At 36.3% G+C, this 72,089-nt stretch overlaps 3 protein-coding genes and 1 long non-coding RNA gene across 6 annotated transcripts; 2 read left to right on the forward strand and 2 right to left on the reverse strand.

Annotated features, from left to right (window-relative positions):
• The first annotated feature begins 2,265 nt into the window (after positions 1 to 2,265).
• LOC140962779 (phosphatidate phosphatase PAH1-like) lies at positions 2,266 to 9,461 on the forward strand. 3 transcript variants are annotated; one of them, XM_073421779.1, is made up of 12 exons: positions 2,266 to 2,392; positions 2,515 to 2,758; positions 3,111 to 4,558; positions 4,962 to 5,554; positions 5,655 to 5,728; positions 6,110 to 6,194; positions 6,957 to 7,043; positions 8,166 to 8,238; positions 8,668 to 8,711; positions 8,788 to 8,916; positions 9,012 to 9,110; positions 9,187 to 9,461. In XM_073421779.1, exons 3-12 carry the CDS (start codon positions 3,127 to 3,129, stop codon positions 9,244 to 9,246), a joined length of 2,676 nt encoding a protein of 891 aa, XP_073277880.1. In that variant the 5' UTR covers positions 2,266 to 2,392; positions 2,515 to 2,758; positions 3,111 to 3,126; the 3' UTR covers positions 9,247 to 9,461. The 3 variants fall into 3 exon arrangements, with proteins under 3 accessions (XP_073277880.1, XP_073277878.1, XP_073277879.1); XM_073421777.1 differs by having other exon boundaries at positions 2,268 to 2,392; positions 2,967 to 4,558; XM_073421778.1 differs by lacking the exons at positions 2,266 to 2,392; positions 2,515 to 2,758 and having other exon boundaries at positions 2,787 to 4,558.
• Positions 9,462 to 13,403: 3,942 nt separating this feature from the next.
• LOC140962246 (uncharacterized) lies at positions 13,404 to 13,875 on the forward strand. The gene is made up of 3 exons (XR_012172507.1): positions 13,404 to 13,477; positions 13,556 to 13,648; positions 13,743 to 13,875. It is a non-coding gene; the product is annotated as an uncharacterized lncRNA (long non-coding RNA).
• A 3,810-nt stretch (positions 13,876 to 17,685) lies between these two features.
• LOC140962248 (dolichyl-diphosphooligosaccharide--protein glycosyltransferase subunit 4A) lies at positions 17,686 to 18,052 on the reverse strand. The gene has a single exon (XM_073421097.1). It carries the CDS (start codon positions 18,050 to 18,052, stop codon positions 17,939 to 17,941), a length of 114 nt encoding a protein of 37 aa, XP_073277198.1. The 3' UTR covers positions 17,686 to 17,938.
• Positions 18,053 to 37,829: 19,777 nt separating this feature from the next.
• Positions 37,830 to 40,642, reverse strand: LOC140963407 (probable serine/threonine-protein kinase PBL7). Its single transcript, XM_073422720.1, has 5 exons — positions 40,452 to 40,642; positions 39,719 to 39,885; positions 39,399 to 39,588; positions 38,917 to 39,308; positions 37,830 to 38,490 (listed from the first exon to the last, which is right to left on the reverse strand). The coding sequence occupies exons 1-5, from the start codon at positions 40,543 to 40,545 to the stop codon at positions 38,170 to 38,172; spliced, it is 1,164 nt and encodes a 387-aa protein (XP_073278821.1). The 5' UTR covers positions 40,546 to 40,642; the 3' UTR covers positions 37,830 to 38,169.
• Positions 40,643 to 72,089: the final 31,447 nt, after the last annotated feature.

Genomic DNA, 72,089 nt, shown 5'->3' on the forward strand with positions numbered 1-72,089 from the left:
ATCATCAACACCAGCTGTGTTTGCGCATGTATATCTCAATGTCATATCCAACTCCTCTATTCTCATCGACAACAGCTGTGTCTGCCCCTCTTCGGGTATTCTCAACGATGTCTTACAACTATCGGACAAATATTGTTAAAAAATGGAACATATACAATGAGAATATGTTTTAAACTAAACATATAATTAAAAATGATAACAATATTGATAAAACTTACCAAAAATGGCAATCTCCACCACATTCTCCACACCTAAATTGTCACTAAATCAGGTGTCGAATCAACAAAATCTCCAGTCAAATAATGCGTAGACAACAACTCTGCCATTGTCAGAGTAAGCATACCCATGATAGTCTATATTATTTATTAACATTAGCTAACAAAGAATATATTAGCTAATGAAAAATAACTAAACTGGAGTTACAAATTTACCTCATCTGGAACATTACTAAATGATTTGGTGCATCACCCATTGAAGGATAATGGTTTTTACTCTATTTATTTGTCATCCAATTACACATATGAGGTATTGGGACGTTGGTACCCTCTCTACGAATAGCATATTTTCACTAACAGATGAAAAATATTCATATGTCAATATCTAGCAAAAACACTTTACACAAGCATATTAGTATGAGATAAAGTTAGAAATAATATTTTAAAAGAGCACAATATTTATTTACTTGCAAATGATGAATAAAGCTAGTGATATGCTAGCTATCGAACCTACTGAAGTCCAGATCATTCTTATGTCATTCGGCCAAATTTCTATAACTTCAAAACTTATTATCGAGGTCTTTTCGCAACCTATAAACTTTTTCCTCGAAAGCTAATCTACCATATGGATAGTTATTAAAACTATCCAAATAATCAAACTAATCTAATCCAATCTAGGTCCAGTGCATCCTGCTTGCTTTTACGTTAGGACCCAATACAACTACCACAAAATAAAAGGCAGATAATATTAAATTTTTAACATTAACTCTTCATCTCTCCGATTTTCGTATTAATCAATCTTAGCCTTAAAATCATCCAAATATAAGCTTGATCTCCCACTAAAATGCATGATAATGCGGTCATGGATGACCCTCAAAGTGAACTAGCTTATAAGAAAGCGTAGGATCCGCTAGAGTTGCCGGAAATACCAATAACGACATGGCAAATAAAAAATTTTAAGAAAGCTCTTCGAGGACTCATGCTGAGCAACCAAGAAAGTTCCTACTAACATGTCATCAAAGCTCGAAGGGCTCGGGGAGCATGGCAAATAAGTTGAGGTCATTGCAACATCATTCAAGTACTAAAGGACCAAGAAGACAATGACAATTGCGCACCCACGCATTTCCACATGCAACTGCGAGCCACAAGATAGCAACAGGAGCACAGCCGCTCGGCTCCATTTGTCTGAAGTGCAGAAACTCAATAGCTTGCGCGAAACATCGAGATTTCAGCGTAAACATGAATTTCGGCTCCATTTCCTAGATGAATTGGAAACCTAGAGATTGTTATCTTTCAAGTTTGGTGGGAAAATGGACTCCAATGTCGGCTTGCATTCATAAAACTTATTTCTTTCAAGTTTTTTGGGAAAATAAATCTGCACAAAACAACATAAAAAGAAATTTTTATTTGGCATGGAAAAAAGGAATGACCTGTATTTTTGGGTCGTGTTTTTCAATATAGGTCGTGTGTTCGTTCTGGTTCGAGCTCGATCCAAATAGCGTAAACTGGACCAAAAATATCGGTCAATCTTTCAATAAAAATTGGTTCTTGTGTTTGTTCTGGGCGAGTCCAAGTTTTACTAAAGCTGATATAATAAAACGTAAGTGCGATTTCAAAAATCGTCCAACAAATTTTTGGAAATCTCTGGGTTGAGTGTTTATGAATCCAAAACACGACCCAGATTCATGCCAACTCGACCCCACCCACAACTATACAAATTTTGCAACATTTTTGTACGAAACATAAAACGTAAGTGCAACTTATGTTTCTCTCGATCGGATTTTGATATCTAAGTCGCATTTTGATGATCGTGACCCAGATAACAAAACACTTCTTAAGTGCCAGGTTTCAAGTAATTGGAGCGTCAAGTTTTATAACATTACTCAGTTTTAAAAAAAAATAAAAATCTATCGTAACAATAACAACAAATTGAAAAGTTTGAGATTTATACCAATACATAATCCGTCACGGTCTTCTCGTCAAACCCAATCTCGAAAAATTTCTCTTCCTGATTCTGGATGCAATGAGTTTGTCGTGGACTCAACATTGATGGTTCGTGGAGATGGTTTGTATGTATAAAAGAGACACATTTGAGGGAGAATGGTGATGGAACTGGTGAAGTTGAAGAACAAACCGCATATTGTGCTGGAACGGGATGGAATAAAAGAAGAGGAAAGGTAAAATTTGTCCATTCTATAGTTTTGATTAAATTAAATTTTAAATATTATTTTGATTAAATTTAGTTTTAATTGTCACTAATTGTATTGTTTTGGTTAAGCTGAATTTTAATTATTGCCAGCCAAAGCATAAATTACACACGCTCGTATGGATTCCCGATTTCCTCATTTCCCCTGGTTTCAACCCATCACCAACCTCAAGAGAGAGAAAATGAACACACCACCAGAAAATTAATATTCTGCGAATCTTCCTTGGGTTGAAGGCCGACGACTGAGCGCAGTTTCTTGAGCTCTAAATCGTGTTTTGATTGATTTCTCAATCTTCCGAGAACGAATATATTTCTTGGACCTTTGCCAAATTATCGGGTATGTAAAAAATTTTATGTTTCTTGCATTTTTAATTGTGTATTTAAGTGGATTCTTGAATTTTGTCTGGATTTGGTTTATTTCGTGAATTCTTGAGGTAAAGTGGCGATCTTTATTGGTTTTAGTGGATATAATTTGATATTGGGATTATATTCGAAACATTAGGGAGAGATCATTTGATTTATTGTGGTGAAAATCTTGCCTGCAGATGCCTTGAAGTGAAAATAAATCAGAATTCTGTTTTTTCAGTATTGTCCGATGATGGAATGGATTTGGGTTGATTTTTTAAGGTTCTTCAATTGATACGAGATATACAAAGTGAGTTTGGAAATTTTGGGTTTTTTTTTTATAGTTTCAGAGAGGGAAAAATGAATGTGGTGGTTAAAGTTGGTAGTATTATCACCCAAGGAATGTACTCTGTTGCCACCCCATTTCATCCATTTGGTGGGGCGGTGGACATAATTGTTGTCAAGCAGCATGACGGAACCTTTAGGAGTACGCCTTGGTATGTGCGATTCGGTAAGTTTCAGGGTGTTCTTAAGGGGGCTGAGAAGATAGTTCGAATAGAAGTTAATGGTGTTGAAGCTAATTTCCATATGTATCTTGATAACTCTGGTGAAGCTTATTTTGTTCGAGAAGTTGATCTAGAGAAGGATGATAATGAGGGTTGTAAGGACTCAGCCGAACTTGAAGCCAGCATTAATGTTAATGATGAAGTGAAAGGAAGTGAATTACAGAGATCGGAGGCTAATGAGCATAATGATGGTGGGGTAGAGGTGCGAGATGAACGTGTTACCCTTGGCATGGACCGGTTAGAGAGGGCTGATTCTGATGTGGAGAGAATATTTTACGAGTTTCAAGATGATAAATCTTCTCTGGAGGATTCGGTCGAGTTTTCTGAATATGGTTCTGGTAGATTTGACAATTTAGGGGACATGGAACATGTGTTAGAATCACAGGATTCAAATTCAGAGGTCATTTTGGTGAGTGTTGATGGACATATATTGACAGCGCCTATATCATTATCGGAGAGGAATGCCGAAAATGTGCAACTAAGCACGCCTCAATTTCACCTTGGCCCAGGTGAGGGGACTGATGATTACAACAGAGGTGAAGTTTCTTGGCCTTCTGATTTATTGAATGAAATTGATGCCTCTCATAAAGTTACCACCATAAATATACACGAAGCAGATAATGGGACTTTGTCTTTGTCTTCTGTACCACATTTAGAAACTTGTAACTTAGATCAAGAGCATCCATATAGTGAACAAGGAACTCCAGACTCCGGTCATCTGGACAGAGAACATAGTATTGACAGCAGTTCCGATATTGCTTCTAAACCATTTAATAGGAATGAAGTTTTTAAAAGCTGCATGGAGCTTCAGGAATTGGCATCTCAGTCTACTGATGAGGATGAAGAACATAAGAATTCTTTGTTAGAAGTTCTTGACAAGTCTCCTCGAAGTCCTCTGGTAAATGGTGAATCTGAAGAGGGAAAAGAAGAAATATCAAGAAACAACGATGGACTATTCCCCCAAGATTCTGAATTTCCTAGCAGTACCCTTTTAACAGAGTTGAAGTTTAAACCTAAATCCCACGAAAGAGAAACTTCTGATACAGAATATGACGGTTCAGTTAGACTGGCGGTCCAGTGTGATAACAATGATCCAGAATTGCCGATACAAGCGGATGTAGATCTAGCATCCATGAGAATGCATAGTGGTGAGGGAGCTCCTGCTTCTGAAGAAGAACGTATTAAAATTGAGCACCTTGAACTTCTCACTGGAGCTTCTATTAAAGGTATTAAAACAGACGTATATGCAATGCATGTTATTTTGTTGTAACAATAAAGGTTGATTCTATGTGCTATTTGTTGAATTTTTATATAATAGAAATGTAGGTATGAGAAAAACCCACAAAACTCATGATTTACATACCTCGGCCATGAAGGTCAACATTATGGCCCAATGTCCAGAAGGCTAGAACTCTATTAATCTTTCATAGTTTGCACCACGTAGTCTCTCTATGTAACTGAAAATATATTGGGATAAATATGTTTTCAAATCTTTCTTATAACATATCTAGGATAACATCATATAAGAAATTTATCCAAATCTTTTACAATATTCAATTTGATTAAAGTATATTATTTGATTTCTGGACAATATTAATACTGTTTCTCATGTTTATTAATTGTCAACAGGGCTGGAGATATCTCTTTGTGGAAACTTGCTTCATACTGGAATGGGTTCACGTGCAGCAGAAGATGTCTTTCATGCGAACCGCGTATCACTGGAGGAATTTAAGTTTTCTGCCTCTTCGATTTTGGAGAATGAAAACTTAATCTTAAGAATACAAGGGAAGTACTTAAAATGGGAAAAAGCAGCACATATCATTCTTGGTATAGCCGCTTTTGGTTTGAGTCTTCCTATTAAGCCACAAGATGTTATCCCTGTGAAAAAAGAAACACCAGAATCGAAGGAAGATGATTCCGATATGACTTCAACTCCATCACGAAGATGGAGGCTCTGGCCAATCCCATTTAGGAGAGTGAAAACACTTGAGCATACGGGTAGTTACTCATCAAACGAAGAAGTATTTGTCAATTCTGGATCAGTCTCACAAAGCCAACCTGAAGAACCAAGTTCGACAATCCATACAGTCACAGAGCCTACACGAAAGCAAATTATTAGGACCAATGTCCCCACAATTGATCAAATAGCATCGTTGAATCTCAAAGAGGGGCAGAATATGGTTAGTTTCATTTTCTCGACTCGAGTTCTTGGGTCCCAAAAGGTTCGTAATATGTTACCTGGTCGGTATTTGTGCTTAGATTGGTTAATTATTTAGAGTTGGGAAAGACTATACTCATCTTTACTCATACTTTCTGGAACAGGTTGAAGCTCATATATACCTGTGGAAGTGGAATACAAGAATTGTAATTTCTGATGTTGATGGGACAATTACCAGGTAAATCGTAATTCATTTTTACAATGAATTAACTTGTGATGTGCCCTATAATTTTTTTTCTTTCGACGTAACCGAAATGTTATTTGAAAATAGTTTACCAATTCAATTATATGTAGTTTATTGTTCTGTTATGTGTGTGGTTCCATGCCTAGGGACCTGATATTCTGTCTTTAGATTATGGTGATTATCTCTTTATATCGATGAAAATAAGTTGTGGTTGATATGAATTATGATCGAAAATATTTTCTATGACTATGTCACAATAAAATCATATCAAGTATTCAAGTCTATATCAGCAATCATAATACTAACAAATTTGATTTTAGATTATGCTATTTGATTTCTAATAGGACCTATTATGTCTTGTATCCTTGTGTCTAGGTCTGATGTTCTCGGTCAGTTTATGCCTTTGGTGGGAAGGGACTGGACTCATTCTGGAATAGCTCGTCTTTTTTCAGCTATAAAGGTAATGTTTTCTAATTTATTTTTTCAAGCTGATTGGAAATCATATACTCATATATTATTTTTCACGGCCTTAATCCATGCCAAAACATCTTTATGAATCTCATAGTTGATCTCTGAAAATACTTAAAAATATTGAACTGTGCAATTAACTTTTCATCGGAAAAAAAATGCAATAAAGATATGCAAATGCTGATTGTGTGAATGCTTGATGTAAGACATTCATTTATGGATTTCGAGCCAAAGAATCAAAATCTGAGTCCGACAAGTTGCAACTTTTTTTTATCTGATGCAACCTGCATATTTTTCATTTTTCAAGATCTCTCTGGTTTTTCTGTTCATCTGAATTTCTTGTTTATTGTAAAGCTAATGGCAGGACCATAACACAATGCATGTGTATAAACTAGGGTGATTTTAAGTAAATACAATTTATTATGGAGTTTTTTTATTTTTTTTACTAAATGTGTGTGTGGATACCAAGATTTCAAAAATTGAATATCACATTTAATACGTATGTCATCCATAACCAATGTACAACCGAATGTCTTTTTCAAATTATAACGTAATCCTTTGTATTTTTTTTGTTTATTTAATTAAAGTTTTTTTTTATATCTATATTTGGTGTACCAGAATTAGTTTCTATATGGCTTCTAATCAACCAATAAGGCCTGATAAAACATCTATCAATGTCTAATCAAAGCAATTAAATTCAACCACTAATAAATAGTGATAGATAAACGATTAATGTTTAATTCATTCGGTGCAGGAGAATGGATACCAGTTGTTATTTTTGAGTGCTCGTGCAATCGTTCAAGCATACTTGACAAAAAGCTTTTTATTCAATCTCAAGCAGGTATGGACTGATCTGACTTCAAGTTTTTGCACTTGTTCTTTAACTATTGAGCACTTGAATAATAAAAAAAGATGGCGGATGGTATCCCTTTTTAGCTAAGTGGTTTAATTACATAAAGTCCTGAAACTTAGTTTTGACGACTGCCCAAAGATACACTTATGACTGTATTCGGTTTGACATATTTGAACTTTATGGATCTAAACTCCTTCATCAAAATCCATCAAATATGTTTTTGGTTACAAGGAAAAAATTTGAAATTAATCTTTCATGGCCAATACTGTTTCGTTTTATCTTTGAGGTTATTTGAAATTCCTTTAGGTTGTATTTTGATTGAAGGATTCGAGCGAATTTGATTTCAAATCCATTTTATTAATTTGGTTCAAACTTCAAAATTAGAAAGAATGATTGAAATTCCTTGTATTGCCGAGATCCTCGAATATATTTTTTACTTCGATTATGCATTTCAAATCTCTTCATCCCAACAAATTCAAGTCCTCTCATCCAAACACAACTTAAGAGTATGTTTGGATTCATATATTTCAAATTCCTTGATTTGGAAGAAAGGATTTGATTTGGGAAATGATTTGAGAAATTGATTTCATACGACATTATCTTGGATGTATCTGAAATTCACCTCAATTTCTATTGAACTTGTTTAACTTGATATAAATTATGTTTGAAATTTACTTGAATTTTGTCGACCCAAACAAACCAAGGAATTAGAAATTCATCAGTCCAAACATAATCTTAAATCATTGTCATTGGAAATCATTTGTTTCTCCATATCATTTCACTCGAAAGCCCTTGCTAAATCTGAACAACATTAAATCAAAGTCATTGGAAATCTAACACTAAGTCCTTCGCTAAATAAGAACCACCTTAAATCAGTGTCAATGGAAATTTTTTTTCCGAATCATTTCACTCTTTATCCCTTGCTATATTCGAACTCAGCCCTGGGTAAATTATAGTTCGTCTACTAAGTCCAAGTTCATCATTGACCCGTTGTTGTCATGGATACCATTTATCATTAATTTTTCATTTTCGATTATCTTTGCACTTCAATAGATGTAATTGCCATCATAACGAGATTTAACCTAGTGAATTTCATTCAAATGCTTGCAGGATGGCAAAAGCTTACCAAATGGACCGGTTGTTATTTCCCCAGATGGCTTATTTCCCTCACTGTTTCGAGAAGGTAGGATCCTTTTTCGTTAGAATCACTTATTTATTCTTTTGCACCTATATTTTATTACTGCATACAATGACAAAAATGTTCTCTTGTGTGAATTTCTTTAATGCATGCCTTGAAAGTGAGACGATAGTAAAACCAAATCTCTTGGTTGGTGGCCTGTTTTGATTCAATTAGCTTCGTATATCTGGGAACCATGCTATCATCGACTGTTGCTGCTTGGACTAAAGGATGTATTATATTTTCTGTATTTTTCTATCGACGTGAAATTAAGGCCATTCCATGGTTGGTTCTCTTGCTAGCATAATAGAATTGGTGAGATTTGTTAAAAACAACAAACAAAACAATAGAGAACTCGTATATGAGAATTTATGTGGAAATGCTTTTTATCCGAATGGGGAATTTACGTGTGACAAACTTTTTACTTGGTGGCAGTAATTAGAAGAGCTCCTCATGAATTCAAGATTGCCTGTTTAGAGGTAAACATAAGTCATCATGATGTATCTTCACAGGCATATGTTTTACCTCGTAATCATACGATCACCAATTTTTCAGGATATTAAGGCTCTATTCCCTTCTGATTATAACCCGTTTTACGCGGGTTTTGGAAACAGAGACACTGATGAGCTTAGTTACCGGAAAATAGGTATTCCAAAGGGCAAGATTTTCATCATCAACCCTAAGGTAGTAACCTTCCCCACTCATTTCTTTGCAAAATAATAGGCAAACTCAACGTACATCTCTCCCTCAACCGTGATTTATTATTCACATCCATGCAGGGCGAAGTGGCCATTAATCATCGTATCGATGTCAAATCATACACTTCATTGCATACATTAGTGAATGACATGTTTCCTCCTGCTTCGATAGTAGAGCAGGTATTATCTTAATCCTTAGGAGGGTAATATGTCCTTGTTAATTTTCGTGAGACGGCCCTTTATCCTTGTTTTGCAGGAAGATTTTAACTCATGGAATTACTGGAAAACACCCTTGCCCGAAATCGAGGGACTGTAGAAGATTTGTTAGAGACGGTGGACATAGTTTTCGGTCCTGATCATCCGTTTCAAACAGCGTTGAATCTCGTGCATCATATATATAAATGAATGAGACGCATCATTCATCTAAATATATGGTACATGAAATGAGATACGGTTGTAAAAACACGATACAAATTGTTTTGATTTCTACGGTAACCGTAGACTTCTATTCATGACCAGTTATTTTCTTCATCTCCACTGGAAGAATATACTGAAACTCACTTATTCTGTGTAAACAGCACATTTTTATGTAACCATGTAAGCCATTGATCGGGATAATAAAACATCTATGAGTAATAAAGCTCTATAATAATAATATTTCCACTTCATTTTGTAGCATTATTATTTTATATATAAAATAGAGTATGAGCAACAATAATGGGAGCGTGGAATAAAATTGATTAAAGGTGTCAATTCGGGTGAGTTAGGTCGGGTTGAGTAATAGTACTATTCAAAAATTGCTCAACCCGAATTCAACTCGAATCCAACTCAATCCGAAAACACTCAACACGAACTTGAATAAACTCAATTAACCCGATTTCGATTTTTTTTTAAATTTTCTTTAAAGAAAATTAAATAATATTAAAAAAATATTAATATTTTAATTTAAACACATAATAACAATATCTCCCTTATATATATATGATTTAAATTTGAAAGTTTAATTGTAGAAAAATAAAATATATTTATTAAATCAAATAAATAATTGTTTAAAAAATAAAAATATTCAAAATAAATATTAAATTATGAAAATTTATGATATAAATATACAATAAATATTTTTTCAGACATAAAATATTTATTAATTATATTTTTTAAAAAAAAAATTAAAATTTTCGGGTTAACTCGGGTCAACCCGGATTGACCCGAACCCAACCAACCCGATCAATTTTTTCGGGTCATCTATCGGATCCAACCTGATATGACCGGAACCCGAAAACCCCAAACCCAAACTTGAGTTTTTTTTCGGGTTGAATCGTGTCGGGTTAGTGGGTCGTGTCTGATTTTGACATCCCTAAAATTGGTCCAAGTTGATTTTTATTTTTATTATTTTTTATTAATAGGATCTAAGTTGATTTATTCGTTCCAAAGTTAAAAAAATTGTTCCAAATGTTTATCTTGTTAGGACCGAGAACAAGTTTAGATGACGATGAATAAATTTATAACAATCAAATTTCATAAATCAAATTGTGTTAGCCGTTTGAAATAATTTTCCAATCAAATTAAATGATTCAAGCAGTTAAAGTGTAGAAACAACTTCAAACACAAAGTGAACAAAGTATACAAAGAATATCATATAAGTTACTGAAAATGACTGAAAAGAAATAGAGTCTAGAATTTGTTTATGGAAGTTCAAAGACAAATCTTCTACGTCTCTTTTTCTTTTGTTTACAAAAAGATTTCACTAGAAGATTTGATTATTACAACCCTTGTATAAAACTCACTTTAGCTTAGTTCAACTATTTGAGGTGAAACTCCTACCAACTACATAACAATATCAATATGTTCAAAAATTAGGTTTTATGACAGTTACAACTTTCTCACTACACAATTTAGCTCAAGTAAACATAATAGGAGTGAGAATAATAGAAGTGCAAGTCATTGTAAATCGATCTAGTAGGCTTTAAACGTGTGCATATCAACTTGTGATAGAACTTTGAAAGATGTTGATAATGATTCAAGAAATTCTCGTAAGGATGCAGAAATTCAGTGTGTCAGCTGTCAAAATTTCCAATTCATTTCACTTTTAGAGATAATGGCTCTAATGCTAATAAATATGAACGGTACTCACAAATGCACTAGATGTCCGACAAGTCAGCAGAGAATTTTATGTGTCCTTATCGTCTTTCCAGATGTAGTACTGGATAAATAATTTTCCTTGATTACTACCTAGATATGGTAATCAACAGATTTATTTGATTATGTTGTGGAGAGAAATGTTTGTGCTTGCTAATCTGAATAAAATTAAACTCTGAGATATATGTTTGCTGTATGTATAGGATGTTTTCAGATCAGTTCAATTATCATCTCGATTGTTCTAACTTATTCAACTCAATATATCCTTAACTTCTATAGAAGATCGGATCAATATCATTTTGTTCTTAAGCTTATGAGTCCACTACTTATTCAGATAAGTTCAATTAAATGGTTGCTTAACTGATTAGTCTTCTTTATCCGATCATTTCAATTCAGTGTTCATCAGTTCAATATTCTTTATGTCCATCAGTTTAGTCTTAGCAGATCAGATAAATTTGTAATCACCAAAACTAAGTCCAAATTTTATCTTTAACAATTTTCTTCTTTTTAATGATGACAAAACTAATTAAAGAGACATATATTAAAATAAGATTTTTTTTATAGATAATCAGAGGCATAAAAAAAACTATCTTCTGAAAGTTTGATGCGAAGAACGACTTGGCCTATAACTACCCAATCCTAAACTGTTATGACCACCACTTGAGTTGTCCTGACTACTAGAACCACCACCAAGCGGCTTCTTGTGCTGAGAAGGATAAGGATGAGGATGAGGATGAGGAGGTGCTGATTTCGGCTTTTCTTTGGGCTTTTCCCTTTTCTTTGGCCTGAGGAAAATCAACAACTTCAAAGAGTTGTTTGCCAATGGTTTCAATATGATTGGATAAGGTGGCCTCAATTTTATCAATTTTGCTGATCAGATTTCTTGTGGTACTCAAATTTGTTGCCCTTTATCTGCTTGAAATGAAGGTTAACAACTCTCAGTACTTCAGTAATCTGAGAGTTGACCGTTGTTTTGAAGAGCTCCAGATCAAATGAAGAAGGCAATTGATCATCTCAGAGTTTGGTGATCTTAGTTGACAGATAAGTGAGAGTATGATTCATTGTTTTCCAAACCACGGACATTCATATCTCCAAGATTTGTGTTGATCTGTTCTGGCTCGAGCTGATAGGGAGGAGAGGCGGCAGTGAATATTTAGGCAGTTCAAGATCCATTAGATGTTTTTATGCACTGATTTTCATATCAGTTTGTTCCTTAACATGAAATTCCTGGGAGTGGGGCGGGTGATCTGATTGATTCAGACTATCAAAAAATGCATCAAGAGAAGTCTCTTGGGGAGGAGGAGAGCTGATCTGGTGTTCTGATTATTGGTTAGGCGTAGGAGTTGGAGTCGATAGATCTTCAGCAATCTCTGCTTTTTCAGTCGGATGAGGAGGAGAGGAAGAATTAACTATAGACTCAGTTGGCTCAAGGGAAGAGATCTGAGCCATTTCAGGTACTTCAATGTTATCCATGGAGATTGGGATCTTAGTAGCAATAGTGAGTGGCCTTTCAGGAAGCTTGTCTAGTGAAGTTGGATCAAAACCGATTGAAACAGCTGCAAATTTTAAAGGATTTTATATATGCAGCTTGCATGGATGGATATACAGATAAAATATGTCATTGTTGGATAAAAACGTAAAATATTATTAAAATAAATATTTTTTTACATAAAAGTCAATAAAGCCTAACCCACAAGTTGGCTAGTTGTGCACTTACTCTAATAGGCACATCTATTCACTGGAACATCATAGTTCTTTGCTGATCATTTCGAGGTTTTGCCTAACTATTCACTTATTTGCAGCCTACTACCGTGGAGCAATGGGTATATTGCTGGTGTATGATGTGACTGATGAGTCATCTTTTAACAGTATGTACTTGCCATTCTTACTATCCTTCTGTTGTATTCTTTTTGCGACATTCATTAATGTTTTCCACATTTTGTATTTCTTTGTGTAGTTTATGTTCTATCTGGTCAAAATTGACTTGATCCAGTTTTAGACATCAGGAATTGGATCAGAAACATTGAACAACATGCCTCAGACAATGTCAACAAGATATTAGTCGGCAACAAGGCTGATATGGATGAAAGCAAAAGAGTCTCTCTCTCACTCTCATGCCCACCAGCAACAATATAAATGCTAAAACATATGTGTGCATGACTATTCGTATATTTCATGTTTTTGTTTGCACATTACTCCCATGGGTACATTGATTTTGGCAATCAAAGCTAACTCCGAAGTCCTAATCAGTAAATCTTAAATGGTAATGCAAAGCCATACATATAAAGCTGCACGAACTGATCTTTTGCTTGTATCTATTATAATCTGACATGATGGACCTTTTGCAGGCTGTTCCGACATCCAGGAGCCAGGCACTCGCTGATGAATGTGGAATCAAATTCTTTGAAACAGTAAGTGGCACCCACCCATTGCTTGTGCTTGAATTTTCACTCTGAATTATTCTATCAAAATAACATCATGTCGAATAGAGTGCTAAAACAAACATGAACGCGGAGGAGGTTTTCTTCTCGATCTCCAGGGATATAAAGCAGAGACTCGCTGAAACCGATTCAAAGGCTGAGGTATCGATTGCTATATATACTTTATTAGTGAATTGGTGTATATGTTTGTTCATACATGTTCAAAACGATCGAATGCATTCTTGCTTAAATGCAGCCTCAGACCATAAGGATCACCCAACCTGAGCAGGGAGCAGGGGCTGCCCAATCTGCTCAAAAATCAGCTTGCTGTGGTTCTTGAGCGAGCGGACCGATCTTTGTTATGGAAAATATCAGTAGGGTTTGTATTGCTATTCGTCATTATTTTTAGATGTTCTGCAATAATGTTTTTTTGGCAGATCTTTATTTGTAGAATTATTTATTGGTATACAAAGTCTTTTCTCTGAACTTAATTCATTGGGTTGTATTTGACAAATGTTTTGTTTTTTTTTTAAATTTCTTTTACTTGCCTTCTTGTTTCTAACTAAAGATCCAATCTGAGGACCAAGCCTTCAATTTTTTTTTTTTTGAAATGAAGCCTTCAATTTCTTGAATGGCTATGCTTTTTGATAATTTAATTTATTATTATTCCGTAAAATTAAACATTGCAAATTAACTGAAATGATTGTGATTGGAATGTCGTCGTTTAAATTAAAAAAAAGTAAAAATTTGTACAATTTTTCGAAAAAAAATTATGTTCAGTCATCATTTTCTTGAAACCATGGTGGTGGAAAACTGATAATGCAAATTATATGTGATGTGGAATATAATGTTAAAATGGAGTATAATTTGCCAGTGACAAGAACTTCTCTAGTGTATGGCAGCAATGGCGTAATCGAAATCGGGTGATTTGTGAATTTGATATGATATTACATGAATGCCCATCAAGTGATCAGGTCCAAACCAGGCTTTGGCCCTCGGTTCATTTCTAACCAAGGTCTATTTCTAACCAAGGTAGGTGGCACGATGGACTTCATGTGCTCTCCTATAAGTATCAGGTTTGAGAGCCTAATTAATTTATTTTCTATATTGACTTTCAGCAGCATCTTTAGCTGCTCTCTCATTTTTATCCTCGATACCTGAATTGAGCATCGGAGGGGCAACGCGGGACACTCTCTCGGCCCCTTTTTAACGGCTGCTTTATGATTTTAGGCCTAGAGTAGGTCCGAAGTCTGAATTCGTGCTAGTCTCATCTATCGGAATTGAATCTTATATTTCTAGTGAGTATCACTTGCGCCTTCTGTGGGAAACATTAGAGCTAGGACGTAGAGATGGTAGGCCGGAAAGATAGCAGAAGAACTAAATCAGTGTCATCACGTCCCCAGACGAGACATGAACAACCTCGTCCTAATGAGAACGTGGGGAACTTGACCTAGGAATAGTTAGGCCAATTCATTACCAAAACAGTAGAGGATGCCATGAAGAAGAATCAAGAAATCATGTTTGTTGAAGATCATGATCTTCAACAAGAGCGAGAGGAGACTGCTGAAGGCCATCGGAGTAGGGTCGAACGCACGCAGCCCTCCCAAATGGGGAGAATCTTGATATAGATGAGATGTGCAAGAAGATAAGAATGTTAAGACAGCAGTTGGGAAATAGAGCTCCAACGCCAAAAAGAGAAAGTCCTTTTTCTCTGATCATTTTAGAAGAAGAGCTTCCCGCAAGTTTTCTACAATCAAGCGTAGGAGAATACACGGTCGTATTGAACCTAAAGAACACTTGGAAAGATTTGAGAATGCGGCGTAGTTGTATCAGTACTCAGATGAAGTTAGGTGCAGGGTGGTTCTAGGTACGTTGGTGAGATCAGCTCAACAATGGTTTAATACGCTGCAACCCAACTCCTATGGTCTTTCGAGGATTTTTCTATGACTTTCTTACAACGGTTTGCTAGCAGCAAGAGGTACCAAAAAAATTACCTAAGCTTGTTCGTGATGAAGCATCAAAAAAGTGAAACTTTGCGAGAATTTATCCAGTGTTTCAACTATGCAGCGCTGGAAATACCGACTGCTACCCCTTGATATTATGATAAGTACCTTTACCCAAAGACTAAGAGAAGGGGAATTCTTCAAGTCATTAGTCAAGAAACCTCTATTGAGCTGTGATGATCTTTTAGCTCGGACAGAAAGATACGTGAATTTGGAAAATGCACGACGACACAAGAAGATGGAGCAGCGACCTGGAGGAAGTAGGGTTGATGGGATGGAGAGAGAGGGTAGGAAGAGAGGTGTGGGTGAGGGAGAGAAGGATAAGATTAGAGGTAAATGCCAATTCTCATCCTATATTCTTTTAAATAGGAATCGAGATAAAGTGATGGAAGTGAGGGAAACAGAAGGGAGGTGGAAAATTCGGAGATGGTTGAAAATGATGCTAGATTGCCTCCACTTGATATGCGAGTGGGAGCCTCATCCGAGAGTCGCCCGAGGTCTCGCCCGTCCCCTAGGCGAGGCCGGGGCCCTCCATGGATAAACCACAGGGTAGGAGAGCCGAGAAGAGAGTGGCAAGGTCAAATTGCCCCTCGGAAGCCTATCGATCTAAAGGGGAGAATGAACGAGGACAATCCTCCTACGAGAGAAATGATTCATATGATCTCGGTGGATGCTATTGATGGAGACTCCGGACGAGTTCGCTCAAAAAACACACAGAAGAAGGTTGGAAAACTTCGAGACATTGACTAGAAGTTTGAATACACTTAAAATAAACTCTTGTAAACACCACCATAATAAGATAGTGTTTGGAAAAAATAAACTTTTGTAAACACTGTCATAATAAGATACTATTTGTAAATATTATTAAAAAAAAAAAGTGAATAAACCTTTATCTTACAAATTTGCAAAACTTTAAAAAAGAAAAATCCATAATCAATTTTGAAGCATTTGCAACGCCACCGAAGTAATACTAGTGTACGAAAATCAAGAAGTGATGAAGGAGATGAGATTCTTTGTGGTGATTAAAACGTGGGTTTAAAATTTCTTTGAACAGTTTTACACCGACACTCGCTCAATGTTATAAGTTTACTTTGATATTCTATAATTTCTCCAAAAAATTTAACAATTTTGGTTTAGCTTATTTATATTTTGTAAACGTTCTAACCAAGAAACAAAGTTTTGATTTAAAACGATCAAATATGAATAAAAAAATTTACATAATTCCACTACCACATAACAGGTTGTTATCATTTTGCCAGCAAAAAAAGATTTGAACCACCCCCGTACTGTTTGGTGCCGACTGTCATAATTTGTCCTATGACAATGGCTGACACTAAAAACCTATGTTCTATAGCACAAACTGGATTTTATTGGAGTCATAATAATCAGCCACTATCAAATTTTCTTGAAGTTGAAAACAAAGAAACCTTGAACACCTTGTTTGCAGACTCAAAGTTCCTGCCACGTGCAGTCTCACTGGAGTCCAATCTCTGGTATTTACCTTTTGGTATTTTTTTCTACCAGAGGGTGGTTATTTCTTTTGTTCAATATAGCGGATATGCTGCACTTCATCGCCTAAAATTTTCTAACTTCTTTCACAACTACCAAAAAGATACCATCATTCCACTAGGAATAAATTCCAGGAACGATCAAGAGTGAACTAAAAATTGTCCAGGAAACTTTAAGCTATTCACTTTGATGCATAGAAAGGATGGTTCTATTAAATCCAAGACAGACTCTCATGAGTAGGCAAGCCCATATATGGGAACTTCCTGGACCCCGAGGCGCGCAAGGCACAAAATCCAGAAATTTACATGGTTTGATTACAGAAGATGAAAAGTTACAGGGGATAACAAAAGACGAAGAGGAAAGATGATGGAAATAACAAAGAGCTTGGAGGAGCTATGCATCAGTTTTTTTCAGAAAAGAATAGTTGAAACTAATGGAACGTCTATGAAGTATATTGGAGTGAAAGTGTGGTAACGAGAAAACATCCATATTGGTACGGTTTTTCAATATATATATTTTAATAAAGGATAAAACAAGTAAAACAACAGTATGAAACTACACAATTGACATCTTCTGACTGATTTGGAATGTTACTGTTCAACCATAGATACTGACTCCTTGTGCTATAAGATATATACAAATCAGATTGACAGGCATAAACAGGAAATAACCTGTACTTGATAAAAGTAAAAGAACAATGAAAAGCATCATATAACCAAAAGAAGAAAAAGGAAAGTAGGACAGTGTAAGAGGCCACAAACGTTATTGCAGTCTTGCCGTCATATAAGATTAACCACGGATTGATAGTACGTAAAATGATCCTGCTAAAGGTCCAACTACATCAAAAGTATATTCATCAATGAAGTTACTTGAAAAACCAGAACTGATGACAGACACTTGTACTATTGCATGGTCTACAAAAAGTACTGAAAGAAACTCTTCAGTTGCCTTCATATTTCGGATCAGCCATCACGAAATGATAAGCAATCACCAGCACAAATATAAAGATACCAAGAAAGTTTGCAAAGAATCCCAGATCATTATCATCAATCATCTGTAACAATGATTGCAAAAACAAGCTCAGCATAGTAGATACTCAGAAAGCATCATAAGATTTCATAAATGGTTATCCAAAATTCAAAGAAAAAGTATAGCAATTCTCAACAAGTGATGTGAACTTGATCGGGCATGATGTGGTCACGCTCGGAAGAGATTTCAAGAAATTTTGTTCTCTAATAATTGAAGATGAAGTATCGAGCACATTCAAATGATCAAAGGAGTTCAAGGGAGCACCTCGTGGAATCGTTCCGGGCAACATTGACAGCCCCAGCAGTGCCATCGCTCATTTTCGAGGCGCCACAGTGCAGTTTTGTATCACAGGAGCTGCTGAGGCAGCAAGGCACGTGCAGCTGGGCGACACCACACGAGCACCTGTGCGCCCCAGCCCGCACCAGCATGCGCACAAGACGCACGCTGCGAAGCATATTAATTTCTGAAACATAGTTTTCGAGTTTCTTTTATTTTTGGAACTTTGTTTTACATATATGGATTGAATTTTGCACGAAAAAACATAACTTTGATCATATTTTTCAGAATACATTGAAGCTTTGACTTTGCTTCACATTTTTGTGTGTTCCTAAAATCAAACTTATCAAAGTTTAATTACTTTGTGGCGTTTGTCGATTGTTCTTCACGAAAATTGTCAAAAGACAAGTTCTTTGAAGGTTCCCTTGAGATCAATTGTTCGTATTTGTGTTATTTGTTACTAAACTTCATAGTTTAGGGGTGAATACACGGTACTTGTTTCAAATATTGAATGAGTTTCTAAAAAAATCTTTTTATTCACTGAATTGTGGGCGCGACTACGTCAAGTTCGTGTTTGCTTTTCATGCGTAAAAAGATTAATATCATTTGGTACCATATCCCAGGTTCCTCTGATTCAAGTAATGATACCTTGTGTATCATTTGGTAATCAGAGCAAGGTTTTGAGACAAGTAAGTTATTCCCGGTGTAAGCTTTAAAATTTCAAATATTCCTTGGCTTATTGTTGTTCCTAGAATCATAAGCATTCTACAAAATTCTTGTGTTTGATTTTCTTTTGTTTTGGCGATTTTTGATCGTATTGAGATTCGTTGTTCTCATTAATCGTAAAAAAAATGAAAAATATTTTTTGACAAAAAAAGTCATTTGATTTTAAAAAAGAAAGATTTCGAACCCAAAAAAAAGGCCAATCAATACAAAACAAAATTAAAATAGAAGAAAGAGTGATTCGAATTTTCTTGCTTGCACATTAGCTACAAAAAAAAATTTCTTTTAACGTGTTTGAGTAATATTCAGGTCTTTCAGATTTATTGTTTTTGTGCAGTCCAAGTGAGTTAGTTTTCAAGTGTCGTGACGCTTTAACATGTAAGGTTGATGCACACAAGCTACAAAACATAAGTACCATTTCTACAAAATTCTCAATTTTGAGTTGAATTACTTGAGTGCGAGTGTTTTATTCCTTGGAGTGACGTGTGAGGTATTTGTAGTAGATAAAAAAATGTTAGTGACTTTTTTTGAAGTGACTAGTGAGAATTTTGGATGAGAAACATACTCATGTTATTTTCTACTAACTTTTCTTGCAGTTACAACCACAGTTGTTAAAAGCGCTCGCCTCGCTCGCTTAAGCGCAAAGCGAGGCGACCTGAATGGTTTCGGGACAATCCGAAGCGCATCATGGTGAATGAAGCGCGCACGCTTCGCTTGTGAGAGTTGGGCAATCTCTTGTGCGCTTCATAGAAGCCGCACAATTTTTTTTTTTTACCCTGCCCAAGTTCAGTGTTTAGACCAAGTCCAGCATCCAAATTTAAGCCCAGCCCATCTGCATACTTAAAATCTCTCAACAGATCACCTCAGACCATCTCTACTCTGCGGCTCTACATCTACTCTGTGTCTCTACCTCTGCCTCGCCGCTCCGCCGTGCCACCGTGTTCCCTTCTCATTTGTTACCTAAAAATTGGTAAACCCTAATTTTAGGAATTTCTGTAAAAATTTAAAATTTTTTTTTTATTTTTAATAATATAATGGTGATTGGTATTTATATTTTAGTATTTAATCATGTCAAACACAACTTTTCCATCAAATCGAAAGGATATTGTTTGAGATTATGCAACACCTCCGGATCCTAAAAATCCAAATATTGTATGCTGTTTTTGTGGTAAAATAACAAATGGTGGGATTTATCGGCACAAGCTACATTTAGTTGGGGGCAATAAAAATGTGAAAGTTTTTCCGAAATGTCCAGAACATGTTAAGGAAGAAATTAAAGAGTTCATGCAAAAAAAAATAGTGTTTTAAACAATCAAATGGATGATATTCCTCTTTAGATGATATTGTTGATTTGGAAGAAGAAGATGAAGATGAAGATGATATTCAAACTAAAATGAAAGGGAAACGACCAACATCCGGTTCAAGTATCCCTCCTACGGTGCAGGGTAAAAAGTGTAAACTAGCAGCGCCTATTGATCTTTATTTTGTGAAAGATGTAGAATAAATTGTCAGACAGAGACGTGCGAAAAATAAAGGTCAGTATGATAAAAATAAGAAGAAATTAAGAGAAGATACTATTCAGAAATTTGCTACGTGGATGTATGATGTCGGAATTCTTTTTAATGCTGTTAAATATGATTCTTTGCAACCCTGTATTGATGCTATTGGGACTTTTGGAGTGGGAATTAACCTCCAACATATCATGCAGTAAGAGTTAAGTATTTGAAGAAGGAGTTGACAAATACGAACCTACTTCTCAAATCACACGAAGAAGATCATACTAGGTATGGTTGTACAATCATGGCAGATAGGTGAACAGACAAAAAAAGTAGAACTCTTATAAATTTTTTAGTAAGTGGTCATAAAGGAAGCATATTTGTTGAATCAGTGGATGCTTCAAGTTATTCTCACACTGCTTATAAGATGTATGAGTTATTTTCTATATTTGTGAATCGAATTGGAGAACATAATGTGGTTAAATTGTAAATTGAATTAAAATCAAATTTTTTTAATTTTTAAAGTAAATTTACTTTATTTTTTAGGTTGCCTTTTGGAAAAAAAATTCACTTGTATTGGACTCCATGTGCAGCTCATTGCTTAAATTTGATGCTTGAGAAAATATTCAAAATCCTAACCTCAAAAATTTGCATGAACAGGCATGGATGGTGAATGGTTATATTTACAATAGACCACAATTGTTGAGCATGATGAGGGAGTTTACTGGACAGAGAGACATGGTAAGAACTGCAAAACACGTTTCACAACCGCTTTTTTGACTTAAAAGCGATTTCAAGTTCAACAAGTAAATCTGAGAAAGATGTTCACATCTGAAAAATGGACAAAAAGTCGATATTCTTGAGAGGCGGCTGGAAAACGAGTTGCAGAAGTGATATCGATGCCTTCTTTTTGAAAAACTACAGTTTTTGCATTAAAAGTTGGCGGCCCATTGCTGAAAGTATTACGACTAGTAGACGGTGAAAAAAGGTCCCCAATGGGTTACATCTATGAGACAATGGACAGAGCCAAAGAAGTTATTGTGCATTATTTAATAATAATGAAGAGAAATATCGTGGTATTTTTGAAATCATCGACAAAAGATGGAACATTCAACTCCATCATCCTTTGTGCGGCTGGATATTTCTTAAATCCTGAGTTTTTTTACTCAAACCGTGACATAGAAATGATGAAGAAGTGTGGGAGGGTCTGTACAAATGCATAGTTAGATTGGTGCGAGATGAAGATTTACAAGATAAGATCACAGATCAATTGGATAAATACAAAAAAGCAGGACTTTTGGGTTTACCCATGGCTATCAGACAAAGAGCTTCAAAATCACCATGTAAATAATATTTAGTGCAATATTAATTTATTTCTCAAACATTACTTATAGTATAGATACAAACTTTGAATGATAAAAAATTTAATTNTACCGAAAAAATACCGAAATTACCGAAAAAATCAATATACCGAAAATTTCGGTATGGTATGATACCGTACCGATATTAATTTATTCGGTATCGGTAAGTAAATATTTTTTTTTCGGTATTATACCGAAATACCGAAAATAATTTTTTTTTATTTTTTTTTTAAATTTAAGTTCGGTATACCGACTAATTTTTTGGTGTCGGTACGGTTTCCGGTATAAACTTTTTCATATCGAAAATTCGGTATACCGAACATTCGGTATACTGAATTTCCGGTATCGGTATCGGTATGGAATTTTTCCATACCGATATTTACGGTACGGTATACCGTACCGTATCGTACCCACCCCTAGTATAGATCCAAACTTTGAATGATAAGAAATTTAATCTTATATTTTTTTGTGTTTCAACTTTCAAGCTGATTGGTGGTCTTCTTATGGTGCATCAACACCTGAATTAAAAATGATAGTAATGAATGGTTTTTGGGAAAGCTGGATGACAATGTTAAAGACAATGATGATAACGATTTTGTCTTTGAAGATGATGATTTACTTTGGAGTGATGTAGCACATGCAGTTGGGGTGGGAGAAAGTACATATAACTTTCGATCTCGAAATGCATCTACTTCAAAAAGAGCATCATCATCCACTTCAGCGAAAAGAAAGCAATCTTCAGCTCGAACTAGTCTTGTGGATGAAGAAGATCAACAATGATGATGAAACTGAAGAAGAAGAAGAAGATATCGATGGATACAAATCAAGTGATGGGGCCGATGACGTAAATTTGGAAGATGACGATTATAATGATATTTGATATTTCATCTATCACATTTTCAAAAACTTTTTATTTTATTTTTATTTTTTTGATAATATTTGTTTATTGCGCTTTTTTTCGTAAAGCGTGCGCTACGCTTTGCGCCTGAAGCCCCAAGAGACTCTAGCCATTTTTACACCTCGCGCTTTTGACAACTATGGGTACAACATGTTTGACGATCTTCAATTTCAAAATTTGGTTGGAGAATTGGGCAGAATTTGGGAGACTAAGTTTAGGCCTTTATGTGAAAAATAAAGGCGAATTATGGGAGTAGGAGAGAGAGAAGAGTCGATGGGAATATTTTTCCACAATTTTGTGTATTTCTAAAATCAAACTTATCAAAGTTTAATTACTTTGTGGAATTAGTTGATTGTTCTTCACGAAGATTGTCAAAGACGAGTTTTTTGAAGATTCGTCAAGTTCATATTTGCTTTTCATGCGCAAGAAGATTCATATCAACAAGGATAGTGGTTCCAATGTAGCAGCAACATATTATATTAAGGATTATAAATAGTCCCTTGTTTAGTGACTCGTTTTGATAATTCACTTGAATTGACATGCTGCGTGCTGCGTGCTGCAATTTTTTAATCAACTAAAGTGAATCATCCTTGTTTTTACAGTTTCTGAGGTCAATTACATCAAATATCCTTATCCACTAGCCTTTACAAGAATCACATCCAAAAGGAACATACAAAAGTTCAAAATTCTTCTGATGACTCCATTCCACATGTCAAACCACAAAGGATGAATGCCATTGTAGCATAAGAACTAGGGAGTTAGGCAAACACCTCAAAAGAACGAGGACAACATAAAATGTCATTCTAGCACAAGAACACAGCTTAAAAAATAATCTATACGTAAAAGATCGAAACGCTAAAGGAACATGCATCACATCGTATAAACTGAACCATGGACTATTGGACAGTGAAAGTACATGAAGTTAATGCATGGACATGTGAAAGACAAAAAAATTGTGATCAAGCACAAGATTCTCAAGTGGACATTAAAGAAGCATATAAGTGATATTTCACATATGGTGGTGAATCCAGTGATAATATAAACAAAATTAGCCTCAAACCTATTGGAAAATGGTAGAAATTTATGCATTCCTGAACGCCTCTAGTTGTGATTGGCTTTCGCCTGTTTGTTTTTGCTAACAGGGAGCTGCTACTTTTAGAAATTTATTCTCTCATCAATCTAAAAAAATTGAGTCTACCACATTTCTCACGAAGCAAAAGACCCAACTTTGCCTACAGAACACAGGTATTTTGCCTCATTGAGATCTAGATTTACATCTATTCCACATACAAACTGGGTAACATAAAAAAAATCAAATTCAGGGGTATGAACTAATACAAAAACCCAACAATTCTAAAAAATAACAACGAAGATTCGCAGGCAATTTTCACGGCAATCGAATCATTTCACTTTGATTGAAAGCATCAACAACACAAATCAACCCTAGAATCTTAAAAACCTTGATCTAATTACCCCGATTTCAGAACAGAAAATCATTCAATGAACTGATCAAGAAGCTAAAAGCACAAACACCCACGACAAACATGAATTCGAACTGCTCAAAATGAAAAGAATAAATTCTCCGAAAATCATACAGAAAAAAGGGTAAAAGATGTGATGACGACCAACTTACGTTGACAGGCAAGTTGAAGCAGTCAACGTCGATCCGGCGAGTGGTTTTTCGATCCGTGATTTGAGTCTTTCCCGTGCCGTTGCGGTTAATACAAGGGATAAATCACACATACCCCCCAGGAAAAGCTATTATGTACTTTGACCCCAAAAAAGGTTCAGTGGTAATTTAGATATGGCCCAGCTTAAATTAACATTGGAGCAGCTAATTGAGAGTCATCAAACTTGCCCAAAATATATCAAACTAAACATAATATATTATTTCGGAAGAAGACATAATTTACCATAGTAATCAAATTATTTAAATTTTTATGTGGCCTTTTTAGACTAAATAATAGAATTCAATTGAAAAATCAAATTGTTATAAAATTTGAGCAAAACGAAGAATAATTTAGAATGATGGTTGAATAAATATTGGACATATTATGTAACTTTCTTCGATTAATTTAGATGAATTGGCAACTAAACTGAATATCCTCGAGTCTATGTCAGTTTGTTAACATATAAGTGCGGAAAGAAGCTAGACTGACATATTAGAACAAATCACAGAATGAATGGGAAGAGGTAAATTGAAGTTTAAAAAAACATATACGTTTTTGGATGTTCGGAGAACTGAAGCTTCTACGTCACCTTTCTTCGTCTAGGAAGGTTTGCACTAGAAGTGTAAGGTCTAGAAATTCGAACGACGTAACCTGACTGTATGCAAATCTAGGGTTTTATTAAAATGTATGAGTTATTATTTTTAATGCATCGATACGATTAGGACATGATTTTATGCTTTTATTTCATAAGTTATTAGATTTCATTTATTTGGATTTTTAACAGTACTTTCACGCTCGAACGAAGAACGAAGACCGGAGACAGTTAAGGAAAATGTTTTATTATATAATTACTTTCAATTATTTAATATACGGTGTATTTAATATGAATTTTCGAAAATGGGCCTTTTAAATGTATTTTTACGCATGGAGCCATATTTTAAACCTGTAGGCGATTATTAGCAAAACGGAAGACTTTTTGAGGGTTCGAGTAATATTTTTGAAATCGTACCAAAACGAAATATTTTATAGGTGTGTTATTGGGACTAATGGGCTTGTGCTAGTAGATTTTTGGGCCAAGCCCATTACACTTCACTATTTTAAACCTAGGCCTAATATTCATTTAATTTATCATCAAACCCTATTCCCAAATCCTAGCATTCTCGCCCCCACCCCTCTAGCAGCCGCTCGTGAATTCCAGCAGCAAATTTGAACGATTTTTGCAAAGATTTTTCATAGAAACGTCGCCCCGTCCCTTGCTTCGTTGGTTCGATTTCTTAGAGCGTTTATATACTAAGGCACGCCTGATTCTTTTATTTTCTCGTCTTTCACACCATAATACATGTTTTTGGAGTGATTATGCATTATACATGTCAGATCGAATGTTTCGGCTCGATTTTTGCACGTTTTTCTTCATGTATATGATTTTTGCATTCATGTATATCACGTTTTTTACATGTCTTGCAAGGGGCTGTCAGGATCGAGGGTTAGAGGACTCAAATCACGTCTGATTGATGATGTTAAGTGCTAGGTTCAAAGGTGGATTGGGTTGGTATGAGGCCGATCGAAATTTCTTTTTTGTGGCTCGGTTTTGGGGCGTACGGGTGGTTCACGTGTATCCGAGTGCATGGGGCTGAGGGCTACGGCTAGGACAGTTCCAGAAATGGGCAGTTGTGGTCTATGAGAGGTTGGTTTGAGTCTGGTCTGGGCTGGTTGGGAGTAGGATGGAGTTTTGCTTCGAAGTTGAATTGGGGTTTTTGCTCGCAGGTGTGCCGCCGCGGAGCTGTATTGCTCGAGCTTCGGCCCTTGTAGCGCCGCAGCGCTGGTGTTTGGTGCCTAGGCGCTAACTAAGCGCCGCAGCGCTACACATCCAGTGATTAGGCGCTAGTCCTGCACTTGAGGATTAGAGATTTTAGTAGACATGTTTTGTTTTGGGTGTTGATATGTCAGTTTTCCGAGGTTATTGAGAGTTTAATTGGGTTATACGGGGTTCGGTTAGGAGTCTCTGAACTATGGTTAAGTTTCGAGTAGATTCGGGTTAAAACCGAGACTCCGGTCTAAGTTTTAATCGGATTATAGAAGTTAAAGTATGGGATCGAGTTTACGTCTAAGAAATAATTACAAATATGTTTTTAAGGCGTTCGATAAGTTTGATTGGTAATTGGTCGTTTTCGCAACCGAGTTTTGTTAGCAGTCCTGGCAGTGCTCTGACAACTGTTTATGCATATTTAAAATTTTTTTGTTGATTATGAACATGGATTTTTATGTTAATACTGGTAAACACGTTGCATGCTTGGCTTTAAGGAAATGTATGTATATGCATGAATTTTACAAGTAATGAATAAGATGATATGTTTTTGAAGGATGTGAGTTGGTTGTGACTAATACGAACATGAACACGAACATGTAAGGCCAAGGATCAGTGGACTGGTAAAACTGTCGCTGATGTCCCCGTCGTCAGGTACCGCTGTTATACGTAGATGGATCCATCGACTTAGAGCTGATACAAAAGTCACAACTAATGATATGAATTCAATTAAGGAAAATGAACACGTATATGATGATATGATAGGACATGATTTGAATATGTTTATGCTATATTTAAGTTCATGCTTTTAAAGATCATGAAACTTATTTTAATTACAGTACTTTTCATTCTTGTATGATATGTATATGTACTTGTTATCACGGTTAAAGTGTGTTGAGTCTGTATACTCACTAGGTGTGATTGATGCAGGTGATCATGAGGATGTGGAGACTAGAGGCACTGAAGACTGAGTAGGCGAAGCTAGGGGTCCACTTGATAACCCGAGGACCTTGCATTACTTCCGCATAATACGATTTTGATCATGGGTTTTAAATAGTATTTGAAAATGTTCTTGATTTTCATGCTTTGGTGATTGTCAGATTTCTAGATATTTGTTGGTGTTTATTTTTAAATAATAATTTCTTAAGTTGTTGTCAAGTTTGAGATTTTTGACTGCAGTTATTTTTATTCAGTGATTGGAGGACCTTTTAAAATGAATGGTTGACTTATTTTTATGTATATGAGTACGTGTGTGTTTTTCGACCATAGCTTCAAAAAAAATTCAGTAGTATTTAAGCAGTAGACGTTTCAAGAAGACTTTGGATAATACTAGTATTAGCAAGATCTTAATTCAGTTTGGTCTTAAGCACTTCCAAACCGAAAATCCTATTATCTCAACTGATTAATAGACAGTCATCAAACTGCTATAAAAATGTAATATACAATGATACTAACTTAGCACGAAATGATCCTTAAATGATCAGATAAAATTCTTTTAAGGTGTGTTCAACTGATTCAGTTTCGCTAATGTATATGAAAGATTATGAAGATTATTCCATCCTTTCTTGAATTCAATTTGTTGGAATATTTCATGTTCGCAATCTTGATTTTGATGTTAACAAAACTTGTTATTGTGTTTCTAACATATTACTCAAGTGTGAAGTTATTAACACAAGAAGCGAACTGAAATTGAATTCTGCACAAACTGAATTTCTGGTGAGCTTCTGTGTTTTGATGATATCTCTCAGCTGAATGATTCAAATGACAATCCGCTAACTCGACTAATCAGAAAACTCAATTTGAAACAAGTCGTATTTCACGTCAGTTGGGCAAAATCGTATGTTATCAAGGTCAAACTGATTGCTGAATTACCAAACTGATTGCACGAAAACAGCAATCAGTTGGGTATGAGCTGTTGTGATATTTTGGTCATATCTCTCAACTCAGTTATTGAAATGAAACGATTCAGTATGTGTTGGAAAAATAAGACGATGATCTACAAATCATCTTCAGAACTCAAAGTCTGAATCGAAGCTTAAGATGCTGATAAATGACAATGAAGCTATTGGTTCTGCACAAACTGAAATCAGCTAAACTGATTTCAGCACACCAGCTGAAACTGAACCAGTTGAACTGAACTAGACCAACTGCTGACCAACTGAACTGAACCAGCTGCTGACCAACTGAACTGAACTGAACCGAACCAGGAGCTGACCAGCTGAAACTGCACTGAACCACCTGCTGAACAACAGAACGGAACTGAACCAGCAGCTGACCAACTGAACTGAACTGAACTGAACCAGCTGCTGACCAACTGAACTGAACGACCAGCTGAATTGACCAGAGTTGACCATTTGACCAGTTTAAGCTCGGAAAAATGTCCAACAAGACGAATTTGAACGTTGCAATTTCAGAAACAGTACAAAAACTTTCCAAATGGTCATATTCTTGTATTTAACGTATATATCATTGTTGGAGCCTATAAATACAACATCTTGAAGATCAAACAAAAGCTTTTGAAGAGGATTCAAAGCATGGGCAGTTACCATGAAGAAACCAGCTAGTTGAGAGCACAAGCCCTTGTGTGAAGATACATTTGAGATGTAAACTGTAAAGGATAAATTCCTCACACACAATCACTCACACATATACAAGAGAGCTGAACTTCAAAGATCAGTTGAGTGAGTCTTGCATAAAGACAATAAACTGGTGTATGTAGTGTGTGCATATGAGACATTAAACAATATGCTGATTGTAAGGTGCTGCCTGCAATCTTGAGTACTAGGAGTTTAAGTTAGGTAAGAGATACGTCCTAATTTGAAATGGGTTTGTACAAGGTATTGTATAGATCAAATTCTTCTAGTGGATCTTTCTCAGGGGGAAGAAGGGGTGACGTAGGAGCATTTGAAATCTTCGAACATCCATAAACAAATTCATGTCTATTTATTTATTGTAATTATTTATCATTTTTGTTGGAACATTTCATGTTCGCAATCTTTATTTTGATGTTAACAAAACTTGTTCTTTTGTTTCTAATGAATTTACCTAAATGCGCAGAAACTAGAACTGATCAAGATTCGAACTAATCAGTTATCAGGTCAAAACTGAAGCTATCGAGCCGCAAACTGAAAGCGCCAATTGATTGATCAAACTGAATCAGCTACAACTGATGTATCAAAGACCATTTCAACTGATTGTCCAGCTGATAGGTGGTTCAGTAGAAGACCTTCAGAAGCCCGGCCAGCTGATGAGAAGTTCAACTGATGAAGAGCCCAGCTGACCAGTCCAACTGAATCAATGAAATCAGTTCAGCTGACGAGCCAACTAATTTCACCTCATCAGAATAAGACCAGTTCAACTGACCAGTTCAGAACATTAGTTATGAGCAAACTAGTTGGCAGTTGACGACAAGCTTACATAAATGGAATCCAGCTATGCACAAAGGTACAAAAGAAATTGTCCAGTCAAAGGACAATAATGAACGTTGTATCAGAGCTTAAAGACAAAAAGTTCCAGAGTCAATAAAATACAAAACACAATTCAAGGAACGGATTCAAAATGCAACAGATACAATAATTGAGTCTCACTGGACGATCAAGCTTCGCGCCTATAAATAGAAGATGAAGATCAGTGAAGAAGTATGAACAACAAGAGTGTGTGAAGAAGAAGGGCACACTTAAAGTCTTATCAGCTTACAAAAATTAATCAGCCCAGTTGTGAGAGAATACTTCAACATGTTATCAGCTTAGTATAGAAGCCATTTTCCCTCAGTGTGTGAGAACACATTTCCGTTGTATTCATTGTTCAGTTCTCACACATAGGGATGTTCATCGGTCGGTTCGGTTCGATTTTAAGTTTTTTATTTCGGTTTTTTCGGTTTTTGGTTTTACAAATATATAATCCGATATCCGAACCATTTTTCTTCGGTTCGCTTTGGTTTTCTATCGAAACGGTTTGGTTATTTCGGTCGGTTATTTCGGTTTTGATACAATTATTTAAATTAATAAGATAAATATATTATAAAATATAATATATTATCTTTTTACATGATTTTTTAATAAAACATTTAAATATAAAGTTTAAATGAATTACATAAATAATAATCAACAAAATATTATTCAAAATAATTCATCATTCACTAATATCATCTCAAAAATTATATAATAAAAATAAAATTATTAATTTAATAAAATTTCGGTTTTTCGGTCGGTTCGGTTTTGACATATATAATCCGAAATTGAACCAAATAAATTTCGGTTTTAACATTGATATCCGAATTATAAAATTCGATTTTCGGTTCGATTCAGTGTTCGGTTTTTTCGGTTTGGATTTTTGGTTTTTTCGGTTTTATCAGAAGTTTGAACACCCCTACTCACACACGCACACACTATCACTCACATATATCAGGGAGTAGAGCTTAAAAGATCAATTGAGTGAGTCTTGCACAAAGACGTAAAACTTGTGTATGTAGTCTTTGACACATAGACGTTAAACAAGTGTTAGCTGGAAGGTGTCGCCTTCAGTCTAGACTAGGAGTTTAGTTAGGCAGTAGGGTAAGTCCTAAGCTGAGTGGGTTTGTACAAGGTGTTGTATAAATCATAGTCTTCTAGTGGATCCTACCCGAGGTGGTAGAAGGGATGACGTAGGAGCAAAGAAGTCTCCGAACATCCATAAACATATCTTGTGTACTTAACTGTTTAACTTTTGTTTTCAAATTGATTTGATCAGTTCGAGCAGTTATCAGTTCAGTTCTCACCATAACTTAACTGATATATGCAAAAACTGATTCTTTTTTATTTCAGTTAATCAGTTTACACAATTTAAATTCCTTTCAAATTAATCAGCTTTCTTAACGAAGAATTACTTGGAGTATTTTCCGCTTGGTTTAACACCAAACTTGATTTAATTCATTGGTGTTTACATTCTTAGAACACGGGCTATTGAAGCTCATGGAGAATGTTGTGTTTGAAGCACCTTCGAAGGTGCCCGAACCGATCCTTCAAATGCTATAATAGCCAAAATGTTGGAAGGAGATTGGAAATATGATATTCATCAATATCTTAAGTAAAGAAAGTTGTCGGGAGAAGAGATAAAGGCACGAGAAATCAAAAGAAGGGCTCTCCATTTTGTAATGATTGGGGACATCTTGTTTAAGATGTCTTTTCTCTACCCCTCCTAAAATACTTTGGGGAAGCGGAATCTAATTATGTTATCAGAGAAATAAACGAAGGGTGTTGAGGAAATCACCTTTGAGGTATGACCCTTGCCTGCAAAGCACTCTTGGCCAGGTTTTTTTGGCCGACTTTGAAGAAAGATGCCTCAATCCTTGTTAAATCTTGCCAAAATTGTCAAAAAATGTGAGCCTTCAAAAGAGGTCGTCAGAGTTCATGAAATTGATCATTGCACCATGCCCCTTTGATTAATGGGAGAATGATATTGTCGGGCCCTTCCCAGTGGGCTCGGGTCAAAGAAAGTTTGTGTAGTCGTGGTCGACTATTTCTCCAAATGGATGGACGCTGAGTCATTAGCCAAGATTACATAAAGTGAAGTCTTAAAATTCCTGTGGAAAAAATATCGTCTCTTCGGGATAACCCGAAGACTCATGTCAAAAATGGAAGATGGTTCTATGGATCCAAAGTCCACGCCTATTGTGTAGAAATGAAGATCGAGCAAGTCTTCACTTCCGTGGTCTACCCCCAAGGCAATGGACAAGTTGAAGTCACGAACAGGTTAATAGTCCAGGCTTTAAAAGCTCAGCTGGGTTGTGGCTCGGGGCACTTGGGCGGATGAACTCCCGAGCGTGCTTTGGTATTATGAAACATCCTATAGCATGGTTTATGGAACTAAAGCAGTGCTACCAGCCGAGATCGGCCAGGAAATTGCTAGAATAATGGGTTATGGCTTGGATAATGACGATTTCCGAGCCATGTACCAGGACCTAGTAGAAGGAAAAATAAAGCGAGCCAAAGTAAGGATGAATGCTTATCGCAAAAGGATGATCCGACCCTATAACAAAATGGTCTATCCTCGGGTTTTTGAAGAATGAGACTTGGTGATGAGGAAGATCTAACATGATGTGAAGAGAGGAAAACTCGATCCTAATTATGAATGCCCTAATTATAAAAGAAGGAAAGAAGGGTAAACGACCTTGGAATGCCCAACACTTAAAGAAATATTGCGCATAAAGTCCAAGCCCGTTCATTTTATACTTTTGATATGTTTATTTTCATTATTAATCTTTGAATTTTCAGTATGTTAAATAGTTTTATTTTCAAGTTATTATAACAAAACTTATGATTTTCATCAACATATGTTCAAAAGCCCACAAATGTGGCATTCATTAAAAACTCAACCCTCAGCTCGACAATATATAAGTACACGAATGTGGCATGCATAAAAACAAAGCCCATGTATGTTTCATGCATCCAAAAGTCCCGCCCTCAACTCGGCACTGTGTAAGACCACGAATGTGGCATTCATAAAAGTAATACCACGAATGTGGAGTTCGTAAGTGGGCATTCAGTTGAAAAGCCCTACCCTCAGCTCGGAATTATATAAGTCCATGAATGTCGCATTCATAAAAACAAAGCTCATGAATGTGACATGCATCCAAAAGCTAGACCCTCAGCTCGACAATATAAGTCCAAGAATGTGGCATTCATAAAAACAAACCCCACTAAGGTTGCATTCATTCGAAAGCACAAACCTCAGCACGACACTATATAAACCCACGAATGTGTGGCGTTCATAAAAACAAAGCCAACGAATGTGGCATGCATCCAAAAGCCTGACCCTCAGCTTGGCACTATATAAGCCCACAAATGTGGCATTCATAAAAAAAAAAGCCCATGAAAGTGGTATGCATCCAAAAGCCCAACCCTCAACTCGACATTATGTCAGACCACGAATGTGACTTTCATAAAAATAAGACCACGAATGTGGCTTTCATAAAAGTAAGTCGATGAATGTAGCATTCATAGAAACAAAGCACACAAATGTGGCATACATCCAAAAGCACGACTCTCGCTCGACACTATGTCAAACCACGAATGTTGTGTTCATAAAAGTAAGACCATGAATGTGGCATTCAAGCCACCAATGTGGCAATCACTAAAAGCTCGATCTGATCGGCATGAAATAAGGCTGCGAATGTGGCATTCCAAAAGCAAGCCCACTAATCTGGCGTTCACCATAAGCCCGACCACATGATCGACAATATTTATGGGATTCTTAGTCTATGGCTCTTTATTTGAGCTAACTCTCTCAGTTGGCATCGATGAAAATCTATTTTAAGTATGTCTTCTGAGCAGCTCAGACAATCAACATATAAGTTTATTACTTAATCAATCTTGGTAACAAGTCAAAAGGGCTTGGACCTTCATTGATATGTGTCATTTTTACGTGTTTTATTGCATTAGTTTTGTGTGTGTTTGCATTGTGTGTATGCTCATTTTATCTACATTTTGTTCGTTTAAGAATTAACATATGCATTTGATCATGACTCATTCGTACTTGATGAATTTGCAGGTGAAATGGCCGGAAAACTGAATTAGGGGAGAAGGATACAAGACACAAGAAAAAGAAGTGAATTTGGTAGAAGAGTTGGCGCCCGGGCGGTAGAATCTTACATCTCGGGAGCGAAGATGGATTTCTGGACATAAGAGTTGGCGCCCTGGCGGTAGAATGTTACCGCTAAGGCTTTACCGCCAGGGCGCGAGGTGTGTGTTTTTGAAGAGTGGAATACAGAGGAGTCGGCGCTCGGGCGGTAGAATCTTACCGCTCGAGCGCGAGTGCTGCACGAAGAAAGAAAAAATATAGAGGAGTCTGCGCTCGGGCAGTAAGATCGGGACTCAAATTGGAAAAAATTTATGAGGATGATTTCTTACCTTCCGCGGGATGCTTGCCAAGGAGGGATGTAGAGTTGGCATATAGGGCACAAAAAATAGAGATTATTCAGTAGCCACAAAGTGGGGAAAGGAGAATAAGGCTTGGAGTTGAAGAATTGAAGATTTCTAAGCAAAGTTCTTCGTGTTTTCGTCAAGTCTAATATTTCTAGCTTAAAACTTCTTGTTTTAATATTGTTTTGCTTAGTTTGATCATGAAATCTAGTATTTAACTTTCATTATTTGTTGGGATTTAAGAGTATCCTACCCCGAACCTGTGTTTAGTTAATTTATTTCACGACTTTTGTTTTTGTCTTGATTATGCTATTATTTTTATTGCCTTATCAAAGCGTAAATAACTTTAATAATAATCTCATATTGCGAGTGAGTTCAAGAGAATAGCGCATGATAGGAACGAGTAGCATAGTCCGTGGATTTAAAATTTACATAGAAATATGAAATCGGATACACGTCGATAGTCATAATCCAGTAGGTCGAAAGCTAGAAGATTTCATAGAACGACATACAATTCACCTTTGATAAATAATTAAAGAGATCTAATTACTTCACTGTGTTCAGTTAGTTTGGCATAGTTCGAGAGGGCGTGTTCAATTGGTTAGGAAATCTTGGAAAGCGTAGATCATTATCGAACCGAATTAATTAAATTAACAAGGGTAGGCGAACCGAAATTCTGAACAAATTCTTTTCTCATTGAATCTTTACTCAATCATTTTAGCTTATTTAGTTCAGCATTTAATCCGTGAATCATTTTGTTGAGTTTTATTTAAATCATTGTAGTATTAAGCAATCATTCAAATTATTGTTGCTAAAGGTTTAATAATTTCGAAATGCAGTATCTGGAGGAACGAAACACGTACTCTTGTGTACTATATTATTACTTGACATCGTGAACTTGCGATTATATCGATCTTGAATATAATTGATTTTTACCAAGGATTTTACAATGCAAGTTTTGCTCGATCATTCATCATGTTCGGTTTTCATATTTACTACTTGGCTAGTTTTGGTTTTAAGTCAAAAGGGCCTGGACCCCTCACGTTCTTATCTCATTACTTAGCCAAAAATGGTCTCAATTTTGTATGATCCCGGACAGTCATCCAGCTCGGGCTTCTTATCTCATTACTTAGCCAAATATGGTTTCATGTTTATATGAGCTCGGACATCCATCCAGCTAGGGTTTCTTAACTCATTACTTAGCCAAATATGGTTCCAAGCTTATATAGGCCCGGGTGGCGTTCTAGCTTGGGTTCGTATGTTATCACTTAGCCAAGTGTGGTTTAAAGTTTAGAAGCTAATGGATGACAATCTTGCCCCCTTTTTTTTTTCTTTACTTGGCCAAATTATTTGTTTTAAGTCGCATATGCTCAGATTCTTGCCTTCTTACTTTACCGAATTCTGGGTTGTAAATTATAAGTGTTCTGGTGGAAGTCCTGATTAAGCTTAGGGAAGATTACCTGGTAATATTAATAAGATAGGGATAAAATTACAATCATAAACGACTGACCATTTATAAAATCAAAATAGTTACTGTAATTCTGAATCCAAAATGCCGAACATGGCTTACAAATAAAGGAAAATTAAACTAAGGGGCTCTAAAGGTTGGGGTTGGCCACATCTTGGTCCGCATGCCCGGATACCTCACCCTCCTTGGTCATATCGTCAAGGGCCTTCTCTGAATCCAGAAATAAGGCCGGTGCTCAGCCTCAGAATAGCCATTAGCCCGGAATTGAACCAAGCAACTCTTGAACCTCTCTTCAAACTAGACCACATCCCTTTCGATGCAGAGTCTCTACAAATCCAATGATTGAATTAACTTCTCTTTTTTCTGAGCCCATGTGGCATCGTCCTCCTCTTCACGCTTCTCGGCCTCATCCATCAAGCATTGAATCCTCAACTTGGCCTTCTTGAAGTTTTCTTGAGCACTCTCTAGCTAACACAGGACAATATGAAGCTCAACATCATTCTCCGACTTCATTTCTCGCATCTGCTGGGTTAATTCCCCGTGTCGGGCCAAGATATCGTCTATGCTCTTGGCGTTGGCCTGGGCTGCGGTTCGAGACTTTTTGGCTTAAAGTATGTACTTCCCGGCCCGAGCAATGGTCTGACAAAAAGAGATACAAGTTAGCATTAGAAGACCACAAAGGGGAACGACATAAACAGTAATTTAGAATAGAAGGTTACTTGCATAATCCTGATGGCCATTGACTCTTCAACCAAGGAGTCCAGGGCTGATTGAAAGATCCCTAAGTCCACGAAAGAGAATAAATTTTGGATAAAACCCAAAGCCTCGGGCTCATCAGGTTGCGCCAGAAAGGATATGTGAGGGCTGCGGGGGTGGCAGGCCCTCTCCAAAATCATATCGGAGCCGAGCCTCTTCTTTTAATCTAACCTCATCAGCCTTGAATTGCCTTAGTCTTTAAGATTTTTCAGTTTGGGTTTCAGGAGGACATGGTCCTGGATCTTCTCCTAAGGGTTCGGATGGTCCAGGCTCGGATATAGAGGGCTAGGTTGGGCTATGGAGAGTGCGAGCTCAGCGGTTTGAGACACAAGATCATCTAAATAATCTTTTAATTCTTAAACATCGGATTCATATGAGAAGACATCTCAACATGTAGAATTAATCAAAATAAACAAATATGGAATACGAAATCCTGGTCAGAAAAGCTCTCGAAAATTTGACCAAGTAACAGCTCAGAAAAAAAATAAGGATGAAAATGGAAAGGTAGAAGCTCTTATTTATAGTTGGAATAGGGTAGCCTCAACCATCCAATCATGATGTAATCAAGGGCCTAGATCTTGTTGGGTAGCTGTACAAATGCCTCAGGAATCGGGTTGTTAGAGAATCTCATACGTTCGTTCATGAACGGTTCAGATCTACATCTAGACTGTCCAAAGTACCAAGTAAGATCCAACAAACACAAAACAAATACAAGTGGTTGAACAAGAGGGAATCGGGATCCGGCCAAAGTTTTTAGTCTAAACTTCATTCTTCTTTTAGACTAAAAAGATGAAGGTATAATAGATGCTCCCTAAATTGCTACATCTGGAAGATCCAAGCTCATCATAGAATTGGCCCCGACCCAATAAAGCCCAGGCCTCGTTATGTATCAAGGGGCTGGCTACCGAGCCCAGAAGTCTGAACCCATATGTCAGAGCCCATGAATCGCTAATAGGGCCGATCTCCTCAACACTGTTTACTAGAAGTCTGAGCTCTAACGTAGTTAGGAAATATGAAGACATCTTCGTCGATAAATGAGAAACTTCAATATATACGAGATTTGATAAAATTTCATTTATATAAAGCAATATTCTTAGGCGTCATCAAAAGTCCTAACTGTTGGGGTCACCGATTCCTATCGCATGATGTTTCTTATCTCAAGTAAAGTTCTATCTTAACAAGAATTGTACTCTTATAAAGTAAATAACCTCTTCTGTCTTTATAAATACCAGATATTAGCTACGGTTATAAAAACTCACAGTCTCTTATTTACTCAGCACTATTATATCTCACTCTTAAGTTTTTATCTTTAAACTATTATATCTCACTCTTAAGTTTTTATCTTTAAATTAACAGTGTCTTCAATGTCACTACATCCCATGTCCGGGGAAAAAGTAAAAAGCCACATAATTTTGTGAGTACGACCTTAAAAGCCAAAGAGGAGAAAAAATATATCAATAAAAACACATTGGTTAAAATGAAAACTAATATTTACAACACTTCATCAGTCTTGATTACAAATCATCAACACCTATTCCCACACTGTCAATTTCTGCTGTTTAATCACACAAACTCAAAACTAAAGTACATTCTATAAATGTACAAGAACTAGGCACGTGGCACGATCCGAGATAAGCCTTTTGTCTAATATAGAAACCCATACACACAAAAAATGACCATTATCAAACCAACTCAGAACATGGCTAACTTCTAGGTGGTATTTTCAAGAATGGTTACAGCAGGGAAGTTCCCAGAAACTGATACAGATGAATAGCACTGATAAGAGGCCTTGTCATATTCGTTGGGTCCGTTCTCTTTCCGATCTGCTGCTGCTAAGTTTCCTTTCGCCATTTCCTTTGGCTCTAGGTGGAGTACAAGGTTGTCCCCAGCGCGAGTTCTGGATTGAATGCGTTTCGGGATCATATTTATGTGAAGCAAGATATGACAGAGCTGTAACAACGTCAGCGATCATGGGTCGTAAATTAGGTTGCTCCTGAGCACACATTGCTGCAACAGCAAGAGCTTGGTACAGTCCCCTCGTTGGATACTGACCTTGGAGTGCTGGATCAGCTATCTGTGAAAATTTTCTCCTATCCTTGAAAAGAGGTCTCGCCTGGTAAAAACAAGAAGAGAATGTAAAAGTTCTAGAGCATTAACAATCATAGATTTTTCTTGAACTCGATTATAAAATTTCATCAAAATGTCAGAAAGTAAAATAAAAAATTACATCATGTGGTTGGTACAATCAACTCAAGTCAACCTTGAAAAAATCCAGCACCCGAACTCCGATCAGCAGTGAAATTAAAGCTTGAGCACAAATGGAAATTTATATCGAGTTACTCAAGTTCAAAAAGTGTGAACTTTTTCTCCAATTATCAATTGAATTCGAGTTTAATGTTCATTGATGCAATGGCTAAAATGTCGTTAGGCCTTTATAAATACCGAACCCAGAGTAAAAAGTACTCGAGCGGAGCTTTAAACGAGCTCACAAGTGACTAGGGTTTCTTGCACCTATGAACCTGTTAAAATGGGAACTCACCCATGCAACCAGATTGTGTTCTCCACCAGTTTTTGAATTGTCAACAGCTTTCCTGCCTGAAATAATCTCAAGAAGAACTACACCAAAGCTATAGACGTCTGATTTCAGAGTCAGCTGTCCTGTCATCGAATACTCAGGTGCACAGTATCCATATGTACCCATAACCCTCGTGGATACATGTGTGTTATCCCCAACTGGGCCGAGCTTGGCTAACCCAAAGTCGGATAGCTTCGGATGATACCCTTCACCAAGCAAAATATTTGAGCTTTTCAGGTCACGGTATATAACAGGAGGGCTAGCTTTGTTATGTAAATACTCCAACCCTTTTGCTGCCCCAGCTGCTATTCTCATCCTTGTGTTCCAATCAAGCTGTGTCCTACCCGGCACTGGATCTGCATAACAAAATTTTCAAGTCTTTAACGATTTATAACAAGATTTTAGGTATAACGTATTTATGAAATAAGATTAATTTTGTAATATACCATTTAGATGTTCATCCAAAGATCCCAGAGGCATGTATTCATAAACCAGAAGCCTCTGGTCTCCATCAGCGCAGTAGCCAATTAAATTTACGAGGTTCGGATGATCTAATAGACTTAACATCAAAACCTCGACTAGAAACTCTCTGTTTCCCTGAAGCCCATTTCGATCAAGCTGCTTGATTGCAACAACCTAAAATGAACGCAACAGGTTTTTTTAGAAACATGCTGGTTCTTAACCAGCAACAACCCAAGACACCAAAGCAAAAGAGAAATAGCCTTCATTAAAGTAAACAATGAGATCGGTTATCTAATCCACATACTTGATTTGAGCTTTCTAGCTGTCCTTTGTACACTCTACCAAAGCCTCCCTCCCCAAGAAGACAATCACCACGAAAATTTCTGGTAGCAGCTGCCATCTCGCGGAAAGTGAAAATCTTGGCTGCAATTTTATTGGAGGATCCATCCTTAGGGACATTGTTGAATTTACCTGAACACAAATGACATATTATATACTACAGAATAACTAACGAAGTCGAGGAAGACAAGGGATATTTCTACCTCATACCCACCATAGGAGAAGGATATAGAAAATCTCACCAAACTACCTACAGTATTTATACATCAATACAGAAATGTTACATGTCAAAGAGCAAAATACTTATAACTTTGAGGTGTATACAATGAGAATTCGTCCCCTGATATGATAGTTTGTTTGCTAAACATCCAAAACCCCTTCAAAGTTCATCCAATCTGAAAATCCCATCACAAAAATCTTAAAGAAACCTCTAATTCACAAGGGAGATCTTAAAACCAACGAAAAAACAAATTTCAACTCACTCAGAAACAATCAGGCATCGGACCAAAAGGGATGCCCACAAAAGAATCAAACTTTTTCAGATATTTCAAGAAAGACAGCATCTTTATTCAAGAACCCTTGGAACATTATTCAATCAAACACATAAACAAATAACGAGCTAATAAAGATAACTTCTCTCTACAAAGAAATTTCTACTTCAAAAAAAGAATCAATCCCTTTAAATCAAGAGACTGCACCTGAAGCGGGTCGGATTGGATCAAGAGACTGATTCTTCTTCCTCTTCTTCTTCGAGTCCAGCTTTGATTTTCCTGCGCAGGGAAACCATCCCATTGCTCTTTCTCTCACACACTCACACACGCTCACAAACAGCTGGAGAGAGAAGGAGAAGGTTTGATCAAATGTGATGATTAGAAGAAACGAGAATATTCACAGTGCAAATTCTTTTCTTTTCTTTTTTTTAAAATAAATATAAGATTTATTGATAAATAAGAGCATCTCAAATTACAATATCACGAATGTGATTTAGTGGACTCGATCAATAACAGGGTTAGCATAAGATCGGGATTCCTTTGCCAAAGCATGAGCAACCCTGTTGGCTAACCGACTAATAAAGGCAATAGAAAAACTTGGTTCCTGTTGCAAAATACTCCGACAATCCTCTATTATAGCTCCAAAATCAGATTCATCAACTTTTGTAGAGGTAATAGCCTTCACAATTAACTGAGCATCCATCTAAAAAATTACTTGGTTGAAATTCATTTCGCGGATACATGAAAGAGCTTCACGTAATCCCATGGCTTCTCCCTCCTTCATCTTGTATAGCCCTTCCATTACCATTGATCGACATCCAATACACTTTCCTTCGGTATCGCGGACTACCATACCAAATCCCATACTTCTAGTTTCAGTGAAGAATGCTGCGTCAAAATTACACTTCAAGAATGGATATTGTGTAAGTAATTGTGACCCGTAAAATAAACGTGTTGAACATGACGACGGCCATTGCCAACAATTGTTGAAAAAAAATTTGTACACGGCAGCCTCAAATTTTGAACATTGAGATACGTATACAAATTTGGTTGGAATCTCGAGCTCCCAAAACACTCGATGATGGTATGAGTGTGCCTATAAATACCGAAGGTATTGAGGTCCCTAAAAACATAATCTCATACAGAAAATACACCATCTACAGGAGTGTTGAAGTGTTTAGAAGGCTTCAATTGAAAAGAAATCAGAAATATTCAACAAATTTTCAATGGCCGGAGGTAATTCTCGATCCGCTTCCGCATATTATATATCATGTTTATATACGTGCAAAACATGAATTTATGAGAAAAATTCTAACATTTGGTATCAGAGCAGTGATACATCTGCCTTGAAAATTTGTTTTCAAATATAGCTTGAACTTTAAGAAATTGATTTATGAACTTTAGTTTACGAAATATTGGAAATATGTATACCATAAATCATAAGAAATTTACCTGAAATTTCTTCGGAGAATTTTTTCTTAATCGGAATTTGAAGTTCTCGGTTGAAGTCTTGAAATTTGTAAGAAGTTTTTGAGAGCAAGATGTTTTCGGTGAAGTTGGAGAAGAAAGAAGACTTCGAAGTTAATTCCTATTCCTGCAATTGAATTCATCGGTTGAAATGCATGAATTCAGACACAATTAGATCTCATTTATTGAGACAGAAACTCAATCACGTGAAATGTGTCCAGTTGCATCTAAAATTTGACCCACAAATTTAATGCATTAATTTATTATTATTTTTTTAATAATAAATTATAATTAATGTGTTATTAAGTTATATGTATAATGCGATATATACATATAGCATTTGGTTAAATAATTTGTATACATTAAAATAATTCCAAATTCGAAGCAATTTCTAATACATGTTTAGAAATTATTTTTTGCATGTTAGATAAAATGTCAAATATTATGAATAATTATTTGATGTGTACATGCAAATTTAATATTATGCTTGCATTTATTCTTGAAATTATGAAATGCAAATTATGTGAATATAATATTATAAAATAAAATATTTTATTTCAGATATTCACAAATGAACAAATAATCCCCACTTTATCATTACTCTGATAAAAGAGAAAAACTGCTGAGAAGCCCACATTTTCACCAAAATGTGATCCTCACTTTATCACTACTCTGATTGAAGAGAAAAACTGATGGGGAACGTATTTGTTCATATTAAGTAAAAATGTGAATATAAAGATATTAAATGAAAAGTTTTGGCTTATAAAGATTCACATAAATGTGGATAATTAAGTTAAATAATAATTATAATGTGACGTAAGAAAACATGATCTGAGGGAGTTCTTCATAGATCGGTTTAAACTGCCTTGACTAGCCACTGGTCTCCCTGAGGAATGTTGCTCTGTCTAGGAGTTAGGTATTTAAAGGGCCTTAGCCCTACCTATCTTTCCTGGGAGCACTCTTGGAAAGTGTTGATTGCGAAATAATTATTATATAAAGCATTAAGTAAAGCCAAAATTTTGTCCGGTGAACCGTATAATTTTAAATAATTGAGGAATAGCCACAGCATCCTTAATTATGAAAAATTATGCATTAAGTGGATTTGGATCACATAATGGACATCAATTGTAATTAATTATATAGACATAATAAATTTTTCCCCACATGGATTTTTATTATATTTATATAACTAATTAGGTTAAAATATCAAAATATATTTTTCTTAATTTACCCACAGGAGTTAAGGAAAATTCATTTTGATAGTTTTATCATAAAGTTACAGAAAAATCTTATTGAATTAAAATTTTAGCCCACAGACAAATTTTATGTCATTAGATTTTTAAAACATGAATTACATTGGTAAAACATGATATTGTCTCAAAATTTTAAGCATATGATATTTTGTGCAGTTATGCAACCTGCGAGTTTTTCTGATATGAAATGTGACATTCCCGAACTAAAGGGCGATAACTATAAAATATGGAAAGAAAGAATTCTTCTTCAATTAGGGTGGATGGATATTGATTATGCTATACGGAAAGACGAACCATCTGCTATTACTGAAAACAGCATTCCGGATGATGTTGATCTTTATGAAAAATGGGAGCGATCTAATCGACTCTGCGTAATGTTCATAAAGACCAAAATCTCTGCTGGTATGCGTGGTTCTGTCGACCAGCATAATAATGTCAAAGAATTACTGAAGGCTATTGATGAACAATTTCAGTCTTCAGATAAGGCACTTGCAAGCACCCTAATTATGGAATTCTCTTCATTAAGGCTCACCAGTGTGAGAGGTGTGCGAGAGCACATAATGAAAATGCGGGACATAGCGGCTCGGCTCAAGACACTTGAAGTGGAAATGTCTGAAACTTTTCTTGTGCACTACATTTTATGCACTCTTCCACAACAATATGGACCCTTCAAAATTTCCTACAATACACATAAGGATAAATGGTCAATCAATGAATTAATGACCATGTGTGTTCAAGAGGAAGGAAGGCTGTTGATGGAAACAAGTGATAATGTCTTTATGATTACACAAGGAAAGTATAAGAAACAAGCCAAAGTCAAGGGAAAAGGAAAAGGAAAAGGAATAATTCCACCTCAACCTGACATTAAGAAAGAATCCAAGTGTTTCTTCTGTAAAAAGACGGGACACATGAAGAAGGATTGCAATAAATTTAAGGACTGGCTTGAAAAGAAAGGTATTCCTACTTCATTTGTCTGTTATGAATCTAATATGGTTGATATAATTTATAACACATGGTGGATTGATTCTGGTTCTACAATCCATGTTACAAATACCTTGCAGGGTATGCAAAACCTAAGGAAGCCAATAGAAAATGAGCGGAGCATCTATTCAGGAAACAAGATGTCTTCGCATGTGGAGGCTATTGGGACTTGCTGTCTTATATTGGATAGTGGTTTTATTTTAAAATTGGAAAAGACATTTTATGTTCCTAGTTTTTCTAGGAATTTAATTTCAGTTTCAAAACTTGTACCCCTTGGTTATTCATTTCAGTTTTTGGATAAAACAGTAAATTTGTTTTATAAATCAAATGTTATTGGAAATGGTACAATGGTTGATGGTCTTTTCTCTATTTCTTTACAAAATAATAACACCACTATGCATGTTCAAGGAGGTATCAAAAGATGTGTTATAAATGAAGATTCCTCTATATTGTGGCACAGGAGATTGGGACACATCTCCATAGAGAGAATTAAAAGATTAGTAAATGATGGAGTACTCAGTACTTTAGATTTTACTGATTTTGAGACATGTGTGGACTGCATAAAGGGAAAGCAGACCGATAAGTCTAAAAAGGGTGCCAAGAGGAGTACAGAAATATTAGAAATCATACATTTAGATATTTGTTGTCCAGATATGGACATTCAAAGTCCGAAATACTTCATCTCTTTCATTGATGATTATTCACGATACATGTATATCTACATGCTTCATAACAAAAACGAAGCACTAGAAGCCTTTAAGGTTTTTAAGGCTGAAGTGGAGAAGCAATGTGGAAAACATATTAAGATTGTGAGAACAGATAGAGGTGGAGAATATTACGGTAGATACACTGAGAATGGACAGACACCTGTTCCGTTTGCGAAATTTCTCCAAGAACATGGGATTGTTGCCCAATATACTATGCCTGGTTCTCCGGACCAAAATGACATAGCTGAGAGGAGAAATCGAATATTATTGGACATGGTAAGGAGCATGTTTAGTAGCTCTAAACTTCCTAAATCCTTGTGGACTGAAGCTCTTAAGACAGCTGTGTATATATTAAATCGAGTTCCAACTAAGGCTGTCCCAAAGACGCCATTTGAGTTATTTAAAGGTTGGAAACCGAGTTTGCAACATATACGCATTTGGGGTTGTCCTTCTGAAATAAGAGTGTACAACCCACATGAAAAGAAACTGGACCCAAGAACTATAAGTGGATATTTCATTGGGTATGCCGAAAAATCCATAGTGTACAGATTCTATTGTCCATCTCACAACACTAGAATTGTGGAATCAAGAAATGCAAAATTTCTTGAAAATGACTTGATTAGTGGGAGTGATCATGACATAGTCTTTGAGAATGATCACATTAATGCACAACCCTCTTATTCAAATGACAGATTGGTCGTTATTCACACCCCTCAAGACCAAATGGGTGTTAGGCAACCGATTACTGATGTTCCACAAATCGCTGATGAAAATCCAGTAGATCAAGTTGTTAATGAAGAACAACAAGAAATTGTTGATCAACCAAACAACCTAAGGAGATCTACTAGAATAAGAAGATCAGCTATTTCTAGTGATTATGTTGTGTATTTACAAGAATCGGACTTTAACATCGGAGTCGAAAATGATCCTGAAACGTTTTCACAAGCCATGAGTTGTAATGAGTCAAAACTATGGTTTAATGCTATGAAAGAAGAGATGAATTCTATGGCAGTTAATGGAGTCTGGGATCTTGTTCAGTTGCCTGATGGTGTAAAAGCCATTGGATGTAAATGGGTCTTCAAAACAAAGAAAGATTCATTAGGCAACATTGAAATGTATAAAGCAAGACTCGTTGTTAAAGGATTCACTTAGCAGGAAGGAATCGATTATAAGGAGACTTTTTCTCCTGTATCTAAGAAAGATTCTCTCCGTATCATTCTAGCATTAGTTGCACATTTTGACTTAGATTTGCAACAAATGGATGTGAAAACAGCTTTTCTCAATGGAGAACTAGAGCAAGAGGTTTATATGAAACAACCTGAAGGATTCTTCTCTAGTAATGGTGAGCAATTGGTTTGTAAGCTTAAGAAATCTATATATGGATTGAAACAAGCTTCCCGTCAATGGTATTTAAAATTTCATGATGTTATCTGTTCATTTGGATTCGTTGAGAACCTCATGGATCAATGTATATACCAGAAGGTCAGTGGGAGCAAGATTTGTTTCCTTATTCTATATGTGGATGATATATTACTTGCAACCAATGATAAGGGTTTGTTATATGAGGTGAAACAATTTCTCTCTAAAAACTTTGATATGAAGGATATGGGTGATGCATCTTATGTCATTGGCATTAAGATACATAGAGACAGAATTCGAGGTATTATAGGTATGTCTCAAGAAACCTATATAAACAAAGTTTTAGAGAGATACCGGATGAAAGATTGTTCACCAAGTATAGCTCCCATTGTGAAAGGCGATAAATTCAATTTGATTCAATGCCCAAAGAATGATCTAGAGCGGGAACAAATGAAAAACATTCCTTATGCTTCTGCTGTCGGAAGCTTGATGTATGCTCAGGTTTGCACTAGACCTGACATTGCATTTGTTGTTGGGATGTTGGGAAGATATCAGAGTAATCCAGGTTTAGATCACTGTAAAGCTGCAAAGAAAGTAATGAGGTACCTTCAAGGGACCAAAGATTATATGCTTATGTTCAGACGAACTGAGAATTTGGAAGTAATTGGCTACTCTGATTCAGACTACGCTGGCTGCATTGATTCAAGAAAATCCACTTCAGGATATATTTTTATGCTAGCTGGTGGAGCTGTATCTTGGAGAAGTGCAAAGCAGACATTGACTGCTACTTCCACTATGGAAGCTGAGTTCGTATCTTGTTTTGAGGCAACCTCACATGGTGTATGGTTGAAGAGTTTCATTTCAGGGCTTAGAATAATGGATTCTATATCTAGGCCATTAAGAATATATTGTGACAATTCAGCTGCTGTTTTTATGGCTAAAAATAACAAAAGTGGTAGTCGAAGCAAACACATCGACATTAAGTATTTAGCCATACGAGAACGTGTTAAAGATAAGAAGTTACTTATCGAGCACATTAGCACTGAATTGATGATTGCGGATCCTTTGACTAAGGGCATGCCACCATTGAAATTTAAGGATCATACAGAAAGAATGGGACTTGGTTCCTTTATGTAATTTTGTTGTAAGAACAAATTTAATGAAACTATGATGTGATATTTTCTCATATTTGTTGTGTACACATTTATTGATTTGAGAAATATCAATAAAGTTGGACCTCGAATAAAAATTGGGTTTATTAATTAAGTTATACAGATTTGAGAGACATAATGCATTGTAATACATGGAAGATAATATTCATTTTAAGATGACCTATCGCCATGATTCATATATTTTGTTTTCTACTATGATAAATGAGATATATGGGTCAAGTGGGAGAATGTAAGTAATTGTGACTCGTAAAATAAACGTGTTGAACATGACGACGGCCATTGCCAACAATTGTTGAAAAAAAATTTGTACACGGCAGCCTCAAATTTTGAACATTGAGATACGTATACAAATTTAGTTTGAATCTCGAGCTCCCAAAACACTCGGTGATGTTATGAGTGTGCCTATAAATACCGAAGGTATTGAGGTCCCTAAACACACAATCTCATACAGAAAATACACCATCTACAGGAGTGTTGAAGTGTTTAGAAGGCTTCAATTGAAAAGAAATCAGAAATCTTCAACAAATTTTCAATGGCCGGAGGTAATTCTCGATCCGCTTCCGCATATTATATATCATGTTTATATACGTGCAAAACATGAATTTCTGAGAAAAATTCTAACATATTGTGGTTTTCTCCATTCTGTAGGTGTTCTTCCAATTTTATTATTTTCCTTGCCCCCTGTTCTTTTTTGTTTTATGGCCAACCAATCATAAAGGAACTCCAGTGCATTAAAAACCGCCTGGTTTCACTCTTCGATCGTATTTCTCCATAGTTTATTGTTCTTTTGTTTCCAAATGCTCCAGATCACAGCTGCAAATTTACCTACATTCACCTTATCTCCTGCCCTTAGTACCTTGAAGAACTAGTCGACAAAGCCATCAGCGTTTTCTGCACATTGGTCAACAATATCCTTCATATTTGAGATTTGCCAACACTATGCTGCATAAGGGCATGAGACAAATATGTGCCATGTATTCTCAATATCCTTGTTACATATCACACACACTAGAGGGCTGTTTATTCCCCTCCTACTAAGGTCTGTTCTTGTAGGAAGACAATTTCGACAGGCTTGCCAAAGTAAGGTTTTAAATTTTGCTGGGGCTTTTAGCTTCCATTTCTCTGTGTTATTTGCAGTTCTATGTTGCTCTAATTCCGCCATGAGTATTCTGTAGGAACTTTTAACCGAGTATACTCCATCATTTGTTTGGTGCCATATTATTCAATCATGCCGCAACGTTGAAGGTAGTGGAATATTCAATATTTCTTGTACATCTCTGCTACTGAAATATTCGAGTAACAATTCATAATCCAAACTCTGACACCCCGGAATAAGAAGCTCGCTCACCTTCAGTCCATTCAACTCCGGGTTAACAGGAGTAGACACAAAAAAGTTTGTTTCATCTCGCAACCAAGGGTCATTCCATACATTAATATTATGGCCGGTCCCAACTTTCCACCTACATCCTTTATTTAGCACCATCTATGCACTCCAAATGCTACGCCAAGTGAAACTTGGGTTATGACCAAGTTTTGCACTTAAAAACATCCCTCTTGGATAATATTTGGCTTTGAATATTTTGCTGATTAATGCATTTGGAGCTGTGAGAAGCCTCCATCCCTGCTTTCCTAATAATGCTAGATTAAAATCTTGCAAGTTTCGAAAACCCAGCCCACATTCGTCTTTCCAGATACACATGTACTCCCAATTCAACCAGTTAATTCCTCGGATATTTCCTTGCTTTGAACCCCACCAAAATGAGTTTAACATTCTCTGGAGTTCCTCTAATAAGGAAGTCGGCAGAAGGAAAGTTTGCATGCAATACGCCGGAATAGCTTGGCCAACGGCCTTTATCAAGATATCTTTCTCTGCTCTTGAAAGTTTCTGCTTCTTTCCAATGTTGTATTTTTCTCTCCATGTGTTATCTTTCAAGTTACTGAATATCGCTCGTTTCTTCCTACCAATCATTGACGGAAGCCCCAAGTATCGCATGTATTCAACGGTTCCTGAATGTTGAGGATGTTAGTAAAAGTTAATTTTTGTTCCAGTGAGATATTTCGGCTAAAGAACACAGTAGACTTAGAGAAGTTGATAGCCTGTCCAGAGGCTTTTCCATACTCATGAAATATATGTTTCAATGCCATACATTCAGCTTGGTTAGCTCGACAAAAGAAGATACTATCATCGGCAAATAATAAGTGTGAGATAATGGGTGCACCCCGGCAGATTTTGACTCCATGGATCATGCCACGTGCTTCATTTTTACGCAAAAGCGATGTCAGCCCCTCAGCACATAATATAAACAAATAGGGAGAGAGTGGGTCTCCTTGTCTTAGCCCTCGATAAGAGATTATTGGTTAAGTGATTTGTTATTCCATAACACATGATATTTCACCGAGGAGACACACATCATCATGATATCTGTCCATTTTTCCGCAAATCCCATTTTAGTTAATATGCTTGCAAGTACCCCCAATCGACTTTATCGTAGGCCTTGCTAATATCTAATTTCACTGCCATTTCTCCTTTACCACCTTTTTTTTCCCTTTCATGTAGTGCAAAACTTCAAATGCAATCAAACAGTTGTCCGTGATCGATCTTCCTTTCACAAACGCAGATTGAGAATCAGAGATAATGTTTGGCATGATATTTCTCATTCTGTTTGCCAATACTTTTGAAATAATTCTGTACAACACAATACAAAGCGCAATAGGTCTGTAGTCTGTCACCTTTGATGGTTTCTCGCACTTTGGAATCAAGATAACGTTTGTATCGTTTATCTTGGAGGGAAGTTGTGTCTATTCTAACCACTTCAAGCTTGTCTGAAACACATCCATCCCCATGAAGTCCCAAAATTTTTGGTAAAAATTTGGGTTGAATCCATCCGGACCCAGGGATTTGTTTAGATCCATTTGAAAAACCGCTTAAATTCTTCCATCGTGAAAGGAGCCTATAGCATATCATTTTCTGCTGCTGTAATTCTGGTGGGTATAGTGTGCAAAACCGAATCACACTATCCGGTACTTTGTGAGAATAGACTGACAAAGTATTCATGAATCATCTCCCCCATTCAAGTTTCATCCTCAACCCACATCCCATTGTCCTCTTGTAGCTTCTCAATTCGGTTTTTCCTTCTTCTGGATGAAGCTTTAGAATGAAAAAACACTTATTTGAATCTCCATCCTTGAACCAATAGCATTTTGCTCTCTGTTTCCAATAAATTTCTTCTTTCATCAGTAAATTAACAAGCTGGTTCTTTGCATTTTCGTATTGTTCTACCGAGTTTGGATCAGTTCTCATCCTCAGTGATGCTAATTGCATATGACATGCATTTATTTCCTTTCGGAAATTTGTTTTTTTATTTTTGCTCCATCGTCTTAAAAATTCTGCACAATGTGTAAGTTTAATGCTTACATCTTGTGTAGTTGAGACATTACATGTTTGCATCATAAGATCCTTGAGGTCCGATTCCTCAAGTCATCTGTTTTCGAATCTGAATGCTTTTCGGTGATCATAGCTCACTAGTTTTCTGTATTGAGACAAATGGGTGTGTGATCTGATATTGGAGCAATTAAGTTTCCTAACTTTGCCTGAGGGAAAGTTGCAAGCCAAGATGCTGTAACCAAAGCTCAATCTAGTTTTTCCTCAATCATAGATGTTGTGCCTTTACTTCTAACCCATGTGAAGGGATAGCCTTCCATCGGTAGATCATTCAACCCACATTCTGTCACAACTTCTTGAAATCCCCTACTGCACCATGCCGGGTGTTCCAATCTCCCTCTCTTCTCCTCATTGCTAAGCAAGTCATTAAAATCACCTATACATGCCCATGGAAGATTTGATCTTGCATGTAGTGTTCTCAAAAACTCCCACAAAGTTCGTCTTCGATGTCTTTTCGGAAAACCATAGATACCCGTTAGTCTCCATTTACCTTTGCAAACATCATCAATTTCCATATCAATGTGATTTATGGAAAAATTTGTTATGGATCAGTTTATGTTTTCTTTCCAAAGAACACCCAGTCCTCCACTACGGCCCAGCCTATCAACTCCAAAGACACAATCAAAACCCAGCTGACTTGTAAAATTTAAACGGAAACTTGACTTTGTCCATCTCAGTAAGACAGACCCATAGACCCCATGCTCTTCTGGTGGAAATGTCATCTTCGGTTATTGAAGCAACAAGTGGTGTTTCTGCTGATAAAGTATCTTTGATAAATTTTTGAACATTTGTATCTGGCTTCCTTAACTTGATGAAATGAAAGGCTTCGTGTGAACCTTTTGCTGCTGGTTCTGGGGCTGTACTGAAGAATTATAACTCCAGAATATCTCTTCTGGAAAAATAATCGTTATTTGCCCAAGTTTCATGAACCGCTTCCTGAATCCATTTTGGTAATCCTGAAATTTTTGGGAAGCTTGGCGATGTGGTATAAACTGAGGCAAGATCCCCGAATTCATACCATGCTTTGACCAACTTTGGATATGAATTTGGTATCATCTATACCCTCGGATATTTTCCTGAAATATCAACCCTGATAGTGGCTAGGCTAATGCCTACTCTTGTTTTTAATTTCTCCCAGTTTTGTTGGTAAACCTGAAATGGAGAAATTGCAGCTTCATTAGTATCAACCTTAGATTTACCCTTGTTAGTATTAGGTCTAAGTTTGATCTTTCCATCTTCAATCCCCGAGGTGAAGGGTTGACTTGGGGACTCGAGATAAGGATTTGGAGTCTCAACTTTTGTTTCAGCCGACTTATCTTGAGATGATCCCGACTTAACACTTGTTCTAGGGGTATTTGAATCCCCTACTCCATGTATAGAGTCATGTACTCGAAAACTCTCCATTTGAGAAACCAGTGGCTTCTCAATGCCTTAGAGGAGAGGACTTTGTATTACAGACCATAACTGTGTATACGCCTGTAAACATCCTGTGATTCGATCATAGACTATTCTCTTCTTGGCTTGTTGTAACCTTCCCGCAACTTCTGCGTTTAAGGCCAGCTTGTTGAACTCGTTTTGAAGCATTTCAAGGTGTTTCCTCAAATGCCTCTGCATTTTTATGATGGCATCGATATCAACGTTGTCCATTTCTTGTTAAAAGATCTTCAAGAATATTTTCATGAGATTTAATTATCACAATATCAAAAAATATAATTCTGACATAATGCTTGCCATCTTAATAATCTAGCCTTCTCAGGTTTAGACTCAATTCTATTCTTTAAAAAAGCTTTTACTTGTGTATTATCAACTTTTAAAGTGAATTCTTTGAAAGTAAAAACAATTGCCATTTTTCAAAAGCTATTCTTACTGCATAGAATTATTTTTCGTTGATATGCCATCTTATAGCTTTTGCTTCTGAGAAGAGTCCACTGCAATATCTGCATGGCTGTTCTCCTTCGGGTGTGAGCTTTGTTAAAACCGTCGCCCACCAATGATCACTGGCATCTGTATATAATACTAGATAATCTTCATCTTGAGTAATAGCCATTTTCGGAAGATTTTTACAATTCTCCTTTAATTGACGAAGTCCTTGTGTGTATTCTTCCGTTCATATAAATTTTGCATCTTTTTTCAGTAATGTACTAAACACTTTCCTGTGTTTTGCTAGGTTTTTAATAAACATCCCAGCAAAATTAACAACTCCTAGAAAACTTTGAATTTGTTTCTTTTCTTTTAGCTCGTTTGGAAAATTTTGCACCTTTTCTACTATATGATCTTGCAAAATTATTCCAGACTCATCGATTTCTATTCCGAGGAATTCAATCTTTCTTTGGCAATGACTGCTTTCTTTTTTGATAGAACCAGTCATTCTTTTTTACAAACATAAGAGAAAATCTCCAAATGATTATTATGTTCTTCCATATTTTTAGATGCTATTAACACATCATCAATATAGACAAACATGAATTTGAAATAATCTTTAAAAAGATTATCCATTTTTCTTTGGAATATCAGAGGTGAATTAGCCAATCTCATTGGTAATACTTCCCAGATATAATGTCATTGTGGTGTGAAAAAAGAGGTGAACTTCTTGCTTTCTTCCTGCATCCGAATCTGATAAAAACCAGACTTGCTATCAAATTTAGAGAATATCTTAGCATTGTGTATGAAACTAATAAGATGTTCTCTATTCGGTATAAAATACCCATCAAACTCCAGAATCTTATTAATTTCTTGGTAATTAATAACCAGTCTGGGTTTGTTCCTTTTTATTTCACCATGATTTCTTAAAAGAAATCCTGGGCTGTTGTATGGTGAATTCCTGCTTAATTAAACCAAGGTCCAGATGTTCTTTGATTATGATTTGCATATCCCTCTGATCTATTATATTCATTGGGATAGGCTTGCATCAGACAAATTCATACTCTTTTCCTTCCTTAATTTTAAGGAAAGCTTTGAGTTGATTTTTGTCCCACCATGCTAAGCGATCTTCATTGAATTTTCTTTGATCCTTCTCTTGACATCTTCTAATGATACATTGGATTCAAACTCTACTTCATTCTTATGTAGAGATATCTTAAGGCATTCTATTTCTTTTGGTTGGAGTTGCTTAGCTGCTCTTAATTGCAACATTGTTTCTCCAAACCTTCTAGAATCCTTCATTTTTGGGTTCAAAAGTTTTCCTTCATCACCACGCTTGCTGCGAAACTGGATTAACAATTTTCTGTAAAATGCCTCTCGTAGTCTCTGGACTATGATTTTGTGATCACAAGGTGTTTTGAACACCAATCTTTTAGTCTCATTTTCTTGAGTATAAGACTTAAACATTTGTAGAAAATTTTTTGCTGGCAAAATATCAGCTCTTGTATCATGAAAATAAATCGGTGGTATTTTTACCTTATACCAAGGTGTTTGTCCAGCACCGCCGATCACTATTTCAGTCATCTTAATTCCTCTACATAAGATTAAAATTCTTCTGGAGAAATCTCTTCCAGAAATCTTTGGTAATTCTTCTTCCAAATTATTTGGAAAAACTCCTCTTTTTGCTGTACATATTCCAGCTCCTGAGTCAATATAAGCAGCAAAATATTCTACTTTATATTGTTCATATAATATCCCTACTGGAATGTATATCGAGAATGGACTTGTGGTCATTGGATTTTCCACATTCTATCTTCTGCCATAAACTCCATTCCATATTCTAGACGTTTCCAAGGTTTATGTCCTCGAGAAACTTTAGTCCTAGAACCAATCGATCTGGTTCTTTTCCCGGAATCTCTTTGACATGAACTTCCAATTCCCTGATATTAATCATACCTTGGTAAGTTCCTATCATTGATTGTTCTAAATAGTATATTGTATTATAAGGAAATTGATTCCTCTGTTTAGTAATATCAAATACTATTTCAACTTCCTTCCACCCTTCTTGGAATTTGTGCATTTTCCCACCTGTAACTTGTAATTCTATCTCTCTGAAAAGATAGCCTTCTTGATTCCAATCCAAGACTTTGATTCCTCTGTAGAATCGGTTTGTCTTGTATTTGGATATCTGTTTCCTGTATTAATGGAAACTCAACTCTTTCTGGATAAATTGCCTGAGCAACTTTTCCAAATATCTCAGGTATTTCAGAGAACTCATTTCTAACAAACAATTCTGAAAGAGGCTACAAACTTTAAGACAAGGAGTAAAGAGTGTCGAGGACTAGTATAAAGAGTTGGAAGTAGTCATGATTAGGGAAAATGTAGAGGAAGATAGTGAGGCGACGATGACACATTTTCTTTGTGGTTTGAACAGGGAGATTCAAGACCAAGTGGAGCTTAGGCACTACTTGGATCTAGACGAGATGGTGCAAATGACCATAAAAGTGGAGCAACAACTTAAGAGGCGAGGAGTTGGCCGCACCAATCAAACTGAGAGTTCTTCATCTTCTTGACGACCAAATGTGGTGAGACGTGAAGAAGGTAAGGTGATGACCAAGCCCAAGATTGAGACCAAGCAAGAAACACCTAAACAAGGAGTGCAAGGTAAATCTGAAACTCCTCTTAATCGTTCTAGGGATATTAAATGTTTTAGGTGTCAAGGGTTTGGTCATATTGCTAGCCAATGTCCTAATAAAAAAGTAATGATATTGAATGGCTATGGTGCCTTTGAGTCTCAAAGTGAGGGTGATGATGATGAGATGCCTGCTTTAGAGGATCCTGATGATGGATATGAAGCGGTTGTAGGTGAAGCACTAGTGACTAGGCGGATCATGAGTGCCCGAGTCAAGGAAGAGGGGACTAACCAAAGGGAAAACTTGTTCCATACTAGATGTTTTGTAAATAGCAAGGTTTGCAATCTTATCATAGATGAGGGAAGTTGTACTAATGTGTCTAGTGTTGAGATGGTGGAGAAGTTGGGTTTAGCGATCTTGAAGCATCCTCAACCATATAGACTTCAATGGTTGAATGATTGTGTAGAAATGAAGGTAACTGGGCAAGTTTTAGTTGCATTTTAAATAGGAAAGTATATTGATGAGGTATTGTGTGATGTTGTGCCAATGCATGCGTGTCATATCTTGTTGGGTAGGCCGTGGCAATATGATAGGCGAGTGACGCATGATGGGTTTAGGAATATATATTCTTTTGTTCTCAAGAAGGAATCTGTTGTCTTACTTCCATTGTCCTCAAAGAAAGTGTTGGGGGACCAATTGTAAAAAAAAAAAGAGCGAAGAGGCCGAAAAAAAGAATGAATACAAAAGTGAGATGGCCTTTGAGAGCAAAAATGAAATGGCTGAAAAAAAGAGTGATCAAAAGAGTGAGATGGCCATATAAAAGAAAAAAGAAAGTGAAAGAAAGAAAATGAGAGGAAAGATGCAAAAAAAAAAAAACATATATGGCCCAAAAGAGTGAGTTGAAACAAATATTGGACACACATGATCTACTTGTGTTGATTATTTATAAAAAGATCCTCTTTAACACAAATGGTATAGTCGGGTCCCTTTCGAGTATTGTTGTTTCACTTTTGCAGAAGTTTGTGATATATTTCTGGAGGAGCTACCTCAAGGACTACCACCATTGAGGGGAATTGAGCACAAAATTGATTTTTTGCCCAAGATTGCATTGCCAAACCGTCCAGCTTATAGAAGCAATCCGGAGGAGACTAAGGATCTTCAATGGCAGGTAAGTGAGTTGTTAGATAGGGATTTTGTGCGTGAGTCTATGTCTCCTTGTGCTATACCTGTTTTATTAGTTCCTAAGAAAGATGGCTCATGGCGTATGTGTGTGGATTGTAGAGCAATCAATAACATAACCATTAAGTATAGGCATCCCATACCTAGACTAGATGATATGTTAAATGAGTTGCATGGTGCATGTATTTTCAGCAAGATTGATTTAAAGAGTCGTTATCACCAAATTAGGATGAGGGAAGTTGATGAGCGAAAAACTGCATTTAAAACCAAATACTGGTTATATGAGTTGATGGTCATGTCTTTTGGCTTAACTAACGCTCCTAGCACCTTTATGAGGTTAATGAACCATGTCTTGCGTGCACACATAGGAAAATTTGTTGTGGTTTACTTTGATGATATCCTAGAGTATAGCAAAAACTTGGATGAGCATGTTAATCACTTGGGATTTGTGCTAATCACATTAAGGGCTGAACATTTATATGCTAATATTAAAAAATGTGATTTTTGTATAAAAAAACTTGTCTTTCTTGGATTTGTGGTAAGCTCATAGGGGATACAAGTGGATGAAGACAAGGTAAGTGATATTCGATATTGGCTAACACATACTGTTGTTGGTCAAGTCCGAAGTTTTCATGGTCTTGCAAGCTTCTATAGGAGGTTTGTAAAAGATTTTAGCACACTGACAGCCTCGATGACGGCGATGATAAAGAAGAACGTCCCATTTCATTGGGGTGAGGAGCAAGAGAAGTCTTTCAATATTATTAACCAAAAGTTAATTAATGCTCCTTTACTTGTGTTGCCTAACTTTGCTAATACTTTTGAAATTGAATGTGATGCTTCAGGTGTAGGTATTGGCGGAGTTTTAATGAAAGGAGGACGGCCGAAGGCGTACTTTAGCGAGAAGCTCAATGGAGCAGCACTGAATTATCCGACTTATTACAAGGAGTTCTATGCGCTTGTGAGGACTCTTGAAACGTGGCAGCACTACTTGAGGCCTACGGAGTTTGTGATTCATACGGATCATGAATCCTTAAAAAATCTTAAGGGGAAGCATAAGTTGAACAAGAGACATACCAAGTGGGTGGCATTTGTGAAGACATTCTCATACATGATCAAATATAAGCAAGGTAAGGAAAAAGTAGTGGCCGACGCACTATCACGAAGGTACATACTATTATTTACCTTGGATTCTAAAATTTTGGGGTTTGAGCATATCAAGGAGTTATATGTGCTAGATGAGGATTTTAAAAGTGTGTTTGAAACATGTATGCATGGTCCACATGACAAATTTTATTTGCATAATGGTTTCTTGTTTAGAGAAGATAGGTTGTGTATCCTTAAATCATCCATTCGTGAATTACTTGTTAGAGAGGCACATGGGGGTGGCTTGATGGGACACTTTGGTGTGGCTAAAACTTGGAGTTCTTTGCATGAACATTTCTATTGGCCACATATGAAACGTGATGTTGAGCGTGTTTGTGAAAAGTGCATAACGTGTAGACAAGCTAAGTCTAGAACACAACCACATGGATTGTATACACCACTCCCCGTCCCTAGTGAACCTTGGGTTGATATTTCTATGAATTTTGTTTTGGGTTTGCCTAGAACTAAGAAGGGGAGGGATTCTATATTTGTAGTTGTTGATAGATTTTCTAAGATGACACATTTTATTGCTTGTCATAAAACTGATGATGCATCTAACATTGCGGATTTGTTCTTTAGGGAAGTCGTTAGGTTGCATGGCATGCCTAGGACTATTATGTCTGATCGTGATGTTAAATTTTTGAGTTACTTTTGGAAAACTTTATGGGCTAAACTTGGCACAAAATTGTTGTTTTCTACTACGTGTCATCCACAAACGGATTGGCAAACTGAAGTTGTTGCACGCAAAAGTGTTCCTAAATTTTTGAGTTACTTTTGAAAAACTTTGTGGGCTAAACTTGGCACAAAATTGTTGTTTTCTACTACGTGTCATCCACAAACGGATGGGCAAACTGAAGTTGTTAATAGAACTTTAGGAACGCTTTTGCGTGCTATTCTTAAAAAGAACTTCAAGAATTAGGAAGAATGTTTACCATTTGTTGAGTTTGCTTATAATCATTGCGTGCATTGTACTACAAGTTATTCGCATTTGAAATTGTGTATGGTTTAATCCTTTGACTCCGTTGGATTTGATGTTTAGTGAAAGGTTAAACATGGATGGAAAAAAAAAGACTGAATTTGTTAGGAGTTTACATGAAAAGGCCAAGGCCAACATTGAGAAGAAAAATGAGCAATATGCCAAGCAAGCCAACAAGGGGAAGAAGAAGGTGGTATTTGAGACTGATGATTGGGTATGGCTATACTTGCGGAAGGAAAGGTTCCCCGAGAAGAGACGTTCAAAGCTGCTACCTAGGGGTGATGGACCATTTCAAGTTCTTGAAAGGATGAATGACAACGCCTACAAACTCTATCTACCAGGTGAGTATAACATGAGTTCTACTTTTAATATTAGTGATCTTTCGTTGTTTGATGTAGGTGATGAACAAGATTTGAGGACAAATCCTTTTCAAGAAGGGGATGATGATGCGATCATGGTATGCCAAGCTCCAAAGAAGGCATGGGATCCTTTAGAGTTGCCGGAGTGACCAATCACGAGGGGACAACTGAAGAGATTCAAGGAAGCACTGCATGGGCTTACGAGCGGACTTACAAGTGAGGTGCAGAGTGTCGAAGGGTTCGTGATGCATGGTAGTAAGTTTGGAAGTCATATATAGGAACATTATTCAAGTGACAAATGATGAGGAGACCAGAAGCTTCGGCGCTCGAGCGACCAAATCTTACCGCCCGAGCGCCACACATACGGTCCAAGTAGAAGATGTCCATAACACCTCGTGCCCAAGCGGTCAAATCCTACCGCCCGAGCGCCAAATTTCCAGAACCCTCGGCGCTCGAGCGGTAAGATCCCACCGCCCGAGCGCGGCCCAGCTGCGAGAAAATCCTTGTTTCCTAGTTTAGAGTTTTAATTATTTTGGCAACTAGATATTGATATCTTTTGAGCATGTAAACATTATTTTGGACAAATTTTGAACACAATTTAGATTATTCATTGATAGAATACATTGTTCTTGAGTTTTTCTCTCAATTTCAAAACTTGGCTTTGTATNAATCGAGTGTGTGACTCTATTTTTTAGCGCGTTTGCTTTTCGTGGCCGAAGAAATGCATCAGTTGTATTCGATCTTTTAAGATCAGTTGTGCTACGAAAAATAATCAATTTGTATACTGATAAGCTGTAAGAACTAAGAGTTTAAGTTTGGCAGTGTTTAAGTCCAAACTGGAGTGGGTTATTCACTACAACAAAAATGACTTTTCGCAACGCGCAAATTCGTTTTTCAGTTCTAAGCTGTTGAAAGTTCAAGATTATCCGCGGCATACATGTACGTGCTGTTAATCTTATTATCCGCGGCGTGCATATGCACGCCGTTAATACAATTATCCGCAGCGTGCAATGTACGCCGTTAATAATCAGTGCGAAATCTAAATTTACCGACGGTTTTAAAATTGCCGTCGGTTAAAAATTTATAGCGACGGTTGTAAAACCGTCGCTACATTTAGCGACGGGATTTCATAATGTAGCGACGGGATTTCATAATCCGTCGCTAATCTTTTCGTTAAAATAAAAAAAAATTTACTTTTATAATTTTATAAATTTTTTAAAAAAACTTACAATCTAATAACAATACTCATGATTTTTAATAACATTTACAAATTAAATAAAAATTGAAACAAAAAAGTACACTAAATCGAAATTAAAATCCTAAAATCGTGAGAAAAATTCTGAGTGTTGTGAAGAAAACGGGAAAGAAATGCGGATATTTATAGACTATTAGCGACATTTGTATTAAAACCGTCGCTATTATATTCAACCGTCGCCGATTTAAAAATTTGAGACGGGTAAAATAAAATCGTCGCTAAATATAGCGACGATTAATGCTAAATTGTCGCTAAATTTGGCGACGGTTATTTTTAACCGTTGCTAGTTTTAAATCGGCGACGGTTTAATAAAAACCGTCGCTACTAGCGACGGTATGAATACTACCGTCGCTAAATTTAAATCGGCGACGGTTAAATAAACCGTCGCTAAATGAAGGCGCACCCACTTTCCTCAGCGTGCTTTTATATGCACGCCGTTAAAAAAAATAATTTTTTTAAAAAAAATGATTTACTATTAACAGCTCACATAAACATGCAAGCCGTTAATAATATTATTAACAGCGTGCCTTTATTGTGCGCTGCGAAAATTGCATAAGTTATTAACAGCTCACATATAACTGCACGCTGCGGATATTACTATCCGCAGCGTGCTTTTAATGCATGCCGTTAATACTGTCAAGTGCAATAATATTAACAGCACACATATGGATGCACGCCGTTAAAAGTAATATTCGCAGCGTGCTTTTAATGCACGCTGTGGATGACGTGCTGCGGAAAATCCTTTTTCTTGTAGTGATTACAGTTTCTGTAATCAATCAAAGTCTTTTAGTGAAAACATATCCTTGTGATAGAAGGGTGACGTAGGAGCGACTGAATTCTCCGAACATCCATAAAACTCTTTGTGTTCAGCATCTCAGTTATTCTTTGAGTATTTAATCTATCAGTTAGTTTATTTCCACACTTAAACCAGTTAACTAACTGATATCGACAATAAGATTCTTGAATTCAGTTTATCTCTAAGCTGATTCATCATTTCAAAAAGTGCCAAAAATTTTAAAGTGTTTATTCAACCCCCCTCCCCCCTTCTAAACACTTTGACCCTTCAAACAGATCCTAACAAGTGGTATCAGAGCAGTTTCAATCTCGTTTCTGAATATTTTCTATCTATACGCTTGATCACCATGTCTTCATTCAATAAATTCTCATGTTCTCAAAAGAGGAATTTGATGATTGGAAAATCAAAATGCAGGCTCATTTAGTTGCACAAGACGACGATATGTGGTACGTTATGACTGACTGACCTATGATAATCTTGAAAGCTAACACAGCTATGGAGCACCTCACCGCATTGAAAAAACACGTGAGGAATGGACAGTTGAAGACAAGAGAAAAGAAAATTTGGACAATGTAGTGAGAGATTTTCTATACAAAACTAGAACGTCTACTCGTTTTAAAATGCGAAAATAATTTTTTTTTAAAGCTCGCATTTAAAAATTTACATTTAAAATAATCACATTTATTTGACCATAAAAATAGCGTGGTTTAAAATAACCAAACTCATCCAAAATCATACATAAACATACACGAGTAAAAATCGTAAAAATCATCAACGTATAAAATATTCATCTCCTCTCAAATCTCATAATCAAAGTGCGGAAACATGCGGTCCTCGGGTCGGGTCACCGCACTAGGTCTACCTGCTCAGAGTTCGGTACCTCCAGTCTTTTCATCATGAAGCTCACCTGCATCACACAAGCCTAGTGAGTCTAAAGACTCAACACACCTGTACCAGTAATAACAAGTACATATACGTAGCACACAGCAGTGAAAAATAGCATAATCAACATACCTTTCGTGTCTGCAGTAAAAATCGTATACGTAAACGTGTCCTTTCAAAACATGGTAATAGTCATAGCATGTATCATCGTATCAGCATATACGTGTTAAATCATGTCATCTCATGTCATCATAAACTTAAAAATTTTCTGTTAATTGAATTCAGTTAATTAGTTGTGACTTTCGTATCAGCTCTATCGATGGATCCATATATAAAACCGTGGTACCCAGCGGCGGGGGACATCAGCGACAGCATTACCCGCCCACTGAGCCCGGGCCTCAGCTCATCATATCTCATGTCATCGTATACATATACATCGTCAGTCACAACCAAATCTCATCCTTCAAAAATATCATCATTTTCATCACTTAATAAAACATGCATATGCGTAATTTTTCATTTAAACCAAGCATGCATCGTATTTAACATAATTCCATAAAAATCATGAACATGATGCATAAACGTTTAAAATATCATAAATTTGTGCTCAGGACGCTTCCATGACCAAAATCTCACCTCGGGTGCAAAATGACCATTTTGCCCTTGGAAACCCGAAAATTATCATTTCATCCCTGGGCCTCAAAAATTTACTCGAAGTTTACCGAACTCCTTAAAGTGCCCCAAAACATTATTAAAAGCAATCCTAGACGTAAACTCGATCCAAAATCACAGCTTATCTAATTTGTTTCAAAACTCGGATCGAGGTTCCGGTTTTAACCGGAATCGACCCGAAACTTAACCAAAACTTTCTCAACTTTTTACCACACCTTATAAACACTTAAAAGATCCTAAAATCATCTAGACTAAGCCCTTAGATACTTCGGTCGACCCATTTATGCTGCTGGACATTTTTCCCAAAATTCCCACTCGACCCTTTGTGCTCCTTCTCCGCTATTTACGACTCTAGACCAAAACCGAATGGACCAACACCGACTTAGCCTATCCTAGGCCACCCTAGGACTCCTTTGGACCCAAAGCGACAACGGATACAACCCCATGCAAGGAACGCAGCTTGTACGCTCGGGGCTTCTCATACTAGCGTGACACAACCGATCTCACCAACCCATGCTCGATCGCCTAAGGGGCTTGTTCTAGTAGTGCTTGGCCTTTCCTAAGCCGTGTCTCAGACCCACCAGGGCCTGGTCCATTGCTCGGTCCGGCACCTGAGCCGCTGGTTCAAGTTAATCAGTCAACCTCCTCACCTACGAGCCTACCGCTTCAAGGGACACGCTCAATTCTCCTCAACTCGACCGAGCCTAGTAACCAGCTTATACAACCCTTCTTCCTCGATGATTACCGACCTACAGAGTCACCAACAAGCAGCCCTTTCGCACAGATTCAAAAGAAACCGTGAGTGGATGAAAACAATGCATAAACATATAGCAAACCGAATTCCTCCGTGCATGAAACTAGATCGAGAAATTTCGCATAATAATAAGCACACGTCAGTATGTATATGGCGTATAAGATGCAAAACAAAAGTACGTGGCATGCCTGATGATTTTTGACAATTTGCTCGAAGGAACGCACGCCCGAGTTGGGGGAAAAGCTTGAGTTTGAAGGGAAAGAAGGGACCGAAAATTCTTTGCTGTTGTACTCACGAAGGGGATGAATGATTGGAGGGGGTGGGTGGATGAGTGAGGAGTGAATTAGGTTTAGTGGGGTGCTTAGGGAATAATTAGATATTATTTAAATGGTTAACAAGTAGATTAATAGGCTTTAACTTTCTAATTATAATTTTAAAAGAGTTTCAAGCCCAATAAGCTTAAAAGTAAGCCCATTAAATCCAAATACACTATCGAAAAATATTTCGTGTTGAAGTTTTTTTGAAAATATTAGCCGAACCCTTAAAAAGTCTCTTTATTTGATAAAATTCGCGTACCGTTAAAAATAAAATTCTGCGGGTAAAAATGCTCAAAAATTCCCATTTTTGAAAAATCTACTTAAAAACACCTTATATTAATTTATAAAAATAAATCGTGAAATAAAATAATTTTCCTGAAAATTTTCCGGTCTCCGATCCTCGTTCGAACGTGAAATGCACCTAGAAACCCTAAGGTGTGAACTTTTAAAATTTCATGAATTAAATCCTATCATGCATGAATTATGCATAAAATAATTTAAATCCATAATTTAAGTAAAAATCCTAGATTGCATGAACTTTAAATAAACAATGGATTAAAACACAATTAACGAAATAAACATGCATTTAAAGCTTTAAAACAATTTAATAAAATACCAAAGAAATTTAATAACTTGCATGTATGTGGTTCACGTGGACCTTCAAATTTTCGGGACGTTACAATCTCCTCCCCTTAAATTGAATTTCGTCCCCGAAATTCGCTTATCCTCAATAAATAGAAAGTTTAGACTCTTAATTCTAATATCCCAATAATTCACGTTTCCGCTGCACTACTCTGATAAAATATGCGTTAAGTTGTCCTTACGTCTCCTCAATCCTAATTAAATTGCCTATTGAATCCTTGATTGTGAATCACAACTTAACACGTCTTGGAGTGACTTAGTTCTATTCTACTATGACCTCGAACTTGACTTATCTCGCAATTCCTCAGACTAGAAAGGGATGTCCAAACTTATCGCATCTTACTTTTCTTATATTATGCCCGCGATGTTCATCGATCTATTACATTAGCATTTATGCAGTTCGACTTAAGAAATCTTAGCACCAAAATTTACAGATCAACTCCTATCCTTGATAATACACTTAAATGTTATACTTTCTCTCAACCTCATAATAATATTAGGCTAAGATCCTTGAATCACATCTTTATCTTACGGCACCAAACTTACATAACTTAATTATTTACGAGTACATCCTGAATGTAAAATTGTTGCAAATTCTTAAACCTCGAGTAACGTTAATTCATAAAACCCAATTATACAATATTGATCTTCTACCTTAATAATAAAACCCTTATAGTATCAATTATATGCTTAACTATTATCTTCCCAGTTACATTAAAGTTGAGACCTAAGACCCATGAACTTTTCTCATTGGAACGAATGTCCCATACTTACGTATCTTCAATGCTTAATTACTTCAAGTATATAAAACTTACTAAGTTATCCCATGTTAATGTTGGACTAATTCTAATAAATCAACTTTACTTATAACCCAATAGAGTTCTAGAATTCCTCATATCAAGATTTTAGATTTATTACTCGATAAAAATCTTAATATTCGTTCATTGGCAACTTATGTTAACCACCACAAATTCCCTTTTGTGTTTATTTCACCCAAAATTTTCCGTACGAACACCTATTTCATAAACTTAAAATTCAAGCTTACGCCATCCAAATAGTATTAGATAACATAATTTCAACACACATATTCATTTATTCTCAAGTTTCTTAATGACTTACCAAAATTTCCTCAAGACAAGGTGCCTACCTCAATTCTTACATGCGTCTATCAAATAGCCTGACCATAAATCGTACCCAACTTTCTAGAAAAAAAAAAATCAAATTCCAACAAAGGTATAAGTTTAACTCTTAATATCATGATTAAAACTTATGATACATCAAACTTAAATTCCCAAAATTTTGTTAGCTCAATGTCTACTCTTATAACTTAACTAACTGATCAACTTCATCTTAAATTGTCATCACTTCAAATTCTTAATTTGCCACAATATTATTTCACTAACACTTAATTTTCAAGCTCAAGATTGATTCATCCTACAATGTCCTTGATTACCATTTCCTATAACATCATGACCAGATATCCCAAGGTTCCAAATATCCTTTCAAATCTAAATCATAAAATTTCCGGTCATTTAAACCATTCGATTATCACTTACTGATAAACTAGTCTCCAAATTTCTTAAAAATTACAAAATAAATTCTTAATTTCCTCGAAATTTATCCAATATGTCCTTAATTTCGAAAATCCCACAAGTATCCATAAGTTCTTGGCGTTCCTAATTTCATTTTATAGGTTTTCCGTATCATAAAGTACAACAATTTCAAACTTATTAAACCAAAAATCAATTACCATAACCTCGAAAAATTACTATTTTAACCCAAATATTCCTCGAAAGTTCGAATTTAATCCTCAAAAATTCGGAATTTGCAATTCGGCCCTTAAAGTTCTCGAGAAATTACATTTTTTTTAAAATTTAAATCCCAAAATTCTGTAAATTCGAAAATAGTCCCTTAAATTTTATTTTGCACTTAGGTCCTCAAATTATTGGTTATTATAATTAGGTCCTTAAAATTCTCAATTCATGCGATTCAATCCTTAAGTCCAAATAGGTAGAGCATGTATCCTAAATAAATTCTAAGTTTTTAAATTTTCAAAATTCGTCGTAGTCTTCGAATCATTATTCCTTACATAGAATCCTCAAAAATTAATTCAACTAGTAACCACGAACCATCAATATTTTCTTAAAACCCTACCTGTCCCAAAAGCATTCATAATCTTCAAGATTAACTTATGATCCAAAAGGTAGAACATCAGTACTACTAACCAAAAATCAATATAGACAATTCATTTCCAACCTTTCCTAATGTCCAAAAGCAAAATTCTTATTATTCATGTCCAATTCCACCACAAGCCAGCATGCATGAAAATCATATGATTTCTCAACTCATGTCGTAATATGCATAAAAATTTTGAAACATCTATTCTCAAAACATAACGACAGATAAACATGTATTGTAAAGCATATATCATGTAAACATGCAGGTGATATCATTAAAAACATTTAAAACATTAAAATCATAAAAGCTTACAGACTTGAGGCTTGAAGACTGAGCGGCATAAGCTGGCGGTGGCACAACCCTATACAGGAACCTGGCTCTGATACCAACTGGAACGTCTACTCGTTTTAAAATGCGGAAATAATTTTTTTTTAAAGCTCGCATTTAAAAATTTACATTTAAAATAATCGTATTTATTTGACCATAAAAATAGCGCGGTTTAAAATAACCAAACTCATCCAAAATCATACGTAAACATAAACGAGTAAAAATCGTAAAAATCATCAACGTATAAAATATTCATCTCCTCTCAAATCTCATAATCAAAGTGCGGAAACATGCGGTCCTCGGGTCGTGTCACCGCACTAGGTCTACCTACTCAGAGTTCGGTACCTCCAATCTCTTCATCATGAAGCTCACCTACATCACACACGTCTAGTGAGTCTAAATACTCAACACACCTGTACCTGTAATAACAAGTACATATACGTAGCACAATGCAGTGAAAAATAGCATAATCAACATACCTTTCGTGTCTGCAGTAAAAATTGTATACGTAAACGTGTCCTTTCAAAACATGGTAATAATCATAGCATGTATCATCGTATCATCATATACGTGTTAAATCATGTCATCTCATGTCATCATAAACTTAAACATTTTCTTTTAATTGAATTCAGTTAATTAGTTGTGACTTTCGTATCAGCTCTATCGTATCAGCTCTATCGATGGATCTATATATAAAACCGTGGTACCCGGCGGCGGGGGACATCAGCGACAGCATTACCCGCCCACTGAGCTCGGGCCTCAGCTCATCATATGCATATACATCGTCAGTCACAACCAATTCCCATCCTTCAAAAATATTATCATTTTCATCACTTAATAAAACATGCATATGCGTAATTTTTCATTTAAACCAAGCATGCACCGTATTTAACATAATTCCATAAAAATCATGAACATGATGCATAAACATTTAAAATATTATAAATTTGTGCTCAGGGCGCTGCCATGACCAAAATCTCACCCGGGTGCAAAATGACTATTTTGCCCCTGGAAACCCGAAAATTATCATTTCATCCCTGTGACTCTAAAATTGACTCGAAGCTTACCGAACTCCTTAAAGTGCCCCAAAACATTATTAAAAGCAATCCTAGACGTAAACTCGATCCAAAATCACAGCTTATCTAATTTGTTTCAAAACTCGGATCGGGGTTCTGGTTTTAACCCGAATCGACCCGAAACTTAACCAAAATTTTCCCCAACTTTTTACCACACCTTATAAACACTTAAAAGATCCTAAAATCATCTATACTAAGCCCTTAGATACTTTGGTCGACCCATATATGCTGCTGGACATTTTTCTCAAAATTCCAACTGTACCCTTTGTGCTCCTTCTCCGCTATTTACGACTCTAGACCAAAACCGAATGGACCAACACCGACTTAGCCTATCCTAGGCCACCCTAGGACTCCTTTGGACCCAAAGCGACAACGGATACAACCCCATGCAAGGAACGCAGCTCGTACGCTCGGGGCTTCTCATACTAGCGTGACACAACCGATCTCACCAACCCATGCTCGATCGCCTACGGGGCTTGTTCCAGTAGTGCTTGGTCTTTCCTAAGCCGTGTCTCAGACCCACCAGGGCCTGGTCCATTGCTCGGTCCGGCATCTGAGCCGCTGGTTCAAGTTAATCAGTCAACCTCCTCACCTACGAGCCTACCGCTTCAAGGGACACGCTCAATTCTCCTCAACTCGACCGAGCCTAGTAACCAGCTTATACAACCCTTCTTCCTCGATGATTACCGACCTACAGAGTCACCAACCAGCAGCCCTTTCGCACAGATTCAAAAGAAACCGTGAGTGGATGAAAACAATGCATAAACATATAGCAAACCGAATTCCTCCGTGCATGAAACTAGATCGAGAAATTTCGCATAATAATAAGCACACGTCAGTATGTATATGGCGTATAAGATGCAAAACAAAAGTACGTGGCATGCCTGATGATTTTTGACAATTTGCTCGAAGGAACGCACGCCCGAGTTGGGGGAAAAGCTTGAGTTTGAAGGGAAAGAAGGGACCGAAAATTCTTTGCTGTTGTACTCACGAAGGGGATGAATGATTGGAGGGGGTGGGTGGATGAGTGAGGAGTGAATTAGGTTTAGTGGGGTGCTTAGGGAATAATTAGATATTATTTAAATGGTTAACAAGTAGATTAATAGGCCTTAACTTTCTAATTATAATTTTAAAAGAGTTTCAAGCCCAATAAGCTTAAAAGTAAGCCCATTAAATCCAAATACACTATCGAAAAATATTTCGTGTTGAAGTTTTTTTGAAAATATTAGCCGAACCCTTAAAAAGTCTCTTTATTTGATAAAATTCGCGTACCGTTAAAAATAAAATTCTGCGGGTAAAAATGCTCAAAAATTCCCATTTTTGAAAAATCTACTTAAAAACACCTTATATTAATTTATAAAAATAAATCGTGAAATAAAATAATTTTCCTGAAAATTTTCCGGTCTCCGATCCTCGTTCGAACGTGAAATGCACCTAGAAACCCTAAGGTGTGAACTTTTAAAATTTCATGAATTAAATCCTATCATGCATGAATTATGCATAAAATAATTTAAATCCATAATTTAAGTAAAAATCCTAGATTGCATGAACTTTAAATAAACAATGGATTAAAACACAATTAACGAAATAAACATGCATTTAAAGCTTTAAAACAATTTAATAAAATACCAAAGAAATTTAATAACTTGCATGCATGTGGTTCGTGTGGACCTTCAAATTTTTCGGGACGTTACAGAAACATTGGGCAAAATTACATTCAGCCAAATCAAGATGTGTAAAATAGCCAAAGAAATTTGGGAAAAACTGATTCAGTTGTGTGAGGGCAACGAGCAAACATAGGAAAACAAACTTTCAGTCACAGTACAAAAGTTTGATAATTTCAAGATGAAGACTGGAGAATCAATGAACGAGTTTGATGAGCGAGTTAGCACCATTATCAATGAATTGAATGCACTTGGGAAAGTGTATTCAAATAAGGAAATTTCTTTGAAGTTTGTTCATGGTCTTCCTAAAGAATGGGACGTTAAGAAAATGGCAATGCGAGAATCCAAAGACCTGAACAAAGTAGAACTACACAATTTATTTGCTGATCTCAAAGCTTTCAAGTTCGAACTACAGATGAGAGATGGAGAACTATCAACTCCACCAGTTACAACTGCTCTCAGCGCCTTAAAACTTGAACCAACTGGTTCAGCTGAAAAATCTATGGAGCAGCTGAGCAATGATGTCATGTCATTGTTCATCAAGAAGTTTGGAAGATTTATAAGAAAGAATCAGGGATCCTTCCAAAGACACTCTCATAAGAATATATCCAAGGAAGAACCAAATTCTTGCTACAATTGTGGCAAGACTGGACATTTCATTGCTGACTGTCCTAAGCCAAAGAAGGATAATTGACATTCAGCAGAAAAATGAAAGTAGCCATTTGAACAGAAGAGGAGAGCTAAGGATGATAAAAGATCATTCAGAAGAAGCATGAAACTCTATTAGCCGAAGAAAGCAAGTCCAAGTGGTCCAAGTGGGCAGAAACTGATAGTGATGAATCAAAATTTGAGAGCTCGAGCAGCTCCAATGATGAAGAAAAAGTAAAATGCCTAATGGCTAATGATACTGAACTGGAATCTAGCAGCGAGCATGTATTTGATTTCAGTTCAACTGATTTTACACGGGAAGAACTTATTTCCACACTACACGACATGGTCAATGAGTATCTCAAACTTGCTCTCTCATTTAAGAAGGCCAAAGCAAAGCAAACTGATCCCCAAGACAATAAAACTGAAACTGATGAATCAGTTTAACTGTTGAGTCTAAAAAAGGAGATTTCTGAGCTAAAGGCTGGATGAGTGAGAACCAATCTATGATTCAGCAGCTGAAACTTGAGAATTCAAGACAAACTGATCTGATTCAAGCTTGGAATAAGTAATCAATCACATTGACTTAAATGCAAGATTTACAAAAATCAGTTACTGACAAAACTGGTTTAAGCTTTGATAACCAAGACGAATCTTCAACCAGTGGTACCAACCCAGAACTGAACATGTGCAAAGGGGAGTATATTCACTTTGTAAAATCAGTTATGGTACATGAACAATCAGAGCCAAGTAAACCAGTTGAACAAACGATTGACAATAAGAACAAGGTTAAGAGATATGGAATCAGATATAGTCATATGAGTTCAAATGACTCACGAAGTTGTAACCTAAACGGTTCAGCTATGAAAACCAGAACTCTAGAAATGACTATTTCAATCATTATAACAGTAAGCCTGTTCGGAAAAGATATCGGATGAACAACTAGATGAACAAGGCTAAAACACATATTGTCTCATATGCACACAACACATCAAGCACACACAAACTGAGAAAAATTATTTGGAACACAGCAACTGGAAAGTCAGTTAGACCGGTCCAAGTTTGGGTTCCTAAAGGACTAATCAGTTTAGGACCCGAATAGATGTGGGTACCAAAATTATTCGTTGTGTGTGACTGCAGGTGATATGTACATCAACTAAAGATCCAATATGGTACCTGGATAGCGGATGCTCAAGACACATGACAAGGAATGCTGATTTGTTATCCCAACTGGTCCACAAATCAGTTTTGGAGATGACTCAAAAGGTAGAACCGTGGGTAAGGGTAAGCTTATCCATGTAATATTATTATTGATGATGTTCTACTCGTTCATAATTTGAAATATAATCTGATTAGCATCAATCAGTTGTATGATATTAATTTTTTAGTTCAATTCAACAAGCACACTTGCACAGTTAAGATCTCAACTGATAATATCATCATGATAGGAAATCAGTGTGGTAATACTTACAAAGTAAGTTGGGCTGATCAACCTAATGAACCAGTTTGTTTTGTAGCTTCTAATTCATCCAAGAACTGGTTATGGTATAAAAGATTGAACCACTTGAATTTCAAATCCATCGCTCATCTGAGTAGTCATGATCTTGTAACTGGTCTACCTAAGATTGTTTTTTCAAAAGATTAAATATGTTCAGCATGTCATTTTGGTCAAAAAATAAGTCTTCATTTAAAAACAAAGGGAGTAAACTTCCTCCAGATGCTTAGAATTGATGCATATGGATCTGCTTGGTCCTATATCAGTCATGAGTTTAGGGGGAATGAGATACACCCTGGTAATTGTCGATGATTTTTCAAGATTTAATTGTGTTATTTTTCTCAAATCAAAAGACCAAACTGTTGCACAACTTATTAAACTTTTCATAAGACTTTTAAATGAAAAATAAGTTGGGATTGACAGAATAAGGTCTGATCGAGGAACTGAATTTGTCAATCAAAATCTTTATCTATTTTTAGAAAATTCTGGAATTAAGCATGAGTTCTCAGCTGCAAGAACACCTTAGCAAAATGGTGTAGCTGAAAGAAGAAATCTAACTTTTAAAGAAGCAGCTAGAACAATGCTTGTTGATTCTAGTATTTCTCAAA

The sequence above is a fragment of the Primulina huaijiensis genome, chromosome 17 (assembly GCF_012295235.1).
Source record: "Primulina huaijiensis isolate GDHJ02 chromosome 17, ASM1229523v2, whole genome shotgun sequence".
In the NCBI taxonomy this organism is placed as follows: Eukaryota; Viridiplantae; Streptophyta; class Magnoliopsida; order Lamiales; family Gesneriaceae; genus Primulina; species Primulina huaijiensis.

Coding starts and splice junctions, on each gene's coding strand:
- LOC140962248 (XM_073421097.1), bottom strand. CDS start 18,052: ATGATTGATGATAATGATCTGGGATTCTTTGCAAACTTTCTTGGTATC.
- LOC140963407 (XM_073422720.1), bottom strand. CDS start 40,545: ATGGGATGGTTTCCCTGCGCAGGAAAATCAAAGCTGGACTCGAAGAAG. Junction 39,309..39,398: donor TTTGGATGAACATCTAAATG/GTATATTACAAA, acceptor TTTGTTATGCAG/ATCCAGTGCCGGGTAGGACA. Junction 38,491..38,916: donor AACACAATCTGGTTGCATGG/GTGAGTTCCCAT, acceptor TGTTTTTACCAG/GCGAGACCTCTTTTCAAGGA.
- LOC140962779 (XM_073421779.1), top strand. CDS start 3,127: ATGAATGTGGTGGTTAAAGTTGGTAGTATTATCACCCAAGGAATGTAC. Junction 4,559..4,961: donor CACTGGAGCTTCTATTAAAG/GTATTAAAACAG, acceptor AATTGTCAACAG/GGCTGGAGATATCTCTTTGT. Junction 6,195..6,956: donor GTCTTTTTTCAGCTATAAAG/GTAATGTTTTCT, acceptor CATTCGGTGCAG/GAGAATGGATACCAGTTGTT.